The sequence below is a fragment of the Dasypus novemcinctus genome, chromosome 6 (genome assembly GCF_030445035.2).
Source record: "Dasypus novemcinctus isolate mDasNov1 chromosome 6, mDasNov1.1.hap2, whole genome shotgun sequence".
NCBI lineage: Eukaryota > Metazoa > Chordata > Mammalia > Cingulata > Dasypodidae > Dasypus > Dasypus novemcinctus.
In genome coordinates this window covers 34,318,998-34,391,086 of record NC_080678.1, presented here as the reverse complement: position 1 = coordinate 34,391,086, position 72,089 = coordinate 34,318,998, and the positions used below count along the sequence as shown (strand labels likewise).

At 40.8% G+C, this 72,089-nt stretch overlaps 1 protein-coding gene across 5 annotated transcripts; it reads right to left on the bottom strand.

Moving 5' to 3' along the window:
- Positions 1 to 12,126: 12,126 nt before the first annotated feature.
- Positions 12,127 to 50,337, bottom strand: STN1 (STN1 subunit of CST complex). 5 transcript variants are annotated; one of them, XM_071215685.1, is made up of 11 exons: positions 50,181 to 50,333; positions 49,386 to 49,580; positions 45,733 to 45,788; positions 43,302 to 43,397; positions 39,463 to 39,531; positions 33,164 to 33,331; positions 32,058 to 32,181; positions 30,737 to 30,908; positions 24,654 to 24,776; positions 22,028 to 22,100; positions 12,127 to 12,821 (listed from the first exon to the last, which is right to left on the bottom strand). In XM_071215685.1, the coding sequence occupies exons 3-11, from the start codon at positions 45,782 to 45,784 to the stop codon at positions 12,664 to 12,666; spliced, it is 1,035 nt and encodes a 344-aa protein (XP_071071786.1). In that variant the 5' UTR covers positions 45,785 to 45,788; positions 49,386 to 49,580; positions 50,181 to 50,333; the 3' UTR covers positions 12,127 to 12,663. The 5 variants fall into 5 exon arrangements, with proteins under 5 accessions (XP_071071786.1, XP_012384364.1, XP_004468286.1 ...); XM_012528910.3 differs by lacking the exon at positions 45,733 to 45,788 and having other exon boundaries at positions 30,737 to 30,911; positions 50,181 to 50,337; XM_004468229.3 differs by lacking the exon at positions 45,733 to 45,788 and having other exon boundaries at positions 50,181 to 50,337.
- Between the last annotated feature and the right edge of the window lie 21,752 nt (positions 50,338 to 72,089).

Here is a 72,089-nt window from a genome sequence, read left to right as displayed (position 1 = left end):
ATTCATGGACCCAATGTTGAACAAAAACAGGCTCAAACAGTACATACTATACACTTCCTATAATATAAAGTTCACGAATAACCAAAATTAATTTATACTCTTAGGAATCAGAATGATAGTTGACTCTGAGAAGTATGAAGTGGGAGGGGCACAAATGAACACCATTAAGTGCTGGAAATCATCTGGGTGGAGGTTATTGATCTTTGCACAAGAGTTGTGCAATCAAATTATGTATCTTTTACTGCAATAAGAAAAAGAAAAGAATGGATGAGATAGAACTGAACAAATCAACCTGAACAAACCTCTATGATTCTAGTGAATAACAATCTAAGTTGCAGAAGGATATGTACATTATACACTTTATAAAAGTGTTAATAATAAAAACACTACTATACATACTTTATTACTTAGAGTTATCTAGAGAAACAGAACTGACAGGAGATATCTGTAAATATTGTGAGATTTTTATAAGAATCTTCTCTTGTGACCGTGGGGATAGGCAAGTCCAAATTCCATAGTGCAGGCCATAAGCTGGGAACTCTCATGAAGGTTTTCAATGAATTCCCCAGGAGAAGCGAATTCAATGAATTCAGCTGGTTGGTTGAAGTAAACAAGGAAATTCTTCTGACTACTGAAATCATCCCTTCTTTTAAAGCCTTCTTGATTGGATGAGACTTCTTTCATTGTTGAAGACCATCCCCTCAGTTAATTGTAGATATAAACAACCATAGAAGCAATTAACTTACTGATGTTTTAAGTCCACAAAATATCCTCACAGTAACAATCAGGCAGTACTTACTTGTCCAAACAACTAGGTACCATAAACTGGCCAAGGTGACACATGAACTTTATCATATATAATATGTGTATGTTTACTAATACATACCTCTGTGGCAAAAGTAGTAAAAACAGACAGGAAGAACACACACCAATTCAGGATTGCCTCTGGTGAGAGGGCAACTTAAGGATTCTGTAACTGCAGTATTATTTCTCTTTTTTAAAAAAGGCTTGAATAAATACTGGTAAAATGTTATTATTAGAAATTGGGTGAGAATTTTTTATATTATTCGCTGTACTGTGAGGTATGTTTAAAATATTCATGATGTTAAAATAATTTATTATGGGAAGCAGACTTGGCCCAGTGGTTAGGGCATCCATCTACCACATGGGAGGTGCGCAGTTCAAACCCCGGGCCTCCTTGACCCGTGTGGAGCTGGCCCATGCGCAGTGCTGATGCGCGCAAGGAGTGCCCTGCCATGCAGGGATGTCCCCACGTAGGGGAGCCCCACGCGCAAGGAGCGCGCCCCGTAAGGAGAGCCGCCCAGCACGAAAGAAAGTGCAGCCTATCCAGGAATGGTGCTGCACACACGGAGAGCTGACACAACGAGATGATGCAACAAAAAGAAACACAGATTCCCATGCCTCTGACAACAGAAGCGGACAAAGAAAGAACATGTAGCAAATAGACACAGAGAACAGACAACTAGGGTGAGAGGGGGAAGGGGAGGGGAGAGAAATAAAATAAATAAATAAATCTTTAAAAATAAATAAATAAAATAATTAAATACAAAAAATAAAATCAAGTGGGGGGGACAATTAATATGCTTTGATAAGCACAGAAATCAGAAGTTGGCTGTTACGGACATCAGTTCAGTTTTCTTATTGTTGTCAGCAACCTAGTTCCATATTTTGTTTCAGTTGCACAGAACAAGTATCTCTTGATTCACTCAAGTAGTAGTTGCAACCAGTAACAGTCTGTAAGCAACCTGCCTTCAGTCTTTTCACAGGCCTTCTTATAACTGATACAGAAGCTTGAAAGAGGAGTAATTAGAATTTTCTGTTTCAAAGTTAAATGACAAATAATATCTAACCACTGCTCACATTCTTCAACTGATACAATTTGAAAGGTGGTGGGGTCAATGAAAAGTTCCTCTGCTAATATTTACCCTCATTGTTTGGCAAAACAGAAATAAAAACTTTTCAGATCTACTTTGTAATCTTATGAGATTTTTAGTGATGCCATCTAAAAAATCTGGTATCTTTGAGTTTTAATGTGTCAGACATCTTGCAAATCTTCAAATCAGAATTATGATTTTTTAATACAGAACCTAGGCTTAGTTTTTATTTTATTGCTAACATTAGAACAAAGCATTAATAATACAATCTGAGCCTACTTCATTTTGTGAAAGTATCAGCTGGGCATTCTTTTTAAATTTGAGAGGTATTTAGCTAGTAGGTTTTTTTTAAACAGATTGAAGCAAATGCTTGTCTCACTTGAAATGCCAGCATCTTGCTTTCCCCTGAAAAGCAAAAATTAATTTGTGATCTCACTGCCCACATAACTCTAAAAAGTCTGAGAAGTTTGCAATATGAAAACTGCAACTTGACATTATTGATATGGCATATCCAATATATTTTAAGATGTTTTCATAATGGCTATGCTTGATGTATGTATCAAATAATAATGGCTTAAACCTGGTGCAGGGGCAACTTGATAGAAATCACTACATCCTCATTATTTTCCCATCATTTATATATCACCACTACATTTTGCCAACTTGTTTCAGAGCACAGTAACAAAACAAAACAAAAACACACTTTCCTTAATAGCTTGTCTGAACTCAAAACAAGGCAGAGGAAAGTAAGTGGGGGGTGGGGGGGGGGTGGGAAGTGCGGGTTATGGATTGAGACCATCGAGGTTTGGACTCCTTATTTGGCTTCTTTAGCACGTTGTTTCACGGTTCCAGGCTTCCGTTTCCTGTCTATAAAACGGAAGTAATGATGGGTACCCTACTGGGTCAATATAAGGCTAAAAATAGATAATTCATGTAAAATGCTCATCACCCTGTAGGAACACGGTAAATCTTAAGTAAACGTTACTACTACTACTACTACTACTACTACTATTATTATTATTATTATTATTCTCGAGGATGGCCTGGATATGACCAGGACTGATTTAACACTGGCTGCAGTCATACCTGACAGGGCAGGAGGTTCTCAAGGAGGATGATATCCTGAGAACTTCGATGGTGGCGCCAGGGCTGTCTGTGCTGCTCCCCACGGTGGGGCTGGGAGCTGCGGCCTCTCTGCTGCTCCACAGGGCCCAGCGCGCAGCCAGAAGCGCTGCTGGCCGCCATCTTGGCGTCATCACCAGGGCACCCACATGAAGGACGCGCGAAGGGGCGGGGCCCTGCAGGCCCTGACGTCACCCAGGCCGCCCCACGGCCTGAGCTGCTGGACCCCCGCCGCGCCCAAGGCCCTGCGCTTTGTCGGAAGGTGCTCTTTCAAGTCCTGCCTGTTCAAAGTCCTTGGTGCGTGGGTGAGACTCATTGCTCCGGTGCTTTGAGGTTCGCTCCTTTGTTAGATTCTACTTCCTCGCTCTCCTGACTTCTAAAACGAATGAGGCCTGTGTTCCGAGGACTCGTCTTACTAGTCAGTATGTACCATGGTTGCCCGAGAGGGTTATGTTTACACCTCACAATAAGGAAGACACCACTGAGGCAATGTAAAAACTGTCATCACGTTTTGTTTTCTCCTCCTATGAGGTAGTGATTTTCAATTGTTTCCGCAGGGATGCTGGACAGATGGTTTTCACAAGTAACAAACTCTGTGGGAGGAGTTTCCCTGAAGCCACACTGGAACATCATCCCTTCCTCTCCCACAGATGAGACCATCCTGGAATGCAAGTAAGTGCGAGCGTGATGTTGTTACAAGATTCACCTTGGATTTGTAGTGCTGAGTGAATCTTACATCCAAAAATCAGATGAACAATACTTGTCATCTTTCCTTTGTTCTTTGTTTCAAGTTAACTCAGGCTTGGAGCCTTCATCCTCTGGGCTGGAGTGAAATTAATATTGGTGGGGGTGGGGTGGGGCTGGTTCTCCTCTTCCCTGGGGATTCCTGAAAATCCAAGATATTGACAAAGTGATTGGAAATGGAGACAGATTGCTGTAAAATTTGAGAGAGGTTCAATTATTTGTGTATAGAGAGGCCAGGATTCAGGAATGATTTTGAGAAGGAAAAATGGTTTATTGACGGCCAGCTGGACTCGGGAGCTTTCTGTTTGAATCCCGAGCCCGGAACTAGATTCTTGAATCCCTTTTATACAGAGAGGAAAGGCCAAATGGTCTCTTTGTTTCAGTTCTCAATAGGCTTGAATTAGCATATATATCTTCCACATTTTAGGTAAGCTTTTAGCCTGGACTTTAGACATTCTAGGTAAGCTTTTAGCATATTTAGTTTGCATTTCCCCTAAATACTTAAAGTTTATAGACCTTGCATTGTTAAACTGTTTCCTGGGACTGGAGTCCTCGCCTTTGTTACTAAAGGCAGGACTGCAGCCTCTTACCTTCACACCCACAAGTCAGAGAACTTAGGTTATCTCTGAAGAGACAAAGACTCTCCCACCCATAGCCCACATCAAGATGAGCTCTTTTCTAGGTCAAGGCCTCTGCTGATATCCCCTGATCCAGCCTTCAGGTCCCTTCAGGGCAGAAAGCATGCGGCAGCTTCTGTTCCAAGACTGGCCAGAAGAATACTGGTTCAAACTGAGAATCCTAGTCCAAGGTTCTAACCTTCTGAGGGACCACAGAGCTTCTCTACAGAGTCCTGCTGAACTGCTTCAGGCCTGGCCCTGTCAGGGAGCAGATCCTGGTCTGTAATGTCCAGGATCTGCTTATGTCAAACCACTCCCCAGGCTGCAGGCCTCCAGAAAACATGAACCAGGTTGTCTGAACAACTCTTTTCTGCCCCTCCCTGATGCAGGGGCTGGCCTCCTTCTAGGAAGGAATAAATAAAATACAGGAAAAACAAAACCTCTGCCAACAGCTTAATATATTATCCTGCTACATAATTTATATTAGAATAAACTAATCATCCGCTAATTTTTTCAAGATTTATTTTATTTCATTTCTCCTCACGTTCCGCCCCCCCCCCCCCCATTGTCTGCTCTCTGTGTCCATTCACTGCATGTTCTTCTGTGTCTGCTTGCATTCTTGTGAGGCAGCACCAGGAATCTGTATCTCTTTTTGTTGTGTCATCTTGCTGTCAGCTCTCTGGGTGTGCAGCGCCACTCCTGGGCAGGCTGCGTTTTTCGCACAGGGCAGCTCTCCTTGCGGGGTGCACTCCTTGCACATGGGCACCCCTATGCGGGAGGAACCCCTGTGTGGCACGGCACTCCTTGTACACATAAGCACTGAGTGTGGGCCAGCTCACCACACAGGCCAGGAGGCCCTGGGTATCGAACTCTGGACCTCCTATATGGTAGGCAGACACTCTATCAGCTGAGCCACATCTGCTTCCCACATTCGCTAATTTCAGTACATTAACCACTTATCACAATTTACTTGTGCCACACACAGCTTATGAAACACCATCGTTGCTTGGTGCTAAATTAGAGGTTTAAAAAAAGGAATGATACTCTGCTTTCTTTCCTCCATTTCCAGATTGTCTTCAGAATGAAAATGAAACTTCTCTTTCCTGAGGAAACAATTTCTAGCAAGATTATCAAAATTGGGTATTGCCCAATACCCCATTTGTCTGCACAAAACACAGTCAATGATGAAAATGTAAGCATCAGCTTGTTATGGTAATTAGGCTATTTTGAGTAAAGTACAAGCAGCATTAAGACCACTTCTATTAGTACGAAACTTTAAAACATCTCTAGTGTTACCCATTATCCGACTGGGGATAGTGACACTGAACCAAAGCTGAACTGAATGTCATCTGGTCTATGTGAATGCTGAAACAGAGATACCATATGGTTGGTTTTAAAATGGTTGCCAATGTACTATATTATATGTAGGTTTGGAATGTGCCCAAGCCCTTGAAGTAACAAATTGGGAATCTTGAGATTTGAGTTCTTTAGGATGTTAATTCCAGGTATGCAGGCCAGCCTATGCTGCTTCTACAACAGATACCAAAGTTAGCAAGAAGTGTCTTATAGGGATAAGAAGGTGCTGGTACTCTACCAGGTGGGCAGAGAGCTGGATCTTCAAATAAGTCCTTGGCCACCAGCACTATTTCTCTTCTAGTCTAAATAAACTATATGCAGTGTTCATACCTCCCAAAACAGGTGCATAGGGATAGCTAAAGAATGATTCCATAGTTTCTCTCCTTTTCAAAGGGAACCTTATGATCAGTCTTCAGTGCCATTGCAGGCTTAACTCTAGTTAGTCGCAGGAGTTTTCCAAGAGATTCATTCATCTTCTCAATGATCTTATGTTGCTGTTGCAAAAGCAGCCTATCTCATTCCTGATTCACTCATGATTTAGGTTGAGTGTGGACTGGGAAGTGAGAAACAGCTTTATTGTTTTTGTAGAAATGGTACTTGCTAATTGTAAAAAACAACAACAAAAAACCAAAGTACAGATATATAGTTGAAAAAGCACCTGATATTGTACCTGTCAGAGGGGACAAGTGTATTTCTTGGGTAACCATTCCTAGTATTCCTGTTTGATGACTATAATTATTTTTAAAACATTTTATTGGTAATATATATTTGTAGGCATGGTTTTATTTGTGTTTCTTCAGAAGCAGACTGTGAATCAGGGATTGGAAAACAATCAGTTCATTGGGGAGATTCAACAAACAGTAATGGGGAGTGGGAGGTAAGACAAGGAGGGTAAGACAGCCAGTTAAGAGTATGTTGTAAAGCTAGCTGCTACCTTGAGTGGAAGGAAGTTAATCCCACAGAGAAACTCTGGAAAATAGAGCAAAATATGTGCCTTACAGTAACCTCTAAGGTTATAAATACCCAAACAACCATCATTTATTTATTTGCATTTTTACTGTTTAAAGTGTTCTATGGCTTGCCTTTCTTCCACTAAGTCTACTGGAACAGTGCTCCGTGGCAGTAACACCAGGGGGTGTTAATTCCCTGGCACCTCCTGCCAGCCTTACAGGTGGGCAGAACAGCCTTCCAAAGCATTGGTGAAAACCCCCAGGAAAGGGAGGCAGATCCTGGCTGGAAGGCAGCCAGGCACACACACAGAAATGGTACTGGTGGAGAGATGTACCAGGCGCTATTCTGGATGCTGGGACACAGTGAGAAACAGATCAGAGAAAAACCACTGCCTTCTGGGAGCTTTCTTTCTATTATGCAGGAGTTCATGAGGAAACCAAAAAAGAAGCAGATGGAGTATGTTAGAGGGTGACAGATTCTATAGAGAAAAATAAAGCAAGGTAGGGAGCTAAGGAGTTTTGGGAAGAAGGTTTGGCTACAAAAAGCAAAGGATCACAGTGCTACTCTAGGCCTTGTTCTTATTTCAGGCATATAGGCTCACAAGCATAGTCATTAGTATCAGGGGCTCACTGTTGGACCCTCATTCCTTCTCGGTCCTTGCCGCTGCACTTGGGGGACTGCCGCTGCTCCCCTAGGGACCACGGCACAGCACCCCCGGCCAGGGACCCAGTACCCCCCCAGCTTTAGTTTTTAATTGTTGCCACTATGAGTATATCCAAACATTACCATGCACCCTGGACATATGCCCTGTATAGCTCCCTGTCAGCCATATATCCCCTGTCAATAGTATCCTATACCAGTATTCCTCCGCTGCCACTGTTGGACCACTCTGGGATCCAGAACTTCCTGAATATTGAAGCCCCAATATCATGTCAGGATCTCTTACTAGCAAAATGGGATATAGCAATGGGTTTAAAGGTTAGACATAGAATACGTGTTGACTTGGAAAAATTCTACATCCTATCTTTTTCTTTTCCTTTTTTTTTTTCCCGTAATTATTGAACTTCTCTTCACAAGAGCCCTAGACCACAGCAATTCATGTATGCAATGTACAGCACTCCCACACATCCACCACAAAACCTTTTCCCTTCCACAGCGATACTCTAACAGCCTATTCACAACATATTTACTTAAAGTGATGTACAGAGTCGGAGACAATAGCTTTCAAACCAGGTGACATCTGTGCTTACATTGTGGTGCATACTTTAGGACACGCAGTTTTCCAACATTTTTAGTTATCCTATGTTTTACATTATGGTTTACATTATCATTCTGTCGTCCCCTATATGTTTATGATGTAATATTACATATTTTATATCCATCCTTGTGTACTCTCACGAAACTCCTCTCTTACCCCACATTTACCTTGGTTTCACACATTTAACATCCATTTTCCCATCCCCTTGGTGCCCACAGTGACAGCCAACCTCCGTTTCCCGAGGAGCCACGTCCAGAGATACTTGCAACAGTGTTCAGGTCCTAAATTGCTCAGCTGCCCCAATGCCCTGGGAGCCACCCTTTCTCTCGAGAGATACAGTTCCCTCTATTTGATGGCATTAGTCCTCCCCAGGATGTGGGTCCACCCCCACTCTCACTACATAGAATAATATGACTTTAAAATGCTGTTTGATCTAATGTAAGGGGGAAATAGAAAGGAGAAATGAGTTTATATGGCTATGAGTCTCTAAAAAAAAAAAGAGTCTGGAGGCTGTCAGGATTGCCCTTATGCACAACTGAGCAGAGTCTAAGAGACAGATAAAGTAGATACAATCCCCAGGTATTGGTTCCTTTGAGGGCTAAAGGGACCCACGGGTTCTATGGTCATGGCAGATAGGGTTCACTGCCATGTCAGATGGCCCTTCTTTGGAGCTGGTGTTTCTGCGTGATGAAACTGGACCCAGAAGGGATCTCTTTTCATAAGACTATCATGCTACTTTACTGGAATTGTAGTTGGTATTGGGGTTTCAGATATATTTAGGGGATTGAATCTTTTTACTGACAATATGATAACCAGGCCCTGAGCCTCAACAGACTCCAGCTCCTACAATCTGATTTATTGGACTCACCTCACTCAGCTAAGATGGAGTTGAAGAAGGACAACCACCACACCATGGAGCCTAGAGTGCCTACAACTGAAAGCAGGAGGATTGCATCCAGTAACCATGTGGAATCTGAGCCTCCTCTTGACATAGAGGTGCAACGGACACAACCAATCCAAGGACCTCAGAGAAAAGGTGGCATTGGAGTGGGAAAAGTGGACATGGTGGCTGATGGGTATGGGGAATGGCAGGAAGAGATGAGATGCGGAGGCGCCTTTGGGACTTGGAGTTGCCCTGGATGGTGCTTCAGGGGCAATCACCGGACATTGTTAATCCTCCCAGGGCTCACTGGATGGAAGGGCGGAGAGTGTGGGCCATGATGTGGACCAATGACCATGAGGTGCAGAGATACCCAGAGATGTACTTACCAAATGCAATGGATGTGTCATGATGATGGGAGTGAGTGTTGCTGGGGGGGGGAGGGGTGCGGTAGGGATGGTGGGGTCGAATGGGACCTCATATTTTTTTAATGTAATATTTTTACAAAATCAATTAAAAAAAAAGCAAAGGATCAGAGCAGGCCTCACAGAGAAGGTAGCATGAAAACTGGGGTGGGAGGGGAGAAGCATATCATAGGATTTGGAAGAACATTCCAGGCAGATTTCAGGAACAGCAAGTGCAGAGGCCTTGAGGCTAGAATGTGCCTGGTGATGTGAAGAACAGCAAAGCCTCTGCCCTTGAGTAGAGGGGGAGAGGGGGAGAGGAGCAGGAGAACCTTGCTGAACTGCTGCGATGCCTCAGGCTTCTTCCTGGAGTGAGGCTGAAAGACAAGGCAGTAGAGCAGAGGAGGACAAAAGCTGACTTGGGTGTTAATAAGGTCACCCTGGCTTCTGTGCTGAGAATATACTCAAGAGGGATGGCTGGAAACAGGAAAAACAGGAGGCCACTGCAGTGGGCCAGGGTAGTAGCAGTAGATGAGTGAGATTAGATTCTAGAAATATTTTAAAGGTAGAGCCATTGCTGATATCTATTGCTATAGATCATATGGGTGAGAAAGAAAGAAGTGACTGTGTTTGGACTGATCAACCAGAAAATAGAACTGCCTGTTCCTGAAACGTAGAAATCTCAAGTAGGAGCAAGTTTGGGTCAGGGGCAATTGGGAGCCTGATTTGGGCAGAGTATGTTTGTGGGGATGTCAGTAGGAAGTCAGATACAGGGGTCTGGACTTTGGTGGAGAGGTTCAAACTGAGGGGGGTTGTCAGTATAGAGATGGCAGGAGCCATGAGACTGGTTGAGATCTCCAGGAGAGCAAGCTAGATAAAAAAGAGGTCCTGGGACTGAGCACTGAGCACCCAGAGAAGGAGGACTGAGCAAAGAAGACGGAGAAAGAGCAGTCAGAGGGTGTAGAGCCAAGTGGAGAGAGTATGTCTAGGAGGTGGGAGTGGTCCATGTTATGTATATGTAAACCTGCTGAGTTTATATATACATACATACAGAACCACACTCTCTATATGTAGTTAAATGTACTCACGTAGTTTTGTATCAATGACATTATAGTTGTAAATTGTTCTGCAACTTAATTTTATTCCCATTAAAACTATTGATATATCATTCATGTGGAGACAGTGTCCACTAGAGGTGCTGAAGGCAGGGAGAGGGAAAGAGATATGTAATATGGGGGCATTTTGGGGACTTGGAATTGTCCCTAATGACCATGTAAAGACAGAGGACATTATAGATCCTGCTATAACCTACAGAATGTAGTGGAAGAGAGTGTAAACTACAATGTAGACTATAGTCCGTGTTGTGTGGAAATGCTCCAAAATGTGTTCATCAATTGCAATGAATGTACCACACTAATGAAAGAAGTTGTTAATGTGGGAAAAATGGGAGGTGTGGGGAGTGGAGGATATGGGAATCCTGTATATTTTTTATATAACATTTTATGTAATCTATGTATCTTTTAAAAAAAAATAAAAACATATTTTTTAAAAAGTATTGGGAATGGTGTTCCATGATAATAATATGTCTTATATTTCACTGCATACATGAGCCATAATTAACTTTTTCCCTAAGGTAAATATTTGTTTTCCCCAATTTCATAATTTAAAATTACACAGCAATGGGCACCTTGTGCATTCATCACACTTGTGTGAGCCTCTCCTTGGGATCATTCCTAGAAGTTGGGTTGATGTGTACAAGCGTACACCCTTTTCACTCTATGATTCTAGACTCCTTCCGGGGGCATCCCCAATCCTCAGAGACATACCTAGTATGGAACAATCACTGATCCTAAGCAAAAACTGCTGGAAGGCCCTTCCATATTCCAGGTAGATCCTATTCTACAGGCAGAGGTTTGGGTCAAGTCAGAAAAGTCATGACAGGCAGCACTTGGCCAGGACTAGCTCTCAGCCTCACATCTCAGGCTCCATCCAGCTGCTGAGCAGGAAAACTGTTCCACTTCCACATGAAGCAGAGCAACCTTCCAGGCCAGTGGGATCTCTAGGAGAGCCACGTAGAGCTTATTATGTCAAGAGCAAATGGCACCCATGGATACAGGGCAGTACAGACAAAGGCAAATATACCTTTTGTGAAATAATTAACTCCAAATCTTTGGCCTTACTTTATTTTTGCTAGCTGCATTTGGCATTTTGCTGTCCATCTATATTCCTCAGATTTTTTCCCTTTACCTTGTCATCCAGAGCAAATCCATGAGTCTATCACCTGTCTGTGCACACAGTCTTTGGATATTGTCAGCACATCATGCATTCTCCACAGCAACCTTGAAAATAACATCTACTGCGGGCCAGGCAATTGGCTGATGGCCTTCATGACCCTCAGTATATTTAGCCATGCACATCTTTAAATGCAGGGTAATATACTTGGTTAGATACCTTTCAAATCAGAAAGAAAATGACAAGCACAGAGCCATGCCTTGGATCCCTGTTAATTCCCATCTCTGGCTGGGGTCTCAGAACAGCATGAAACCCAGGACTTAGGACCAACTCCCACCACCGGTGCTTGAGGCCAAGACACTGCAGGAGAGCGACACTCCTCAAGGAGAACTACTCCCTCTACTGGTTCTTAACCATCTCACCATCGAGAGGCCCACAGGAATGTGTCTGATGGTCTGCAGTTTTTAGAAGGTTTAGGATTGCGTTGTCTGGCTTTCTGCTCCTCAGATTCTGTGGTGCATGGGCCTTTATCATGTCATGTCACTTTACCATGATAGAGCCTCGAACCCCAAACACTGTGATTAAACCACCAACACCATTTCCTCCCCCATCTGCAACATGAGTATTATCCAGGTCAACCAGGAGGACAAACAAATCATGAAAGCTATTTTTTTCTCGTTAACGTGGCTTATGTTTATTGATAATTACCTTATTAGAAATTGAAAATAAGACAAAATTGAAATACAAGAATACACAAATACACATTCCACTAGCCAAGGGAGCAAATATATCACATGTTACGTAACCTCTAAGAAAATCCCACTATACATTTGTGAGAGAATGAGGGTATAAAAGGCAAATAACATCTTAGTAGTATTACCAAAATAATTCTGACATCATGGATCCCTTAAAAGGGTCTTAGAGACTCCTAAGATCCTTGGATCTCCTCTTGAAAACTAAAAGCTATTTTTAGTTTTAGCCTGCAGCTTTTATACCAAATACCATTCCCCCAAATGACCATATGTTATATTTTATTCTTAAGGAATTGCGTCTGGATATAAAAGCTCCTGAATGATGTTTAACATCAGAGTCTAGGAGTGAACACCCCTTTTTCCTCCAGGCAGCACCTCTTGGCTCGGCCTGCCTCAGCCTGGCTCTGCCTGGCTTGGCCCAGGTCTGTCCCTTGCTGTCTCAGTGCCTCTTCTCAGAATGCCATGTAATACTGCTCCATAGTGCTGACAATGTCACTCTGGTCCTCCAGGATCTCCAGCACCTGCTGCAGCACAGCTTCACTCAGGCCCGGGTTGAGGCTCAGGCGCGCACAGGCCAAGATGTGCAGGAAGTGGCAGCCCTTTTCCACATCTGCAGGAAAACAAGCATTGGCTAAGCTTGCACATGCTTGTCTGACCCTTCTAGTCAAAGTACCCCCTAGTCAAAGTGTAGACCATTATCCAGCAGCCTTAGCATCACCTGGGAGCTTGTTTAAAAGTGAACTCTCAGGCCCTTCTCCATTCATCTTCTATCAACATCTGCATTTTTGCAAGATCCCCACATCACTCTTACACACATTAAAGTTCAAGATATATGTTGTAGATTCTCAGCAAAAACAGAACAAAAACAAAATGGGAAAAAAACCCAGCACAAATACCTGTTATCAGGCCACCATTTTACCACAGTGATGTGGACCCACCCCTGCTCAGGGACACAGACCTTGGACTCTGAGGAGTCCCAATCAATAATTTTATATCCCTAACCCTGTGGATTTTTAGTCCCTGATGGTGTTTGACATGTATAAGTACTTTTTCAGACCTGAACTCCTAGCTTCCTGGGGGGGACCCTCTTTAGATCATAGCAATGTAGGTTTGCAGCAGCCTCCATATTCATTCCCGTAAATGCTGATTTTATGGTTAAGACAGGATCCCTACCTCATTCCTCTTTGTTGGGTTTCCAAGTTTTGTCTATGCCAGTTGTGTTCTAATAACTTCTTACCTTTACCCAAAACTGGACCATTTGACATGCTGTGATAAAAGTTTAGGTGTAGTAACTTCTTTCCAGATGGAATCAATGATTTAGAGCAGTGGTATTCAAACTAAGGGTTGTGACTATTGGTGGATCCTGAGATCATTTGGGGTTGTAATTAGTATTTTTTTCTTACTAAACAGACTAGAATAGGAAATTACAGAATGTATGCATTATAGTTAGGATACGTATTTTGTGAAACATTTCAGTTATATGTGTATATATAACTATATATGAATTATAATTATATATAATTATAAAATTTACTGGGTCAAGGTGAAAATGTATTTCTATTTCTGAGTCAAAGTCAAACCTAATTGCTAAAAATGTCTGTCTCAAGCTTTCCCACTTTAAAGGGCCAGGCACCCTTCTCACCATTGCATACCCAGAACCTGGCACAAAAAAGCAGGTCAACACAGTCTCTGAATATTGTTTTTAGATTATAAAATGCTTTATGCTCCACGAAGGTGCTCAAAGAGGTATCCTGGTGTTGGGTAAAGCATGGTTTGTGATTCAGGGGTATCCTGGTGTTGGGTAAAGCATGGTTTGTGATTCAGTGCACTTTTGTGGCCTTGGGCAAGTCACAGTATCCCTAAGCCTCAGTTTTATCACCTATAGAAGATGAGCGAGGGGAGGCATGTGGACTGGAGGCAGAATACCTCTGAGGTTCTCAGGAAGCTTTCCAGTGAGCTAACAAAGGCTGGTTAAGTTCTGTCCTCCAGTGGTTATGTCAACTCATTGTACCTCCCAATTGGGGTCACTGTTGGAAAACTTGTGATAGCAGTATCTCCTCATTGACAGGCTGTTTGTCGACATTTGTTCATAAACACTTACTGTATACCTAGTATGTGTGTAGCACTGAGCGAGGAGGAGGCAAGTAGAGAAAGGTGGAAGGAGAGTTGACTTTGGAGAACAATAGCCCTGAACTCAAATCTTGACTCTGCAACTGGTACAAAGAGGTTCTCTTCTCTTGGGCTGTTTCCTCATCTGAAAGAGGGAAATAAAACCACCTGCTTCACAGGGTGGTGTGTGTACGGAATGAGACACATGTTAGATGCCTCTTAAATGGTGGAATTACTATATATCTATCATTAAAAAGATACATACAATGTAGTTGCTGCTCTAAAGAAGCTTCTACTCTTTTGGAAAAGAAAAGACTCACTGAGAAGAAAAGCTAAAGAGCAAGGGAAAGTAGATGTGGCTGATGATGGAGGATGGAGGAGTCTGAAATTGGGTTCTGTGCACAAGCAGAAAGGGGGACACCAGGAATTTCATTCATTACTTTTATAAGGCCTGGATGTTCAAGTTCAGGGCTCAAATGACTCAAAGGCATGCATGGGGTGCTAATGCAGCATTGCTGACTGTCTTGTCAAAGTATTTCTTCGAAAGGGCCATTCTACTGCCTGAGAGTTGTCTGGTGATGCTGTTCCAAAATTACCCTACAGTAACTTGGGGAACATGAACTTCAACTGTTTTTAATATGGGAAGTGATTACAAAATAGTCAAAGTAGATGTGGTCTTGGTCCTGGCAAGCTAGCAATGAACTCCCTAGCTGTGAGTACAGTATCATTCCACTTTCCATGGGACAAACTCACAAGCCTAAAGTAGGCTCAAGTTGTTTGGCCTGGCAGACATAGTTATTATACCACCCCTATGATTAACACCCTGCACTAGTGTAGTATCTTTGTACAATTTATGAAAGAATTTTCTCATATTAAAATTTCTGTGTCTTTGTTGAGATTCTCATATTGTTCATTGTTCACGATATCCTTCAGTTCTTTCTGTTTTCCTTCATGTCCTTGAGCATCTTGAGAAACATTTTATTTTTAAGTATTTGTCTGGTGTGTCCAAAGTCTGGTCCTCTTCTTTGATGGCTTCTGGATTTTTGTCTTATTCCTTTGGAATGGCTATGATTTTCTATTTCTTTGTCTTGTAATCTTTTGTTGCACAGTGTACAATATTTTAAAGTGTTAACTCTGGGATTTAGTCTCTGAGGTGTCTGTTCCTTATGTTTGCATCCTGATAGTGATATTACAGAGATTTCCTTGAGTTCCAAAAGCTAACAAAAACAAACAAATCAATGCAAAAAGCACCTTGAACAGTCTGAAAATTGGCTCTGCTTTGGCTGGTGATCTCCTTAAAAGATTAGCACTCCTACCAAGATGATCAACCTGAGGCAAATGTAAAGCACAGGGTCTTCTATGTCTTATCTGAGCCTGTGTGGAGCCTGCTCTCTCCTGGGTTTGTCCTTGCTCAAGGTCTTAGGGATTCCCCTGTTTACAAGAATTTTGAATACTCTCTCTATTCCCTATGAAATAAGACTTTCACCCCCTCCTAGGTGCTCTGTATTATGCCATAATACAAGGAATCTTTTGCCCTAGCTACTTTGACTTAATAATTTCTGACACTGCTTTAGCTCTGCAAGCTGCTGCTTTCAGCACGATAAGTATGGGAAGTCAAGCCCATAACAAGTTGCCTGATTCAGTCTTTCAGGCTTCCACCCCATAGATTGGAACCAAGATATAAGCACCCTAATATTGCATAGGATTACACTGCTCCCTAGGCACAGGGCCAGGGACCTGAATGAGAGTGTAGCTGACCCCACAATGCCCTGAGGAGGGAGTGAAGGAGGGCCTAGCAAGGGTGCCATGAACTTTGCCTACCATTTCTAAGCTGTGTTTTAATTCAGCCTCCACCCAGTATTATAACCCTTTAACTGTTTTCCAGAGTCTTGAGGAATATGACTCTGTTAGTTTTTGCTGGCTGTTCAAAGATTCTGTGGGGAAATGGCATCCTGGAATGTCTTACACTCTGCAATCTTGGTGAACCAGAATTGTGCCTTGAATTCTTCAAGTATTTTTTGCATATAGGTCATTTGACTACTTTTTAAATGCTGCAAAAGAAACAAAATGTTGATGATGTTCAAAAATTCCTAATTATATAAACTTTCATATACAATCTACTAACTGTAAAAGGTTAGAAAAGTGCTTTAACAGTATTTTTGAAAGACTGTCATAATTTAAAAAGCATTACTCTAATATGAGTAGTGTCATATAGTATTCGGTTTCCCCAAAAAGCAATGGTACTATACAAGGTGTAGAACGAATCTGACCTAGACACATGTGTAAGTTTCTGAAAAGCTAATAGTATAAAATAATCATCGTGTGAAAAGTTGTCATTGGAGAAGTCAGTACATGCTAATTTTTTCAGGTGTGAAAATAATATTGTGATCATATAGAAGAATGTTTGTTTCCCGGCTGCTATGATAAATACCATCCAATGGACTGGTATAAAAAACAGGAATTTATTGGCTCATGGTTTTGAGGCTAGCAGAAGTCCAAAACTGAGATGTCAACAAGGTGATGCTTTCTTTCTCAAGACTGGCATCCTGGGGCTGCCTGCTGGTGATCCTTTGGGTCCTTGGCTTTTGTGCCTCGTGGCAATATACAGGCGATGTCTTCTCCTTTCTTTCCTGGGCTCCACTGACTTCTGGCTTTTTCTCATGGCTTTCCTTCTATGACTGAATATCATTCTGTTTATAAAGGTCTCCAATAATACAAATTAAAGCCCAGCCTGACTGAGTGGGCCACACCCTAACTGAAGAAATCCTATTCAGTGGGTCCACATCCACCAAAATGTGGACAAAGACCAAGAACATGTCCAAACGGGTACCCAAATCAATCTACCAAAGAGAATGTCTCCATTCTTAGGAGATACAGGGTGAAGTATTACTGAAACTAGGTGAGAATGAATATGGATATTTTTTTTTCCCCTAAAGATTTATTTATTTATATCTCTCCCCTTCCCCCCCCAACCCCAGTTGTCTGTTCTCTGTGTCTATTAGCTGCGTCTTCTTTGTCCGCTTCTGTTGTTGTCAGTGGCATGGGAATCTGTGTTTCTTTTTGTTGCATCATCTTGTTGTGTCAGCTCTCCGTGTGTGCCGCACCATTCCTGGGCAGGTTGCACTTTCTTTTGCACTGGGCAGCTCTCCTTATGGGGCGCAGTCCTTGCGCATGGGGCTCCCCTACACGGGGACACCCCTGCGTGGCAGGGCACTCCTTGCACACATCAGCATTGCACATGGGCCAGCTTCACACGGGTCAAGGAGGCATGGGGTTTGAACCGCAGACCTCCCATGTGGTAGATGGACGCCCTAACCACTGGGCCAAGTCTGCTGCCCGAATATGGACATTTATTGTACTAGTCTCACATTTTCTGTAGGTTAGAAAAATTGTGGAATAAAAAGTTAGTGACAAAAATACATCTTCAGTCTGGAATTATTTTTTTTTTTAATAATTTGCCATTGTTGAACCCCCTACCTAAACTGAAAGTTCAGATATTTAACTTTAGCACAATAATAATAGAGCAAACTCCATACTTAGATTCTGTCTGAAACTACTTCCCTCTAAATCATTATTAAACTAGAGTGAGCCCTTGGTGTCTCCATGCAGAGAGTTAAGGGCTATCACCCGTGCCATTAGGATACAAAATTTGTTTTGTTTATTTTTTATGGTGAAAAAAATTATATTTAAAGTTAGCCAGCTGGACTCAGTTTAGATGATCCCAGTTTTGTTGGCAAAATCCAAAGCATCATAGTCAGGAGCCAGCTGACATATGCCTTCTCACCATCAGGCCTGATCAAGGTGTTGACCTTAACCACGTAGACATCATAGAATTTCTTCAGTCTGTGTGATCTGATGCTTGTTGGCTTTGACATTCACATCTCTGTGGCTGACTCGGTGGTCCAGGGAAACTTGATGCTGTCACAGTGGTCAAGTTTGTTTCTCCTAGGAGCGCTCTTCCACAGATACTTGGGCTGTCTTCAGAGATGCAGAGCATCTTGGGCCACTGGCGGGTGGGTGATATGTGCTTCTCCTTCTTTTGTGTATCTGTGGACAACTTTCAGCACTGTCTTCTTGGCCTTCAAAGCCTTTGCTTTGCCTCTGGCTTTGGTTTTGGGAGGGGTGAAGGTTTCCAGCTTCACTTTTGGTACCATCTTTGTGAGAAGCTTGTTTTTCACTGAAAACGTTTATTGCCCCATGGGCTCAACACTCCCTAGTAGCCTTTATAAACACTAATTCAGTTAATCCTCATAGCATCCCATGATGTAGGTACTGTTATTATTCCTATTTTGCAGATGAATAAACTGAGGCACACACCCAAAGTCACATAACTAAAATGTTCCAGACCTTGGATTCAAAACTAGGCAAAGTGCCTCCTGAGTCTAGCTCTTCACAACTGTTACACTGTATTTCTTTAGACAAACCTGATATCACTCCTTTAAGGACTTAAAACTGACCTTATGTTTACTTTCCTTTGATTATTATAGGCTTAGCTTTTCTGCAATTCTCATCTATGACTAAAGATTCAAGTCCTTTTACTAATCCTCCAGGCAAGGGAAAATGTAGTGCTATATTTCTGTATGAAAGGTTAGAAAGAAACTAAAGTCCCAGTATGAATGGTTGGGTAAATGGTCAAATATCTATCTAAACATATACTGGAATTCTGTGCAGTTACTAAAAAGACTAAGAGACTTTCATATGTACTGTTGCTGAGTAACCTTTAGAAGCCAATATTAAATTAATATATGCAAGGGATGGAACACTTGCATTGTATGTTAACATTTATTTATATTTTATAAAAAGGATATCTATACAAATATGCTTATAAGTACATATAACAATCCCTATAAGGATATGTAAGAAATCGGTAACAACAAATATCTTTGGAGAAGGGAACATAGAGCCTGGGAGTCAGGGTAAGGTGAAAGTCTGATTTTTCTGTGTATACTTTTGAACTGTTTGATTTTTTTACTATTTGCATATATTATTCAAAATAATTATTTAATACCATAGGTATTTCCCATGAAAAGGAGTGGTCACATCAGTACAGGCATCCTCAGTTTCCCATACTGGAGAATTCAGCTCCTGGAGTTTACTAGCTCCAGGCAATTGGCTTCTGGCTTGCAGAGGCAGGCTCACCTTCCAGACAGGGCAGAGCCTCTCCACCTGACACACACACTCACCAGGCGGGAGCAGCCTGGGGGTTAGAAGTAGGTATGAATCCTCTACTTTATGGTTCCTGGGTCACAGAGGCTGTTTGGTTCTCCTAAGAAATTAAGTTGAATTCCTTTCATTTGCTTCCCCAGGCCCTAGGCCTGTTTCAATAGATTCTGCTCCTAATACAGATCACAATGAGAAGCTGGCCAGGAGGCCTGGACACTAGGATGAGAGCAGAAAATTTATCTCAGGAGCAGCCTCTTATAAAACCCTTCTTGGCTGAGGAAACTCCCATTTCTCTGTTCTTAACAGCTCCTTAAATTATGGGTAGAAGATCTTTTCCTCCAACTGAAAGATACATGTTCTTATTGTTCTGAATGAATCAAAGAACAGCCAGGAAACCTTGCACTAAAATAATAGATTACTTTGAGTTTAAGGTATAAGTGGTGGTTTGAAGTTGTATGTACCCCTGAAAAACATGTTCTTTAATCCAGTCCTGTAGGTGTAAAGCCATTGTAAGTAGGAACTTTTGATGAGACTGTATCAGTTAAGGTGTGACCCACTTCATTCAGGATGGGCCTTAATCCTATTATTAGAGTTCTTTATAAATGGAATGAATAGAGAGAAAGCCACAGAAGCTGAAAGCAACGAAACCTGGACAAAAGGAGAGGGATGAGCAGATGCTGCCAGGAGACTTGTTATGTAGCAGAGAAGCCAAGAATCACTGGCAGCCAGCCAGTCTTCAAGAAAAAAAGCATTGCGTTAACGATGCCTTGATTTGGACATTGTGAGGGTCTCAAACTGTAAGCTAATAAATTTCCATTGTTAAAACCCAACTGATTTCATGGTATCTACTTTAAGCAGCCTAAGAAACTAAAACACCATGAGATCTAACCTCATCAATTCTTAAGGCAAAAGAGGGCTGCACACCATAGACACCAGGGCTGTTGGCCTGCCCACGTCCACCTGCTGCCTCTCCCAGGAGTGGGCCCTAGCCCCATGGATGTATGGGTTAAAAGGTCTGGAAGAGGACTTCTCTGGAGAGAAAGAAACCAGGATAAAGAGAACTGAAGTTGTTAATGAACCTTTCCATTTACCTTCTAATGTCATTTGTCAGCTTACATCAACATTCATATACGTTTGAAACATCAACATTCAGTATATGTTTGAAAAAGATAGACTTTCAGAAGTCATCTTCACAACTGACCAGTTTAGAGATAAGACTATAATGCTTTCTTCTCTTTCTAACTATTGTGAAATGGTAATGTTCTTTGCCAGACTATCTACACTTTGAGTTTCTAACCACTAGGGGCTGACCTAATTCCACTAAAACCAACTATTTTCCAAACCACTTCCTTTGCAAGTCCTTAGTTTTCATGATGGCTGAATTACATCTTTCAAACTCCAATGTCTAGATCCCAAAAACTGAAGGGTCCTGATGTTAAAAGAGAAGAAAATGTTGCCTTTGGTTCCGACACTAAGGGGCAAGAGTAGAACAAGAACTAACACAAATCACGGGAAACGGATGAGGCTCAACCAACTAGACTCCCTTCTACCATATAGAAGGTCCAGGGTTTGATGCCCAGGGCTTCCTGATGAGGGCAAGCTGGCCCACGTGGTGAGCTGGCCCACATGGAGTGCTGGTCCATGCAGGAACGCGGCCCCACGCATGAGAGCCACCCTGTGTGGTAATGCTGCTTCATGTGGGAAAAGCTGCCCCATGCAGGAGTGCTGACATGGAGAGCTGGCACAGCGAGATGACGCAACAAGAGAGACAGCAGAGAGAAAATAAGATGTAGCGGAACAGGGGAGCTAAGGTGGCGCGAGAGAGTAATCGCCTTTCTCCCACTCTGGAAGGTCCCAGGATTGGTTCCTGGAGCCGCCTAATGAGAATACAAGCAGACACAGAAGAACACACAGTGAGTGGACACAGAGAGCAGACAATAGGGGAATGGGGGGGGTGGAAATAAAATAAATCTTAAAAAAGAAAAGAAATAACACAAATCAGGGAAATGGCTGTGGCTCAAACAGTTGAGCTCCTGTTTACCATGTGGAGGACCCAAGTTCGATCCCTGGGACTTCCTGATAAAAAAAGAAAAAAGGCAACCCAAACTTGCATGGAGAGGTACAAGCCCCCATGCACCAAAAAGGTGATGACACAACCAGATAAAAAATAATAACACAAATCAGAGAGACTATGAGAACCAGTGGAATGAAAAGTCCAAGCCAAGTGGTTTATCACATTTTATCAATATCACCTGGGGAGCTCAACTGTCTAACCCTCCAACCACTACCTACACTCCCACCAAATCAAAATCCCCAGGGGTGGGACCGGAGCACAGTATGTTTAAAAGCTTAAAGGTTGAATATTATGTACAGCCAAGGTCAGAACAATTGTGCTTGCCTAACACTCATTTTAGAGAGGAAGGGCAGGTGTCTTGCCCAGTCACCCAGCCAGTCACCAGGAGCCCAGGTCTCCTGACTATCCACTGCTCCAGTGAGAGAGAATGTAGTTCACCAGAGCGTCCCATATGCATCATCACCACTTACGGTTTGGTTTCTGGCAGTCTTCTTGAATAATATGGTGGATCCTTCTGTGCAGTTCTTTGTCTTCTCTGGTTACCTTAAAAGGAAAAACAGCCCAGAGAGAAGTATTCTTAAATAATACAGCAGTTGTGTCCTTCAGACTTCCAAATTAGTATTTAGGATCATTGTTAATGATTTCATGATAAAATCACCCTCCCCACCACCAGCAATTCAGTTTTCAATACTTGGTGTATAATCAGCCCTATGTGCTCTATGTTGGCCCAGAGGCACATTCCTTTGGGACCTGGTTCATTAGAACCATGATGTAAGGGAAAATATTGAATTCTGTACTTTTAAGCAACTTTCATCATAATCATTCATAACACTTTATTATTTTTTTATTTGTTATATTTTTGAGGGAGTCACAACTGATCAAAATTCTCAATCTCCACACCAGCACTCCTTCTTCGGGGCTCTGACATGTCTCTTGTGTTTCATTAGTTTCATTCTTTTTTCCAACAACAAGGAAAAACAAAAGAGGAAAAATTATAAGGAAAAGCTAACAAATGTAGTTTATCCATTGAGATGCTTTCTGTTCTCAAAGGCAAACATAACCTAGTTCCTTTCTTAATATTGTTCCTCAGGTAAGAGGGCAACAACCAAATGGGTTTCTCCTTCATGTTCCATACTAAATCCAGTAACGGAAAAAAAAAAAAGGAAAAAAAAAAAGGAAGAAGCATGAACAAACACACCTGCAAGTTTCTGCCCTGGAATGCTGGCCTGTCCAGACTTAACAGAATGGGGATACAGATAACTACTGCCTTCTCTCAACTCACAAGGTTATTGTGACAATTATATAATGTGATGTGTGAGGGAACTGCCGAAAACTGGAAAGCACTTACAGACAGAGGTATTGGCATTGCTATGATGAGCAGTTCTGAGGAAAGGGCCTCAGGAGAATGGAAATCCACAAGGCCAGGCAATGAGGTGCAAGGGGAAGAGTGAAGTCAGAGAAGGAACAGTGATGCTGGGAAAAGAGAGCTATTAGTGCCTGATCACCCCACTCTGATCACTCATCATGATTCATGGAGGAAGTGCCCCAGCCCTGCCACACCTTGACCCTGGACTGATGCCCACTGCCCTGTTACTCCCCAGGAAGAGCTGCTCTCTACAGATCAGAGGGAGACTGGCCCCAAAGCCTGCAAAGAATGTGTATCCCAGAAGGAAGCTCCTGGTTAGCTGCCGAGCATAAGCTTCTCCAACCTCCCAGGAGGCAACCAACTCCCACCAGGTCTGATCAATACCAGAAAGAGATGAACTGTACTCACCTCTTACTGGGATTGAAATACAGTATGTCTTTTAAAAGTTATTCTAGTAGTATTTGAGTCCCATTTTAATTTTTTAAAGTCTCTGTACTAGGGAACCACTAAAGTAAAACAACTTCAGGAAAAAGTCCTCAGGAAATGGAGTAGCTTTTGCGATACCCCAGAGTTTTGATCTGTCTCCAGGATAATTCCATGTAACTGAAGCATCTATATAATAGGTAAGAGTGGTCCTGAGGAAGCCAGTTTCAGCTTGTCTCTTCCAATATTCTAGAAATGTGTGAGCAGTGGATTTTTACTTTTTTAAGCATGAGGTAAACAAGCACTCATTCTCATGGTGGAAATGTCACCTTGAACAGCCTGTTGGGAAGCCATTCAGGCTGTGTTGACTAATGCCTTCCGAGTACATCCCCTTTCATCCAACAATGCCTCTTTAAGAGTCAAATTTACAGAAATACTTACATAAGCTCACAAAGAAAATTATGCAATAATACCCATAGCAACATTGTATCTGACAACAAAGAAATGGAAACAACCTTAATGTCCACAAAGACAGAAGTGTTTTTTAAAAACTTATGGTATCTATCATATAGACTACCATGCAGACGTTAAAAAAAGAAATGAGGTAGATTTACAAGTACCAACACGGAAAGATGCCCATCTTGTGCTCTTTTGGTACCAAAAAAGTTACAGAGCATTATTTAAAGCAGTAGTTCCTCAAGAGTCCCAAGGAACACTTGTCAATGTGGGAGACAATTTTGGAATTTTGGGTTGTCACAACCAGGGCTTTGCTACTAATATCACATATCTGTAAATGTATAGAAATGTTTACAAAGATACATTGTTAAAAGTGGTACTTTGAGGAAAGATAAGGGCAAATTTTCACTTATTTTATATACCTTCTTTATGAATGCCTTTTTTAAGTAAATGATTTTCAGTTCTTTTCAGCTCTTTTTTTTTTTTTTAATCCCCCCACCCCACCCCTAGATGGCTCCCTGGTCTGTCTACTTATTATCTACTCATCTTTCTCAGGAGGCACCGGGAACAGAACCTGGGACCTCCCATGTGGAAGGCGAGTGCCCAACAGCTTGAGCCACCTCTGCTCGCAGCTCATTGTGGTTTGTTGTGGCTTATTGTGGCTCATCTTCTTTAGGAGGCACTGGAACCAAACCTGGGACCTCGCATGTGGGAGGCAGTTGCCTAATTGCTTGAGCCACATCTGCTCCCCCATGAATGATTTTTAATAACAATAAACAGGCATTTTTAATTTTAAAAAATACTTGTAACTGAAGCAATAAATGGAAAAAAAATTAAGTTGTAAGTCTTACGTAATAGAGGTTGTCAAAACCACCTTCTTTCTGGAAAACAAGTCCCTTTTCCTGTAGCAGCAGTATAGCATTCTTAAATATACTATGAATTGCCTTGGAAGTGGTATCATTCTTAAAATCCACCTGTAGGAAGAGGTGTAGGAAGGAAAAAACAACAGTGTAAAGAAAACAGGCCATCAATCCTGCTTTATAACACCACAGAGCAACTCCCTAGACTAACTGGTTTATGAATTTGTCTGACAGGCTTTTTATCTGCTGAGTCAAAAAGACCCAGAGATGTACCAGGCTAACAAGAACGGTGTCTAAGGAGGACTGGGAAGTTTTCTCTGGCAGAATCATCTTGGAAAACTGTTCTGTAACTTACTTGTGATTTTGTTTGTTTGTTTGTTTAGTTCTACAATATAAAATGGAAACCCAAAATGCTAGGCTTATTGAAAATCTTTGATTTCTTTTTTACTACAGAATCAAAACATTTTATACATATTAGCTCCTTTCTTCATTAAAATTGTAGCTATATACAATCTCTTCCTAAGGACTTCAAAGACATTTATACACATTGAATTCATCAGGGGGTTCCGGCATGAGGTCTGAAGAGACCTGTCAAAGCTGGGCCCAGGATGCTGAAAGTGGAAAGGGGTCTAGAGTGAAGCAAGAACCCCAGCTAGATGGAATCTTTGCTATCAGTTTTCTATCTTCTCACTTCCAATATTTCTCCCCTTCCATGAGACCTAGATGCCCAGAGAAGATACTGGGTCATCCAATTTCTTATTTCCAAGATGGTTTTCATTGAACATACGAAGGAGAAACCAGGTTATTAGATATGTCCTCCATGGTTAACTGGACTGTGTACTTCTTGAGCCAGGGACTTTGTATTTCATCTCAGTCACCTTGTCCCTTGCACATAGCAGGTGACCAATTTGTGAAATGAATGGAAATAAATGCCCCATTAGAAAGGCTATATATCCTTTTGATTATTCCTTTGGGATTTTCAGATCGTTCCCAAAACAAATAAAATGGTAATAAAACAATTAGCCTTCAGATTGGAGATCCATTTTTTGTTGTTTTATTTGTGTGTGTGTGTGAGATCCATTTTTATTGTGACAGAAATTTGTTCAGATATTGAATAGGAAAGAGTGCCCAAAACCTGTAGCAAAGCTTCCACAAAAGTGGTTGAAGGCAAAGTCCTAGCACTACTGAAAGGGAGGTAAGAAGGCTGCCTGGGGAAGCGCCCGCAGATGCTAAAAAAGAGTGTGGTTGTGAATGTGCTGGCATTTTTGCAAAGTAATAGGGAGAGGAAAGAAACCTATCAAAAGGTCTCAAGTATGGGATTTCCATCCCCAAAAAAATACCCTCTTTAAAGGACACCTCCAAAACAGGGATTTTGTTAATCTCCTAGATCCCTGCAATGTTTACAAATATGTTCTACTGGTCTGAAGATGATAGTCTAACACTCTTAATCAAATTATGAGTCTAAGTTTTTCCTTAACAGAATAAGTGGGATGGCCTGGTCAGTAGAGCATTAGGACCCAAAAGTTGACCAAAGTAAGCCAGCTAGTAAGATAGGGAATCAATAGATGGATCTGGATCCTGGCAGGAAGTCCATGTAAATATCAATAACCCCAAGATGGCTGGTGGAAGACTCTCAGAAGAAATCTAATTCAGGACAAGATTTCCTCCGGAAGCCAGGAGAAGCTCCGAATATTCGCCAGGGGACTTATTGGGCCCTCCTGGGGATTGATGGGTAGGGTAATCAATCAAACAGCAAACAGCTGGGACTCTTCCCCTGCCATTAGCAAAGGGGTGGGATAATTAATGGTTTAAAAAGCAAACACAAAGGCTGAGCTCTCTGTCTTGCTTTGGATCCCCATTCTTGCCTTCTGTGCTCTGCTCTTGCCATGTTCTCCTGCATGGATTACAAGTAAAACCTAGGCATTTATAATCTATAATAGGAAATTGTAGTCTGTAAATCAACCCACTTTATCACTTTCAGCTCTTCCTCTCTACCTGGGATCCATGATCTGTTATTTTCTCCCATTTCTCTTCCCTCCCTACCTTAATACATTACTGACCTAACTAACCTGACATGCTCTTGAAATCCATTTCTGCAGCATAGTCAAGAACCTAGACAAAATCTGGTTACAATTCTAGTTATGACAGCACAGCACCCATCTTCCTAAGGGAGAATAAGGCCAAGAAGTATTTGATGATTCCCACAGATAGCACCTTGTGTTTTAGTTTGTTTAGTATAAACACCCAACCTAGTAATCCTCAGCCACACATCTTTTTCATTCATTGGGGTTTAAAGCAAAGCTGTCTTTAATTTCATACACGAGTGCTCTTATTTAGGTGAAGCACAAATCAACCCAAAAGACTCCTTCACACATCTTTATAACAACTTCTTCATCTTCATAATTCTAAGGAGAGTCGTTGTCTTAACTCAATTTAACACAAGAATCCTAAGGATTGAGTTTATTACATTTCTCACCAAGCTAAAAATAAATTGGAAACTAACTAGAAGTGACTGTTACCCAAGTATTATTGTCATTAAACATGACTCCTGGTTATCCCCAAACTGTATAAAAAGGCTGGTTCCTCCTAGATATCAATAGGATCAAGTAGCAGAAAGAGAGAGTGCTGGGACTGGGAGATTAAAAGCAGTTGGTGGGGGGGGGGGGGGCGGGTGGGCTCAACAGAAAATATAAACGGTCTGTGGTTCCTATCCAAAAACGTCCACCTCAGCTGACTTTGGGACATATGGGGACATATTTCCCTGGCCTGATTCTGGTCTCAAGGCTAAAGTGTCCAGTCTTCTGCTATCCAGTATCTTTTTTTAGACTAAATGAGATTTTTTTCTAAAGAGCAATGACAGACTCATCTGATTCAGGAAACTGAATTTGCTCACAGACAAAAACAGAGACTGGCTGAATGCGCTAAGCCTTCTTGAGCCTCTCCTTGTCTCAGTCAGGAACTGGGTGGGTCTCTGAAATATATATAGTCTTCATTCCCAAACAAACTCAGCATTCATTCAGCTGTCAAAACACAATGGTTTTGCAAGTTCTATTTAACCATTTGTTAATGGATGTTTCCGGATTGGCTAAGAGGGGTCATTACGGAAAAAAAAAAAAAAAGGGGGGCAGTGGCATTCGAATGGGTTCAGCCCCTGCTTCTAAACCATAACACTATCACAATTACGTTTTGTTAAATTTTCATTTCTATGACAACAGAAAATGCCAAAGGATCTAGGGTTTCACCCTAATTGTAAAGCATTTATTTTAACATGCCTCTATAAAATGGAATTTAATTTAATGACACTTTCCTCTCTAATCAGAACAATGTGAGGGAATAATTCATAACTGATTGAAACAAATTGTTTGCAAAGTCAAAACAAATAGTGTCAAATTCTTTTTTCCTTTTTTTTTTTTTCAGTACTGGGGCCAGAGATTGAACCCAGGACCTTGTATGTGGTAAGCCAGCACCCAACCCCTGAGCCACAGCAACTCCCCTGAGTTAGTTTTTTCATTTTTTTGCTTGTTGTTTGTTTTTGTTTTTAGGAGGCACCAGGGACCAAAACCAGGACCTCCCAGGTGGGAAGCAAGCACTCAACTGCTTGGGCCATATCCACGCTCCCATTTCCTTTTAAACATACAGTACTGGGCAGGCACTGTTTCTGTTCTAACCATTTTCCCAAAAAAATCATGCCAGAAGTTCCCAGCAGATCATTTTGAACTGAAGAACCTTTTAGTTCTCAGCGTCTTTTAGTCTAAACTTAATTACAGCCATCACAGAAGAACTGGCTTCACAGGAGGAATGTGGACTTTGCTAAGCTTTACAGTTTCCTTCCAAACATACCAACAGAGTCATCAGAAATCTTAGGAGGCCAAGTGGGCAGTGAGCCTCCTCGAAAAGATTAAATATCAATAGACAGCAGGAAAGCTGCAATTGTTTAGAAGCTACCTTAGCAGCTAGGAAAGTGCCCAGTCCTGACCCTCTCCACCTGAGTACTTCCTGAAACAATATCCCTCATATACATATGGGAAATAGCAGCTCACTAGACAATCAGGTGTGCTAACAGAACTAAGAGGCAGTGATTGTACCCAGGATATTTGAATGGTGCCTAAGTATCTGTTTCACCAGAATCATGATGAACAATTACATTACCTAACCTAAGTATTCAGAGTAGCACTAAGACTGGAAAACATCTACACAGTATAGCAATGGAGAGACTGGTTAAATAATTATGGTATTTGTAAGGAAAGATTATTATATGGTGGCAAATCTATATGTGCTGATATGAAAGGATCCATAAGACATAGCTAGGGTTAGATTAGTGATTAGCATGCTGTCATTTATGTAAATAAAGAAGGGGATGTACCCCCTTATAATTTATTAATACCTCCGAAGGATATCCAACAGACTAGCAGTGGTACTAGTCTCTGGGGAAAGGACGTGGGAGGGAAAATGGGAAGGAAAGTTACTTTTTTTTTCCTTAAACTTACTTTGAAAACTTATAGGTCAGTTGCAAAAATAATACAAAACCCATATAGAGAACGCCAACTCCAGATCTACCACTTTTAACATTTTGCCCTATCTGCTGTATCATTCTGTCTATCCATTTATCTATCTAGTTATCTATTTTCTGAACATTTAAGAGTAGGTTTACATCATCCTCCTTCAACACATAATACTTCCATGTACATTTCCTAAGAATAAGGATATTCACCTATGTAACCACCTTAAATACAGTTATCAAGTTCAAGAAAATTTAATACTGATATAAAGTTTACAGTCTGTATTCCATTTCTTTCATATGTCCCAGTAATATCTTTTTGAGCCATTTACCCTCTATTATTAGATCCAGTCCAGGATCAAATATTACATTTAATTGTCATTGTCTCCTTCACTGTTCTTTGTTTTTTAATTGTGGGAAAATATGTACAACATAAACTTTCCAATTTCAACCACTCCCAAGGATCCCATTCAGTGAGATTAATTACATTCACAATGCTGCACTGTGCTCACCATCATCCACTATAAGAACTTTCACATCATCCCAAATATAAACCCTATACTCATTATGTATTAATCAGGAAACTTTTACTTTTGACTGTACACTTTCTAGGACCATTTGAATTTTTAAAAACCATTCCTTTAATCAACAAAAAAATTATTGAGAACCTACTTTTTGACAGCCTCATTCTAGGCCCTAGGTAGAAAGCAAAGAGCAAGACAGACAAGACCTCTACTCTTACAGAATTTAAATTCTGCAAAGGAACTGCAGACAAATAACTAAATATCAATGATGTTACAAGATATGAAAATAGGTTGATAATGTAGTGAGGGACCAAGAGGCTGTTGGTACAGATTGTCAAGGAGGGAGAGAAGGTGATGCTGAAATTGAGATCATCCCTGGTAGAATAAAACAAACTATGAATCATGTTACAACAACAAAAAAAAGCAAAAGTGGCAATGAAAGGGCCCAAGCAAATAAATAAACTTAAAACAACCTAATATAATCTGTAACACTTAAGGTGATAAACAAAGACAGCTTTTCCAGGAGAAAAAAAAAATTATTTTAAGTACCCCTTGAAGTTTTTACTTATAAACCAGACTGAATACAAATAGGTCTTTATTTAAAATCTTAAAACACTATAGGTTAACCTTATTCTCAAGAAGAAAGAGCAAGTCATTCAAAACCTTGGTTCAAATTCAAGAATCTTATCTTGCTAATCTTTGAATGATGGGTTACCTCTTCTCATTTATTTCATTCTCATTTGGCTCCTATGAAGATTAAATACCCATCTCAGTAAAGACTAAAAACTAATGACTAAGAACCTTAGACTATTTTTTCCCAGACTCTAAGATGAACCTTAAGTAAGGAGAGAAAAAAGGCATGTCCATTCTCATGTCAAATTCTCAGTAGTCACTGCTCTTTAAAGAAGAAAAATGCTATGTGATAGAACCACAACCTTGGTCCCCTAAACTAACCCTGTGACTCTTAATCCCACAGTCACACTCACCCCTGCCTGTTAGCTGCAGATTTGGGAAAGGAGATCTGAATTCTGGCATGGACACCTTGCACTTACTTGGTCACAGCAGGTGCTGTGAATTATAGGCTGATTGGCAAGAGACATCAAAGATTCCACCATTTCCAACTCCTGCTTGTAAAAGGTTTGCACTCTGTTCTCCACAAGGAATTCTTTGACTTTTTCACTCAGCAAACATGTGAGGCTGGTGAGGTCCAGGGCACCTGGATTGCTGCTGGGAAGAGTTTTAAAAAGCCCTGCAGAAAACATCTCCTTTGTTCCGTTTTGGTGTGCAAAAAAGAGAAAGTTTTCTAGAAAATGCAGCACTATATTTATGCATGGTTTTTTTTAAAATAAAGGGCAATCCAAATAGTTAACATTGTGTGGAGGTTTAAAAGGAGGAGGCAGAACTATATGAGCTAACTGAGTCATTCATGATAGATGAAGAATGTCTAGCTGCAGAATTGTAGGATGTATTCCCATTTTTGTAAATATATGGGTGAAAATTCATGCTTGGGTAGGCACAGAAGAAGGATCCACGTCAACCTATGAATAATGCCAACCTTCAGGTTTGCAATGTGGGGAGTGATTTATAAAACATGCTCACTATTACTGTATCACATTTATTTTCTATATTTGTCAAAAATTAAGATTATATAATAAGGCTATGATTTTAAGATTTTCTCTTTAACACTAATTTTGAGCTTTTTGATTATGATATGCTTTGTTTTTCTCAACCTCAACACTACTGATATTTGGGGCTGGATAATTATTTTCATGTGAGAGGGTTGTCCTGTACATTGTAGGATTGTAGGATGTTTAGCAACATTTTTTGTGTCTAATCACTAGATGCCACTACCAAACCCCCAACCCCAAGTCATGACAATCAAAAATATCTCCCAGCACTGCCAAATATCCCCTTGGGGGCAAAATTATCCCTGTTTGAGAACTACTGGTGTAGTTTCTGGTAGTTTTTGATCATGACATGCTTTGGTGTTGTATTTAGATAATGTGTTTTGATATAATTTTCTTCAATTGTCTGTTCTTGGGAATTTATTGATCTTCTTGGAATATGTGTGTTTCTAGTTTTCATCAAATCTGAAAAAATTTCAGCCATTATTTCCTCAAATATTTTTTCTTTTCTCCCCTTCCTGTCCTCCAGAGACTCCAATTACACATTTTTCTCACAACATCTCTATAATGTTTGTACTGTTATTATCTTCACTTTCCATACAAACAAACTGAGGAATACAGAGGATAAAAGAACTTGCCCAGAGTCCCATCATGAGTCAGTAGACAATCCAGGCACATCCCATCTGGGCTCCTATATCTTGGCTTGACTCCTGTGCTCACATTTGCAGCAGTATGAGCCAAAACTTACCTCAGTCCCTCTTCTTTCTCTAGGGCTGGGCTGTGGAAAGGCTGGTCATAAACTTTCCTGTAGATAGTGGGCACCTCAATCATCCTTGCAATCTGAATGTTCCACACTGGATCATCCACTTTATCTAACAAGCCACAAGGAAAAGAGGACCACAGAAATTACACTCAAATCTGTTCTTTGCCATGGCCAAAAGGGTGCTAGGGTGAGAGCAGAGGAGTACTCAGTGGATCTCCTTCTGTGTGAGAGCCAAGGGATCATTACAGTCTAGATGACTGATTCCCAATCATCGTGCAGGAGAGAATGTAATTCCCTAAGCATCAAAAGCTTTGCCAGGGCATGGCTTGGAACTATGGAAAATACATTAATATATCCATTTACCTGTTACACTGGAGTACAATCAGGTTCGCTACCCCTGACATTTCCAAAAGAAAATCAGCCAGAGCAGGGCAAAGAGCATCATTCAAATGATGTGGTACTGAACCCTCTGATTTGCTGTTTTCTAAAGTTAAAGGACTCAGTGGTATTCAAGAAATCATTCTTCATTTTGAAGAATGGGACACCTGGAACCCAAAGAATTTTGGAAACTCTACTATGCTGCCCAAAATAAAATTCACCAACATTTTTCTTTCCTATTTTATAATTACTTCTCTTCAAAACAAAATTAAAGGAGCAGATGTGACTCAAGCAGTTGAGCACCTGCCTCCCACATTGGGGGGGGGGGTTACCGTGTTCAGTCCTGGCACCTCCTGAGAAAAAAAAAAACAAAAGCAAGCAACAAGCAAAAAGATAAAACCAACTCAGGGAAGCTGATGTGGCACAGTGGTTGAGCATCAGTTTTCCCACATACAAGGTCCCAGGTTCAATCCCTGACCCCCAGTACCTCCAAAAAGAAAAAAGAAAGAAAAATACAATAAAAACAAAAAACAAAAAACAAAATTAAGAAATGCTCCTTTTCTAAAGAAAGCATATTATACAATATAATTTATCCCATGAAATAGAGTTAATCTTATTTGAACCTTTTGAAAGATCGACTGATAGCTAAACAAGAGTTTATGGCACACACATCCAGACTAACCACCCATTTGACCAACATATCTTCAACTTACAATAAGCAGTAGCATGAATTTCTCGCTCTTCTCTGTACGTGCGGACATAGCCCCTGACTCTGATAATATCCCCAATCTCTAGCTTTGTTCTCTGCTCGATGGTTTCTTGCAGCTTCTTAAGCTGTGAGGTTAAACTCAGATCTCTTGCTACACTTGGAGCAGCTGTACCTGTTTGAGGCAGAAGGAAAAAGAAATGTATGAAAGTTACCCCACAAATGTGTTAACATTTGTGAAGTAGTTTTAGAGTAGGACCAATTTGCTACATTTCTTTATTCTTCTGATTAGTTGTTCTATTATAGGAAATCCACTTAGCCTATTGAAATTCTCTACTGAATAAAGGCTGTAAGCTCTAATTATGTCCTTGACACCCAAAGTGGGTGAGTTCTAATGTGGCTCCCATTGCCTTCCTCCTTTATCGCCAGCACATTCAATGGTGCCTGCATGTCTGAACTGACTTCTGTATTCCTGAAATCTATCAAAGATGAGAAAGTGAGGGAAGTCTCAGGAAGAGTTCCAGATTGAAGAAGACTCATTAACAGTGGAAGACATAGATACTGTTGAGATAGTCTGGGATGGCTGGGACAGTGGGACACAGTTGAAGGGTCTGTGGATTGGATTGCTGTTGAAGCAATGTTGACTTCCTGATTGGTGGTTATGTGGTGGTTTAGGAGTGTCCTTGTTTGGGGGACAAATACACTGTAGTGATTTTTGTGAAACTTTTGTGTGAATGAGTGTATGTGGCAACATGATAACTGGGAAATCTGAGTGAAGAAACCAGGAATGAGTTCAGCCAGGTTTGGTGACAATAGCTCTAAACAACATTTTAAAGGATCTTCATAGGGAGGCAGAGGGCTGGCATAAGCGAAAAGAAGGGCCCAAAAGATTTTCTTGTCGTTATGGTTCTGTTTATGAGGAAGGCAAATTCATCTCAATCTCAATCCCATCCCAGGTGCTGAACACCCCAACTTCTCATCTGGGTCTTGGGTAACTAGACTAATTACACAGATTCATACCACTTAAAACTATAAACTCAGGCAACTTCATGTGAAAAGAACCCAATGCACATACAATTATAAATAATTTTTATCACTTACATTTACTTCTAAATTATGTTAAATAATGATAATAATAATAGCCACTTACGGGTACTGTTCTCAAGACATTACAATATATTAGCACAGAAACCCATAATTTTTATTAACCCCATTTTACAAATGAAGAAATGAGTTACAGAGAGGTGAAGCAATTTGCCAAAGGTAAAACAACCAGGTAGTGGCAAAGCTGGAGTCTGAAGTGAGGCAGTCTCTGACTCAATTCCTTCGTGTTCATCCTTTATTCTCTCCTGCCGCTTTTCCATACTGGTGCAAATGATTTTGTGTTCTGCTTTTCACGTAGAATAATTTCAAATTCACATATGTATTCACAGAATCTGCATAATTAAGCATTTTAAATAACTATATAGCTTTCTGTCTTGTTACTATGCCATAGTTTAGCTAGTATCATTAAATATTTTATCCTGCCCCCTCCCCACTTAAATTTTTTTTCCTTTTTGTTTTAATCACTAGCACTATCTGGGTCACCACTTGCATCATGGAGTAAGACAGACATGGCTTCAAACTCAGTTTCACCTCTTACCAGCTATCTAATCTTGAGCAGGCTACTTAACTCACTGAGCCTGTTTCCTCTTTACATTAAGTCTCAGTTTCCTCAATTATGAAATGGGGATAATAACAGAGTTTGCCTCAAATAATTGTTGTGCAAGATCTTATTTAATCCTGACATTATGAGCTTAGCACAATGTCAGATCTATAGTAAATACTAAATAAATGTCAGCTATTTATGATAAATATAATAAATGATTAAGCCCTCTAGAAAATTATTTTGTTTTCTTTGGGGTCTTTCATTGGAATTATAAGATGAAAAAGTACAAACGGATTGCCAGAATTTCTGCCAGAAAAGAATAAGGAAACCATTCTCTTTTTACACGGCAGCACCAACAACATATACATGCTCAGGGCTCCTACACTGGCTGCAATCACTTGGATTTTTAATAGTTTAATAGATATAGCGTGATTTCATAACATTTTATTTTGCATTTAAGGTGCAAGATTTAATTTTTGTGTAAGATTATTGACTCTATCTTTATGTAATAAGCTGCTTGTCTTTTGAACACTGTTAATTTCTTAAGAAATTTAGGGGATAAATTTTCTTAAGAAATTTATCAGTTATGCTTATTACATATATTTTTCACATTCCATTGCTTTCTTTTATATGTTTATTTGATTTCCTTCATTGTGCAAAAGCTTGAAAATCTTTTAGGCCATCCATCTCGTCACTAATGCTAGCTTTCAATACTTTAACAGCCAGGGACTTAGGAAAGCGTAACATGTTTACCCCCATATTCATTGAGGTAAATATGCAACTCTGTCTTCGTTGTGTTATTTTATGTAAAGTGCAAGCTAGGGACCAAATTTGATTCTTTGTTATTAATATTATTAGCCCAAACCCATAACATTTTAAAAATACTGATTTATGTACTACTGCTATATTATTTCTGGTTTGTCATATACTGGGGTGTGTAAAATGAAATGAGTCATTCTTTTGGTCTGACCAAATTTTCTGTTTTTTAATCAAATACAGTATCATTAACAGTGGCTTTGAACTGCGTAGAGACATTAATTTTCTTTTAACACATCGGTGTACCAAGGGAAACAGCAAATTAGGGAGCATTGGGAACTTTGAATATCCAGTGACCAATACCTAGGAATCTGGACACAGTCAGCAGTACTTAGCTGACTAGATTTCTTCAGAAAGGACTAAAGTATTACTTTTTTTTTTCATCTCAATCTTTTTATTTTTTGTGCATTGGTTTTTTTATTTTATTTTTAAATTTTTTTTAAATTTATTTTTAAAAGATACATTGATAACACAAAATGTTACATTAAAAAATATTGGAGGTTCCCATATGCCCCACTTCTCCCACATCAACAACTTCTTTTGTTAGTGTGGTACATTCATTCCAATTGATGACTGCATTTTGGAGCATTGCTACATAGCATGTATTATAGTTTACATTGTAGTTTACACACTCTCCCAGTGCATTCAGTGGGTTATGGCAGGATATATAATGTCCTGCATCTGTCTCTGCAGTATCATTCAGGACAACTCCAAGTCCCAAAAGTGCCCCAATATCATACCTCCTTTTCCCTCTGCCTTCAGCAACTCCCGTGGCCACCGTCTCTACATCACTGATATAATTTTGAAGTATTACTTTTTAAAAGGCTATTCCACCTGTGTTCCAATCCCCAGTCCTCTTCTATTTAGGCTGATATTTTATGGGTATTAAGAAATTTCTATTTTATTTCCATTATTCAGAAACTATAGGTGATGATAAATGCTTCATAAAGCACAAGTGGAATTCTGATACTGATGGCTGGTGTGCGTGGAAGCCCTTTCACTGAAAGGGGGAGCCAAATTGCCAAAAGAAAGGATCAAGCTGTATAATTTAATGAATATAATGTGATGGCTGGAGCCTGACAGAATTTCATTTTAAGTAGCCCACTCTGTCCTGAAGATAAACCCCTTCTAAAATACTAAAATTAAGAGCTAACCTTTTTTAACTGTGCTCTTAAAGCTGTGGCCAAATAGTACATTCAACAGGACATTTAAAGGAATTAATAGGGAAACGGACTTTGGCCCAGTGGTTAGGGCGTCAGTCTACCATATGGGAGGTCCGCGGTTCAAACCCCGGGCCTCCTTGACCCGTGTGGAGCTGGCCATGCGCAGCGCTGATGCGCGCAAGGAGTGCGGTGCCACTCAAGGGTATCCCCCGCGTAGGGGAGCCCCATGCACAAGGAGTGCGCCTGTGAGGAAAGCCGCGTGAAAAGAAAGAGCAGCCTGCCCAGGAATGGCGCCGCCCACACTTCCCGTGCCGCTGACGACAACAGAAGCGGACAAAGAAACAAGACGCAGCAAACAAACACCAAGAACAGACAACCAGGGGAAGGGGGGGGAATTAAATAAATAAATAAATCTTTAAAAAATAAAATAAAATAAAAATAAAGGAATTAATATTATTTCTTATACTTTGACTGGAACATGATTTTTTGACTTAGACTAAATTGTGTTTAAAATATTAGTCTTCACTGGCCACTTTCCAACGGGAAACTGTTTGAACTGAGGGCATGTAAGTAAAAAGGAGAGAATGGACTAGTTGAAGAACAACTTAAAAACATAGCTTCATGTATAGCATAATGACATTTTCAGACTTTTGCCTTGTACTCTCATCTTCTCTTTAAATTCTCAAAGGAATTCCCAATTATGGCTATCTACTGTGATCATTTATTCATCTACTTACTGATACTTGAAAATCTCATTCTCAGTATTAATCACCATTGCTTTTAATCTAAAAGAGTACCAAGTATAATAATTATATAATATTCATGTTACCATTTCTACATAAAAGTTAAATATGAAAATTAAAACAATTTCAGAAACAGAGGTCAGCAAACTATAGCCCACAGGCCAAATCTGGCCCATAGCCTGTTATAAAAAAAAAAAAAAAAAAGTTTTATTGGAATATATCCATGCCCATTTGTTTATGTATTGTCCCTGGCTGGTGTAGTGCTACAACAGTAGTGTTGAATAGTTGAGACACAGATATGGTCAGCAAAGCCAAAATACTTACCATCTGACTCTTTACATAAAGTTTACTGGCCTCTCACACAAAAACAAAAATGCGTATTCAAACTATAATTTCTGATTGAAGATTATGACATAAGCCTGCAAATTATTTTAATAATCTAGACATAGGAAAATTCACAACTGATTATCTTATAGGCTTATTTCTTGCCTATGATATATCTACATAAAACCTACTGTCCCCTTAATTTTGTCTTTTGGCTACAAAGCTTCCTAGGCAAGTCATTGCTTCTGATTTAAATTTTCCCAAATGAGGAAATAGGAATATGAAATATATGTACATTCAACGGGACATTTATAGGAATTAATGACTAAATTTTAAATGTAAGTACATCAGAAATTAAGTAAATCAGCATTATACCAGATACCAACCAGTGTGATCAAAGCAGAAATTTGGGAATCTGAAGAGCAATGAGAAATAGAAAAGAAAACACTCAAGTATTAAGACTTTCTCACCACATATAATACAAGGAGACAGATAATAGATATTAAATACATTGCATGGCATTGGTTAATATTATCAACTTAAGCAACTTAAAAAAAGAACCTAAGAACTATTAAAATAAAAGCAAGTAATTCCAAGGGCTATTTCAGTTACAGTAATTATATTCAGTATACAATTTTACATTTCTTTTTCAATTAGTATTATTTAATGGCTACTTCCAAAGGAGTCCTATTTCACCTTCATATCAATCTTAGAATTCCTGGTATATTTGTTTGAATATATTAGAGATTTCAGAAAATCTAGATCACGTAGCATAGAAATTAGTGACAAACATTAACAGAAGTTCAAAATCATCTTGGGTCAAGTGACAGGCTTGGGGGAAACAGATGTGGGCTCAACCAACTGGGTTCCCATCTACCATATAGGAGGTCCTAGGGTTGATGCCCAGGGCCTCCTGGTGAGGGCAAGCTAGCCCATGCGGCAAGCTGGCCCACATGGAGTGCCGGCACATGTGGGAATGCCACCCTGCACAGGAGTGCCGGCCAATGCAGAGAACTGGCAAAGCAAGATGATGCAACAAGAGACACAGAAGAGAGAAATAAGAAGATGTAGCAGAACAGGGGAGCTGAGGTGGTGCAAGAGAGTAATCACCTTTCCCTCTCCAGAAGGTCCCAGGATTGGTTCCTGGAGCAGCCTAATGAGAATATAAGCAGACACTGAAGAACACACAGTGAATGGACAGGAGAGCAGACAACAGGGGAACGGGGGCGGGGAGAAATAAATAATAAATCTAAAAATAAAAAGTGACAGGCTTAGCAGAAGGGGGTTCTGACCTGGCTGGCAATTAGGCTACATCTTGATTTATGTAGTAACTGACATGGTAAAAACTCCTGAAGCTTTCCAGTACCTTATATACTTTTCTGTATAGTTAGAAGTACATGAGCACCGAAGATATGGAAAAAGAAAAACAACTGGCTTCTTCAATTGTTTGATTTTCAGACAGCTAAAACTCTGGGTCCATTGCTTCCAGCTTATCAATGTAATTGACCAGGGGATAAATATGAAATTTAGCCGTTCAGCTGTTCTGATGAGCTACCTTGAATGAAATCCACCCGTCAGCTGAGAAGTGAAGAAGCCTGGCAAATAAAATTACCTGATGTCGACTCGGCATTACTCAACTTTTTCCAGCAGATGCAGTTTATAACTCCAGTGCTATCATCCACTGCAAGAGAAGTATCAGAAAGTAGAAGAGAGATTTGGCATTACTTGTGAAACTAGCATGTCATCATTACATTCGGCCATCCTTAAAGATGACAGTTTTCAATACCCTGGAGGGGTAAATCCCTTTTCAAACTGTCCTTCCTCCTTTGGGAATAATCTTTCTCCATACAGCAGTACAAACCACTTGTCTGCATATGTCAATGTTGTACACCACATCAGTGTGCTGTATTCAACCTTTCACTTACCCTACCTCAGGAGTACTAATGATTCCTGTCTACTCTTCTCTTCTAAAAATGGAATCTTCAGGAAGTAAAGTGCTAAAATCTCATGTCTGCTACCACACAAAATCAGCCTTTCCCTCCTAACTGGAAACAACACAGCATCACCTGGTCTGGGGAAGGAGGCACAGGCACTTAGAGCACAGCCTGCTGTCACCACGTGCTCCTTCACTAGCTTGCTGACTTACCAAGGCAAAGCAGTCCAAGCTGTTTGGCCTGGGCTTCTCTGCCCATTCCTTACAGGGAAGGTAAGAAAAGAAGAGCATGCCATAGAAGAGCTAAGGTTTATCTTTATAATAGAAGGCAATTATATCCTGACCATAAAAGTAATACTGGTCTGGTTTATGTTATCCATACTGAAAAAAAAATCAAATAATTCCCACTACACTTGACTTTATGACTGTAGAGGTATTTAGAACCGATTCCTATGAGATAATAGGTGTTTTCTCTTTGCCTTTTTTCAGATAAACTCAGAGCAACATGGGGTTAGTGAATTTTTTTAAAAATCATCAGACTGTTATAAAAGCATACATGAATCTTAAGACAAAAATGTTTGACTGCTAGTTTAAATCATGGAGGTTTAAATCACAGTTATATCTGTTGCAAACAGATACTGAGAGGAATATCTCTATATTAAAATAAATCTAGGTAAACTTAAAATGATAAGAAGAAATATAGGTGAGTAGTTTTTAATTTGGGGCTTACAAATTAAAGGAGGAGAGAGCTACCTAAACACTAAAACTATATAGCAATTTTACAATTTATATAGTTAGTGCCTTAATAGAGTTCTTACAAATTAACAAGAAAAAGATCAAGCACACAATAGAAAAAAATGGCAAAGAAAAAGAATATGAAATTTATGAAAGGCATAAAAATGGCCGATAAACATATAAAAACATGCTAAATTTACAAGTTAGCACCAAAAAAAGCAAATTTAAGTAATTTCTCAATATTAGAATGACAAATAAAAATACGGATATCTTCATATAGTTAGTGAGAAGTATAAATTAGTATCAAATTTCCAAATTGTACCAAATTTCCAAAGTTCAAATTTTGAACTGTATATATTCCTTGACTTATCAATTTTTAGCAGTTATTTAACCGTATGAGAAAAACAGAGCAAGTACACAAATATATATTTGTTTAAGGGTGTTCACTGTAATTCTGTTTATAACATTGAAAACTGGAAATAACAAATGTTTTAACTATGGAATTAATGAAGGAAATTACAATAAAATAACATGAAAATAAAAAGTTGTAATGAAGATCTTTGTTCATTGCCATTAAAAAGTATTCATATCTCATTATAAAACAGAAATCTTAAATAACAACATGTATAATAAATGTATGTAAAACATTAAAGAGGGGAGAGGGATGAAGGGAAAGAAGAATCAAACTGAGTTACATGGAAATTGTATAGCACAGGGGAGCAGATATAGCTCAGTCGTTGAGCGCTTGCTTCCCATGTACAAGATCCAGGTTCCATCCCTGGTACTGCCTTTAAAAAAAAAAACTTTATAGCACAGCAGTCAGTAAAGTATAGGGTTGGCCCCACAGTCCTCCAGCAGGAATTTTGAACAATTATTGATCCTTAGTTTTCTTCTCTGCAAAATGGAAATAATATTTTGTAGAAGTACTTTATTGTGCTATAAACAATGTGCTCACTCACAGAGGGTATAATTTAAGAACTTAGTAAATGTCTGTTGACTTGTCTAGAGAAAAACATAACCAATATCTTTGATATAATAAAACAGAGAAGAGATTTAGTATAGAAGTGCCTAATAAGATGAACTATTCAGAGTTTTTAAAATATACTGGGAAGAGCAGAGGGCATGAGAAATCTCATCTCTCATATGTTATTTTATAACACAAGACAATCATCTTCAGGAAAATTAATGTGTAAATAAATGCAATGATATTGTATCCATACATTACCAAAGCACAGACATGTTCTTGATTACATACTTCAACTGCCTTTTATCTTTCCCCAAGTAGAACAGGAATATGAATCCAAGGCAACAAAACAAAAAGTGAAAATGTCAACTACACTACAGGTTTAGAAATAAAAATTAAAACTCCCACAGAAAATCTAGCTTGGCTCTTAACTACAGATAATCTTGGAATTATAAAAAGTGTGACAGTTTTAAGTTTTTTTGTGACTCCCAGAGAAGATAACATTCTTAAACTAATCCATCCCTGTTGGTGAGGGATCCTTTGATTGCATTAAGGGCTCCTTTCATTAGATCACTTGCATAGATTGCTTTAGGGCCTTTGACTAGACAGCATTACTGACACATGACCCAGGCTGGGTCTTTGCTCTCTTGCTAGGGTCTTGTTTAAACTGAGAACTGGAGGCAAAAACACACGCAGAGAAAGATGGCCGCCATTTTGATCCTACCATGTGAGAGAGAGGATCACCTGCAATTGCAGAAAAATGAAGAAGCCCCAAGAGGCTCAAAGAGGTCCCAGAGGCTGGAGCTTGTATACGCTCTAAATCAGCAGAGCATAGAGGCACAGAAAGAGGTCCTTGGAAGTCTAGGCCCTAGGAGCAGCTCAAAACTGAAGAGATGAGCCCTGCCATGTGCTTGATCACCCACAGCTGAGGTTCAAGAGAAATCAGCCTAGAGGAGAAGGCAGAGACCCAGATGGAAAGCTGCCATTTTGCGTTGTCACTTGGCAGGAGACAAGGATCCCACCAGCAATCAACCTGTGGTGAGAAAGCATCTCTGCTAATGCCTTGATTTGGACATTTTCATACCTTTGGAACTGTAAGCTTTTACCCCAATAAATTCCCTTTATAAAAGCCTAGCCATTTCTGGTATTTTTGCATCAGCACCATTAGCAAACTAAAACACAAGGCAATATATTAAAATGCCTACATTTAAGTGAATGAAAACATCCAGATGATTGACGATAAAATTACTTTCTAATAGTTCACTAGTGTTCAGAATATCAGAACCCTTTATTTAGTTTCCATCATTATGAAGAAAGTGAAATTTTGTGATAATGGGTATTTACCCCACCGAGCACCAAAAGGCACTATTCAAAATTGTTAAATTATTCCAGATTTAAATGTTTGGAAATTATTTTTCACACTTCCTTTTCTTCTTAAACAGAGTCTACTTTAACATTAATTTGGCCTTTTTAAAGGTATCAATACAAACAAATAAAATCATCCTTTGCCATTTATATCTATGCCTTTGGGTATAAAGTGTCTTTCCTGACAATAAGTGACCCCAGACCTCCATGCTTTTAATTATTCCACCTCTGAATCCCCAGCAACTGTCACTCACAGTATTCATCATTTTGCCTTCTAACTGATCCTCATCTTACATTTAGTCCATGACAGTGGCTCCAGGCAGCTCCCAAGAGGGTAAAATGCATGGGCCTATGAGAGTCTTCCTGCTCTGAAAGGCGGAGAGGTTCCTTAAAATTCAACTTTCAGCTAAGTTGGGTCCTATATAAATTAAATTTCAGATACAGTTGATCTTACCTCCATAAATGTAGAAAGCGTCTCTTTCCTTCACTGCAATTACAGTTCCCAAGACATCTATTTGTTTTATTGGATGACCATTGTAAAAAAATATACCTAAAAGTTTTAAAAAGGCTAAGTCAATATATCTTATAATTACATTGTCTGGTTCATTAAATGTTAATTGGGATTGGGGGCGGGGATAGGACACAGACAGAGAGACTCCTGGGCATGATGCATCGCTGGGTCGCATGCTTCTGTGGCCTCCTGTACATAACCTCAACTCCCAGCTGGCTTTAGCTACTTCCATTGGTGGTTATTGTCGCTTAAACTAAAAATTCCCAGTTAAAATCCCACCAAGTCTCTTCTATTTTTCCCCACAACTGCTAAATTCTTAACTTTCAGAAACAGGTTAAAAACTTTTAAATGGCAGTTTGCTTTTAAAATACTAAATGAATTCTAACCAAAGAAACAAGGTTCAACTTTAGGCTTTAGTCACCCCTCCCCTCACCACCAAGCTTGTTTCTTCAGAGCTTGTTTTCTCCCCATCCAAGGGGAACCTGTGATCCCCAAGCCCTGGCACCCCAGGCAGGCCTTGGATGATAGCTCTCATTTCCCTTGTGGGTAAAGATCCTGAGGACAAGAGGCTCATGGCAGAGTCGCTATTGATGAACAAGGCAGCTCTGAGCCTGTGTGTCCAGAGAGACACTAAGAGATGAGGTGTGGTTTATAGAAATAAAAGGTGGCAGGAAGCGGTCTTTGCCTAGTGGTTAGGGCATCCGTCTACCACATGGGAGGCCCGCGGTTCAAACACGAGACCTCCTTGACCCGTGTGAAGCTGGCCCAAGTACAGTGCTGATGCGCTCAAGTAGTGCCCTGCCACACAGGGGTGTCCCCTGCATAGGGGAGCCCCATGCGCAAGGAGTGCGCCCTGTAAGGAGAGCTGCCCAGTGCGAAAGAAAGTGCAGCCTGCCCAAGAATGGTGCCGCACACATGGAGAGCTGACACAACAAGATGACGCAACGAAAAGAAACACAGATTCCCATGCCACTGACAACAGAAGCGAACAAAGAAGAACACGCAGCAAAATGGACACAGAGAACAGACAACTGGGGGGAAGGGGAGAGAAATAAATAAAAATAAATCTTAAAAAAAAAAAAAAAAAGAAATAAAAGGTGGAAAATCCGGCTGGAAGGACTTGCTCCTTCCGCAGAGGAATGCTTCTGAAGGTGACTTGTTGGGCTGGAGACCATCCCCAGACAATCTTGGGAGGCATGTGCTGAAGACAAGAGGCCCACAAGGGAAAGAGGCAGGTCTCCAAATTGCCCTAGGGATGGACAGGGACAAACTGGCTCCACAGAAAATCCATGAAATAATAAGACACTCTCAGTTCAAACTAACTTCTCCCAAATTCTTACAATTATAATTTAAGTCTCTTTAGTTGATAGTTTTGGTGAGACCCCTTGCCTACCTGCTTTGACTGAACACGAGAGAGAGAGCCACAGGGAGGGAGATTCCTGTGACCTCTGTGCAAGCATCAGGCTTTACTGCACAGAAGGGAACTTTTGATTGGAGAATGAGTCTATCCAGGGTATGAGGGCACAGGAGCTCTCTACTGCAGCGTGCCCCACCATTGTGCCCTGACGTGCTCATGTGCAGGGGAGGGGACATGGCATAGCACTGCTTAGATCCTTTAAGCTGTAGGACTAGATGGGGCCTAGAGTGGCCAAAGCTAAGGCCTGTGTTCCTTGGCTGGAATGAGATTGATCCCTTTCCCCAAAGGCAATGTACAAGGCATACCACTTGCTGTTTGTGCCGTGAGCAGAGCAAAGTTAGAGAGCCCTGTTTAATAGAACCTGGCTAGCCTCCTCATCCCCCTGCCCAAATGACACTGTCCTGTTTTCCTAGCACTTGTTTGCTTTAAAAATGAAACCCTCCACAGGGTCTTGTGTAGTCAGTTATGGTTCACAGGAAAATGGCATCAGGAGGCAGAACTGCAGAGCCATGGAGGGCTTACTGATAGCCACCAACTTATCTTCCAGCGGGTTCTGGAGCACTGAGCAGTACTCTGTTGCTGTTTTCTGAATACTGAAGACAACTACCAGATCTCTTTGGGTTCCCTGAGAGATGCTGGTATGTACTGCTGTGGTTGTTTTTGTAATATAAAGTGAACACTGTTTAAGGCAGGAAAAGGAGGAGGAGTAAAAAGTATTCCTGCCCACATTGAAGAACACCACAGCTTATGAGGAAACTGGTCTCTGATGACACCAGGCTACAAAGCCTGTGAGCTCCCTGGGGAGAGAGCCGGTCCTCTGACATGATAGACTCTGTGCTTCGCAGCACTCAGTAAAAATCTGAACAGCTCTTCACTCAAAGATACAGTAGACCTTCTGGAGAAAGGACAGACTGGTGAATCCCCAAACATTTACCTCATGGGATGGTGATGGCTCACCTTCAAGGACAGACATGGTCATTCCAAGACAGCAGAAGCCATCCAATCCCATGTGACTGATGGAAAAAAAAAAATTTGAAAAGCATCTCAGAAAAAAATGGAGAACATCTTCAGAAGAAAATAAAGGATACTGTGAATGAAATCACTCATCTTCAGGAAAATCTACAAATGTTTGCCCAAGAAACTGCAAAACATGTGGGAACCAAAGGAAGAAATATGTGTGAGCACTCCAACGCAAGAATGAAATGAGTCATGAAAAATAAAGAGAGCCAGATAAAATCTCTGACTGAAACTATAATGAAGATAATTTTGCCTGGCTTCTTTTGAGATTACACACATGATGGCAACTTGGAATTAGACAAAAAGAAGTAATCAGAAAATGGCAGCAACCTGGTCCATCATTCAGCAGTTGATCTGAACAAACTCACTGATATGGTGAACTTGCATATTTTTTCCAAAAGTCTTGACGTATAAAAACAAGAAATTCTCAAGAATGTGAAGAAAATCAAATGAAAGAAGAGCTTACAGTGCAAATAAAGTCTCCAAAATAAGCAACAATCTTTGCTATCTGAAAATTCTCAATGAATATGATATTGAGATGCTTCACATGAAATTTCAAAATACTGCCTGAGATCCATCAAAAACGTGTAATGTACCTTCAGACAAATTCAATTTAGGAGGAAACTTACTGCTCAGAAATGGAGAAGAAACTTTGTAAAATGTATAGAAAAGTAAACTTCACATATCAGAAGCATAACCTCTACAAGAAGATAACTAAAGACCAGGGCAAAGAACTGGAAAGAACCACATCTTTCTATCAAACCAGATTATCATCTATGAGGAAAATGCTCAAGAAAGGGGACTGGTGGCTCTGTTGATTAAGAGGAAGTTAAACAAGCTAAGAAAGGAAAATGATTACAACAGAAAAATATTGGTAAAAGAGTTGAAGTCCCACCTTTCCCCAGTGGCCCTTTTGCCCCTGCTGTTCAACATGCAACCTGCAGAAGCCCAAAGGTTTAATTTAGCTTTCACAGCCTCTGACCTCTGAAAATCCACAGCTACAAGAAATGTCTGGATTTCTCTCTTTGAAAGTAATTTTGATTATTCTCATTTTAGTTTAACTGCTGTCATTTAATTGCCAATACAACTGATGCTCTTATTGAAGTCTGATAGCAATATAATTTCTAAGATAGTATTTTTCAAATATAGATTTCTATAATTATAACTGTTATGAATTCTTTCCACTTCATTGGACCCTCTAAATTAAATACTATAACTACTGTATTTTCATTGAAAATAAAATCTAGCAGTAGTTTTAAGATAGTCTTTCACATTTAAATGTTAATAAATTTTATTATAGCAAATGCACACAAATCAGCAAAAAAGCAAAACAACAACAAAAAACAAGGCTAGTGGCATTTCCCGCTCAGATCTATACAGCAGAGTCTAAAAAGCATTCTCTGGGAAAGCAGAGATGTGGCTCAGGTGACTGAGTCCCTACTATATGGGAGGCCCGTGGTTCAGTTCCCAGTGCCTCCTAAAGAAGATGACAAGCTGGCATGATGGGCAGGCATGCAAGCTGACACAACAAGATGACAAGAGACACAAGAAGAAAAACATAATGAGAGACCCAACAAAGCATGGAGCAAAGGTTCCCGGTGCCTCCTAAAGAAAATGAGCAAGACAGCAGCAGGTGCAGCAAGCTGACACAACAAAATGACACAGCAAGAGACACAAAAAGAAAAAACATAATGGGAGACACAATAAAGCAGGGAACAGAGGTGGCTCAAGCAATTAAACATCTCCCTCCCACATTAGAGGTCCAGGGTTCAGTTCCCAGGGCCTCCTAAAGATACAGCAAGTGCAAACAATGAGGGGGTGGGAAGAAATAAATAAATCATTTTTTTTAAAAAGCATTCTCTGAATATCTGGTTGATGTCTGCTTTAAATATGAGATTTGATTTAGAAAAACACTGAAACATTATTACCAGTGATATGGCAAAGATCACAAGCACCAATTTCTCTTGATTTGTTCTTAATATATCAGAAGGTCATTCACCACAGAAAGGGGTAAGCATTCACAACAGGCCATTATCATGCCCTGATACTTCCTTGAGCACCTACAGAAGCTCTTTAAGCTAAGCTGACATTTGGTGTGAATTAATTTCCTTCTGAGGAGAAAAGTTATAAAGAATAACAGATTGTTCTGGAAAGGACAACTGTGGGGAAAGTTGGCTGTCAAGGAAAATACAGACCTTTTCCAAGAATAATAGGAAATAAATGTGTGATAATCTGTATAAAAGGTTTCATAATAATGTCATACTGATGTATCCATATATGAAACTGGAGACACATAAAACCTTGCTCCATTAAAACTGGATAATGCAAAAAAAAAAAAAAAAACTGGATAATGCAGGGAAGGAGATATGGTTCAACCAACTGGGTGCCTTCCTACCACACAGGAAGTCCTGGGTTTGGGTCCCAGTGCCTCCTAAAGAAGGCAAGCAGATGCCGCACCATCACAACAAGCTAGATGCCACACCACTGCAACCAGCAGGTACCTAAATGAGCAGATACCACAAGTCAAGCAGACACCACAGCCCACAGGGAGCAGATGTGTCTCAGGCCATTGGGCACTTGCCTCCCATGTAGGAGGTCCCATGTTTGGTTCCCAGTGCCTCCTGGAGAAGCAATCAAACAATGGGCACACAGACAAAAGATCCATGGTGGAGAAAGGGGGAGATAAATTTTTTAAAATTTTCAAAAAATCTTAAAAAAAAAAAAAAAACCTGGATAATGCAGATTACTTACTATTTCTGCCTTATATTTTGCAATTCAGAAAGGCCCTTGAGTGGAAATCTTCACTCATAGCAGAGAGTTTAATCAAACGTCTCATAAAGCACAGTATCAACATGAAGATCCACACATAGCTATGGGAATTATTTAAATCTACTTCCAAATTCTATTTGTTATATTTTTAGGTATGAAGAATCTATCTTTAGTAGCCACTAGTCTAATAAAAAAAAGTTTACATTTATAATGCCTTGTTCTTTCTATTGGTATTTCTTGAGGGCCCACCACATGCCAGGAACTATTCTAAGCAGTGGGATTACATATGTGAACAAAGCAGATGACCTGCCTCCTCCAGGGAGTTTATGTTATTTTGAATCTGATTAATTCAAAGCACAACAAAGTCCAGAAGAAAATCAAGCATTATTAATCTCCACTTTTACAAAGAAGAAATCTAAGCTTTATAGAAGATGAGTCAATGCCTAAGCTGGGTAAAGTGGCAGTTAGGAAACCCAGTCAGACCCAGGGATGCCTGGTCCAGTGATCTTCCCACCAATGGTAGCTCCCCCTGACGACCCCCCAAAAAACCAATTAAGCAATTTTAAATGATAGACTCCAAAGGCACGTAAAAGTTTCTTTAGTACAACTATTACTCCCCGAGCATCTATTTACAAACAAATACAGTGATTTTGAATGTTTTTAGCTTACAGAGATATTAACGTACTGGAGGGTCCAAGCTCAGTCATTTTCAAAGCCTCCAGCAGGGAAGCCTCTCCTGAAAGCCCCTAAACCCCACATTTCCGCAGTTTGGGGGAGTGGGTGCATAAGCAACACAAGCATCCATCCTGCAACCAGCCACATACCTGGCACCTCCCGGGACTCCTTCAAGTCTAGGACATCCCTGATGTAGAGTTTTGCATAGGCTAAGAACAAAGGATCCAAACCCCACAAAAGGGAAGGGGTCTCCTCTTCACACTTGCTGGTCCCAGGCTGCATCCGGAGGCTGGACTGTGGCTTCCAGCTAACCCTGAAAAACTCTGCATCACTGGGTCAAGGATCTGGATGCGGACACAGAAAACAGGATGCAGGGCGTTTAACTTAGGCGAAACTGACCTGGGCCATGAGGCTGTTCCCAGGCCTGCACCCAGAGTCGAAGAATGACAGATCCCAGGAGTCAACTGCCCTGTCAAATTCTCCACCAAAGGGGCGATCTTCTCATGAGTACCCGTCAGTTCCTTGTGAGTGTCCCACTGTAATTCCCCCTGCTCCATGGGAGTATTTTCCTTCTCCAAAAGTACCACCTTTCAAAGGGCTAAACACTGTCTTTGCAGGAAGTCCACCCAGGCTACCCTGCAACCACTGTGAAGGCGGGGAGCGGCTGGGGGCAGGAGGGCAGAGGGGAAATCCAGCGAGGATTGCGCCCTCCCGGCCTTACACGTGTGGGGGCAGAATGGGGTGATCGGTCGTCGCCCTGCCCCTGAAACTTTAGTTTTCAGGATGAGACCGAGAAAGCGAGTAAAAAGGAAACAAAACGGACGCGCAGGATGTCCCTCCCGCAGCGCCGCGCCTCGGCCGGCAGCTCCCAAGAGCGCAGAGACGAGGCCCTTCCCGGGGCGGGAGCCGCGGAGAGGCCGCCCGGCGCAGGGGCCACTGCCTACCGCTGTCGTTCGACTTCCGAGTCGGGCCTGATCTGACACCAGACCCAAAAAGGGGCTCCTCCGGCTGTCCCCGCCTTCCTGAGGCCTGGGCCCCGCGGAGGCTCCTCACGCCCTTCCGTCGCTCCGCCTCCTCCACCCGGCGCCCCGCCCCGCCTACCCGCCAGGCTGCGACAGACTCTCGCGCGGCGCTGTGCCTCGCCTGGGGCGCCGCGGGCCTGGAGCCAGCGCGCCTGCGCCCTAGTCACTGAGGTCTGGGAGCTGGCCCTGCAGTACCCGCTGCCCCATCCACCCCTACAGGCGCTCCCCCGCCTCCACCCCCACCCCGTCCTGTCAGTTATGGGGCCCCAGCCAGAGGTTGGGAGAAGTCCCCAGTACTTTTTGTTTTGTTGGTCGTGACGTATTCAACAAACAAAGCAGTAATTCCAAAAGTAGGATTACATTGTGGCATATTTTAAAAGTTTACTTACTCTTTATGAATGATCTAGTAACACATGCATATGTTATGCTTCTGTAGTCTGACTTGGAGATAGTACCTAAATTTGATCAATTGCCTGAATGTGAGGACTGTCTTTGCCAAAGACTAGCCCTGAAAGATGACAAATTTTTTCCCCTTTCCTCTTTCTTTGGTCTACAACATGAAATATCGTATACTTAAGAACATTGAAAATCTGGCATTCTGGTAAATCGTGGTCAACTTGATGGTACTTTGTCCCCAGCAGTCCTAAATTAAAGCAAGAAAAGATATCCACTTACCACTCCCATAAATAAATTTCTGCCATTACTCACGACGGCAAGAAATGTTCCCTATTAACCAGGACTCTGTAAACTGTTAGGAGAACTACCTGGCATCCTGGCTAACCATTCCTGAGGGAGGAAGGTTGTAGCCAGACAGATCATTGCTAAGCCATTTAACAGAGAAGGAACTCCAAGCAGCTGGAATGGAAAATGTGTGTAATTAGAACAAAGGTATTTAATTATGTCCTCTGACAATGACGAAGCTAAAAACAAAACAAAACAAAACAAAAAAACAATTTCATCACTCCAAAAAGAAAGTAATGAAGTTGTTCTAAAATTTTTGAGATGATGAATGTACATTGTGATTATACTAAAAGCCAGTGATTACACACTTCGGATAAAATAGCCAGAAACAGCAGCTATGTACAGTAAGGGAAGAATAGAGAGATTGAGAAAGAAGGAATTTTCTTGTTTGTCTGCTTTTTCTTTATTATTATTATTATTGAAATAATGAAAATGCTTCTAATGATTGAAGCAGTGAACACTCTACTATGTGATTATACCAAATACTGTTGATTGTACACTTTGAACAAATTGTATGCTTTATTAATACGTAGCAATAAAATTGACTTCTTTTTTTTTAAAAAAAAGTTCTCTAGAAAATAAACTTATTTAGCTTTGAAAAAAACTAACAATCTTTGGAAAAGAATGGCATCACCCACATTCTACTGCAGTGGAGAGTTAGGCCTGTGGAGTTTAGGATATGATTAAGAGAAGATACCCTTTCAGATAGGAGGGTGCTCCCTGCAAGAAAGCATATCAGTCCCGGAGCAGATGTGGCTCAAGCAGTTGGGTGCCTGCTTCCCACATGGGAGGTCTGGTTCAGTCCGTGGTGCCTCAAAAAACCCAACAACAAGTAAACAAATGAAGAAACCTACTCAGGGTAGTAGATGTGGCTCAGTGGTTGAGCGGCAGCTTCCCACATATGAGGTCCTGGGTTCAAGATCCGATACCTCCAAAAAAAAATGTATTCATCAGGACAGATGCTTCTGGCTGACCCTTCAGATGAAGAGAGACAGGTTAAACAACATTTTCCCAACTGCATGCATCTGCTCCAGGGTGGAGCCCAAGAAAATCAGTACTTGGGTATACTCAAAGCCTAGATGACTTAAGGAATGACTTTTCACTCTCAGGAATGGAGTGCTGGAGGGAAGTACATCGGTGACTCCAAGCTTACTGCCAGCCTTGGTGAGGCTATGCTCACGTGGCCCAAACCAAAGCTAATTGCCCCTGAAGTCACCTTTTACGATAAAGGAAAGAATCCTTGGGGTCTGGGGGTGCTCCTTTTTGATCTGAGCTGAAAACATAACAGAGTAGGCTGCAGCTGCAACCGAGGTGAGTTATAGGAGCAGAATTTCCAAACTGCAGAGCCATTTAAAGGCGTTTGGGAGGATCCTCTTCCCTGCCATCTCAATCAGATAGATTCCAGGTATCCCAAGCCTCTGCCAAGAGGTATACAAATGGGTTCTGGAAGTCTCCATGAACACCAGAGAACTTTTCAACTTGGAATTCAGCAACACTACAAAGCCCAGCAGTCAACACCCAGTGCTAGGTACCCTTCCTTGTGACTCGTCAGAGTGAAATAACTTGGTTATGCAGGCAATCTTGATGAAGCAGCCAATCTTTTCTGGAAAGTTGCGATTTTAGCAAACCCCTCTGAAAAATACATCATTCTAAAAGTATTTGGAATGTATTTTTAAAGTACTTGTAAAACACTGCACTAGACTCTGGAAGTAAAGAGAATCAAAACAGATCAGGCCCCAAGTCACATGGAGCCTCCATTATTTTGGGGGAGGACAATAAAAAACAAATGAGTGAATAAGTGCATTTTGTTCTCAGTGCTTTGAAGGAAATAAAGAAGGTATTATGATCATTAATTATGAGGTGGAGGATCTACTTTACATAGCTCTACTTTCATCTGAGGACATAAAGTAACATTTAGTCTGAGACTTGAAGGGTGAGGAGCCAACCAAACAAAGGGCAAAGAAAAGAGAATTCCAGTCAGCAGTCACAGTAAGAGCAAATGTCCAGAGGGAGAAAGCACTTCCCTGATCAAGGAAAGAAAGAGAGTGGGGGATAGTGGTTGGGTTGCAATTGAAGACACAGGCAGAAGACAGATCACATGATGGCCTGTAGATCATGACAGCTTAGGATTTTACTCACAAACTCCCTGTGAGGAAAGGGGTAGGAGTTGGACAGAGATAGCAGGACTAGCAAGGCATGTCTGTGGGCAAGTAAACATTGAAGCCTGGCTGGAGAGGCCAGCTGTGCTGGAAAAAGCAGGAGATGAAGCTAGAGTCCGAGATTTAGGCTTCACTCAGAAGGGCTTTCTTTTCGTTTACTAAAAGCTGCTGGGAGCAATATTCCAGAAATGAGTTGGCTTTTATTATAATGGGAGTTTTTTAGGTGAAAAGCTTACAGTGCTGAGGCTGTGAAAGTGTCTAAATCAAGGCATCATCAGGAGACTGGCTGCCTACAATCCTGGAGTCCTCTCTTACCTGACAAGGCAGGTAAAGGCATCTGCTTCTCTTCCAGGTCCTATTGCCTCAGCTTCTGGGTGCTCTGTCTGTGGCTGCCTTTCTCCCAGGTTCCTCTCTGAGCTCCTGAGTCCTTCTCCCCATCTCTGTGGCATTTTCTCTGTGTGTCTCTACATGTTTCTCCTTTTTATATGGGACTGCAGTGTTGTGGGAAAATAGTAGGAACATGGTTTGAAGTTGAAATGTTTCCATAATGCAGACCAAAATGTGCAGGCTTAGGAACACCGGGCCTTGATTAGACAGAACACTGGCTGGTCAGTATGAAAAAATGTTTGCATGATGAGGCATTTGAACTTTGTATGACCTGTTCCTTATTATTGTAAATGTTGCACCCTTTCCTTATTATTGTAAATAACAAATAGCTGCTTGTTAGTTCCCAATAAATATGATGTGGAAACTAGGGTCGAGGCCCTCAGCTCCAGAAGCTGGGAGTACCCTGGTCCCATCTTTGTTTCCTCTCTTGTGTCTCTCTTTCTGTCCTTTACTTCTTAAGTTCTGTGTTGCCTTCCCTTCGAACCAACCTATTGCTGAGCTGGGTCTAAGCACTGTAGCAAGAGGACCAATCAAAGTCTCCCCAACTGAATCCAAACCAATCAAAGTGTCCCACAGCCACAGGAATGGGTTAGCTCCAAGAACATGATCTTTTCTGGATCCACAAAAAGCTTCAAACTGTCACAGGTTTCAATTAGTTTCTACATTTATTCCCTGTAAGCTATAGGTTATCATTCGTTATTGATCAGAGGAAAACTTGTAATTTAAAATTTAGGGGTGAGGGGAAGCAGATGTAGTTCAAGTGGTTGAGTACCTGTTTCCCATATATGAGGTCCCAGGTTTGATCCCCAATATCTCCTAAAAACAAGCAAACAAATGAAAACCAAATCTCACTGAGGAGCAGATGTGGTTCTGTGTTTGAGTGCCTGCTTTCACTGGTATCAATCCCTGGTCTCTCTTGAAAAAAAAAAGTAGGGGGATATCTGCCATGTCTAACACACTATTATTGGAAATACAAAAGATGTAAGAAGCAGTTCATACTAAATTTACTGAACCTGTCCTATAAATTGAGTCTTATATTCACTAATTAATAACAATTGTGCTTAATCTCCTGTGATGTCACCCTCTCTATTTTTCTGGCTTCTCCTTAACACATAAACACTATCTTCCTCTTTTTAAGACTCATCCTATTTTAAGAAAACAGTTTATCTGAAGACCCCACCCCACTAACTACTGCCCTCTTACTCTCCTTTCAGAAGAAAGCTTCTTGCAAGAGTCATGTACATTCCCTGTCTCCACTTCCTGGTCTCTAACTTAACCCACCATCCATTGGCTAACTATAATCATAAACTCACCCCACCCCAGCCTACCACTCCACTGAAACTTGTCTCCTAAGGTTATCCATTATACACACATTATCAAATGCAATGGATACTTTCCTTTCTCTGTCATTTTTAGTCTTTTTTTTTCTAGTTTTATAGCACTTTAGCATTGTTTGATCAAATTATCTACCTATCTCCAGCTTACCTTCCTCATGTCATCCTTTCAGGTTTTCCTCCCCCCTCTGTTTCTTCCTATTAGTGTCCTCTTCCCTGTTTTCCCCTTATGATGATGTTCCCCAAGGCTCGGTCTCCTGCGCAGTTCCCTTCTCACTCTGCGTCCTCCCTCTGACTGACATTATCCAAGCCTATTGCTCCAATGGAATCAATATTTCAATGACTCCCAGCACTTTGCATCTAGCCCAGAATTCTCTCCTGAACCTCACATCTGAATTTCCAATTGAAACCCCATGGAATGTGATGTTTAGACTAATGTATAAACTTGGCCATATAATTGTGCCCAGTTGTTTGGTCAAAGAAGCTCTGGGCTAATTGTAATACAAGACATGTATGGACTTTATTCACCAATGAGTTTATCACATAGGTGGCTGATTACATCTACAATCAACCAAGGAGATTGCCATCGCAATGAGAGATGTTTTATCCAATCAGTTGAATGCCTTAAAAGGGAAAGGGATTTCAGCATTCAGAGAGAATTTTCCAGCTTGACTTCCGACACCCAACATCTCCTGGAAACTCATCGAGGACTGACACTGGAGCCCTGGTTTGCAGCCTGACTGCAGTATTTGGACCCGTGCATCCTCACAGTCACATGAGAGAATTTTATAAAATCGTATACTATTTACAGATATCTCCTGTTGATTCTGTTTCCATAGAGGACCCTGACTAATACAACTTGGTACCAGGAGTAGTTCTGGAGGAACAGAATCTTTAGCATGGGATTTCTGAAGTGGTTCTGGGAGTTTTACAATATACTCTCTACTCTAATTGGACCCAAGGATACTAATGACTCCCTTTCCAATAATCAAGAGGCCACTAACTGTCCTTGGTGAGTTGGCAATGGAGATATGCAAAATATCATCACTTGATTCCCCTACTTCCACACTTATAAGAGGCAAGGATCTGGGTGAGAGTGTTTTCAACATCTTAAAAGAGTTGTATGTAATCAAAAGGTACAATAATGTTGGCTGACTCATCCTAGATACTCTGGATATAATTACAAAAGAAAGGGATGAGCTAAAGTCTTCAAATTTGCAACTTAAATGCTGCATGAATGATGTGAAAGTTTCTACTTGTGCTCTGAAAGAAAATCTTTTTTCATGTAGTCACAAGCTTGAGATCTCTGAAAACCAGACTCAGACTATTGAATAGCAGAGTTACATATGAAACTAAATCTCAACCTCGCAAGTTGTCTGCTGTTAAGGGGAAGGCATTGATTGGAAAGGAGTGGAACCCTGAGGCTTGGGATAGAGACATATGGGATGACATTGGAACCCTAAATTCTGCTGAGACTTTGCCAGATAAACCTGCGATGGCCTGCCCTGTGGAAAGAATACCTTGTCAACCTTGTATCACCCCGCCACCAGCCTATCCCAGGGAGTCCGGACCTCCTTCCACCCCTGAGGTGGCTACCAACCAAACTAAAGCCTGTACCACCCAGCCTCTGGCCTGCCCAGGAATCCAGACCTCCTCCTAGCCCTGAAGCCGGTACCAGCCAAACTCCAGCATGCACTGTCCAACCTCTACCCTGCCTTGAGGAATCTGCCTTCCAACCCCTGCCTGAAGAGATTAACCCTCTCTCACCAGATGAAAATGTGAAAGAATGCCCTGAGGTCAGTAACTTGCAAGGCATTTCTAATCCTTCTCCTTACCCACCCCCACCATCCCTCTTTTCTTGCAGACCTCTTACTAGATTACAATCACAACGAGCTCCTACAGGCAAAATAGAAGTGTGACCATGAGGAAATATCCTATACTCTAAAAGAACTTCATGATTATTTCCAACCTAAATATACAGAAATCAGGGGAATATGTGTGGGAATGGAAACTAAGGGTATGGGATTATAGTGGAAGGAATATAAAGTTGAATCAGGCTGAATTTCTTAATATGGGCACACTAAGCAGAAATTCTGGATTCAACACTGTAGCTCTAGAGGTTAGAAAGAACTCTTACAGTTTGTTTGGGTGGTTGACACAAACACAGACCAAAAGATGGCCTAGCATGTCTGAGGTTGAGATGCCCAGTTTACCCTGGTATACAATAGAAGAGGGAATTCAAAGACTTAGAGAGATTGGAATGCTAGAATGGATTTACCATTTAAGACCAGCCCACTCACCCCAGGAATGTCCAGAGGATATACCTTTAACCAGGACTGTGAGGAATAAATTTGTAAGACTAACTCCATCTTCCCTGAAGAGCTCTGTGGTTGCACTTCTCTGTAGTCCAGATATTACTATAGGAACTACTGTAGTAGAACTAGAATCCTTAAACATTATGGGCATGAGCCAATCTCGGGCTGGTAAAGTCAGCTATCAGCGATTAATTGCCGAAGACAAAGTGAGCATGCCTACCACAATGAAAGGTAGATTCGAAACAACAATCAAGATTCTGAGTCTAAGAGTTATGGCATTGGCTGATAGAAGATGGGGTACTTAGAAGTGAAATAAATGGGCAATCTACTAAATTCCTTCTGGATCTGTATAAGCAGAAGAGTTCTAGGTCTAGTGAACAAAACCCTAACTTGAGTTAAGGCACAGAGAATCATGGCCCTTAATCGATTCCCAGACTTGAGACACTTTACAGACCCAGAGCCCCTTGAATGAGGAGAAGGCTAGGTTCCCTTGGGGAAGGATCCTGTCACACTGCCAAAAATTCATACTGTTAAACTTCCTCCCAGTTTTCCCTAAGGAGATCTATGGCCTTTTACCAGAGTAACTGTGCACTGGGGGAAAGGAAATGATCAGACATTTGGAGGATTATTAAATACTGGCTCAGCAATGACATTAATTCCCAAAACATCACTGTGGAGACCCAAAACATCACTGTGGTCCACCAGTCAGAGTAGAGGCTTATGGAGTTTGGGTGATCATTGGATTTTAGCACAGGTCATCTCACGGTGCATTCAGTGGGTCCCTGGAACAATTCTGTGGTTATTTCCCCAATTCCAGAATGCATAGTAGGAATAGACATATTCAGTAACTAGCAGAATCCCCAAATTGGATCCCTGACTTGTGGAGTGAGGGCTATTATGGTAGGAAAGTCCAAGTGGAAGCCACTAGAATGGCTCCTACCTTGCAAAATAGTAAATCAAAAGCAATACCAAATTCCTGGAGGAATTGCAGAGATTATTGCCACCATCAAGGATTTGAAAGATGTAGGATCCCCATTCAACTCTCCTATTTGGCCTGTGCAGAAAACAGATGGATCTTGGAAGATGACAGTAGATTAGATTATTGTAAATTTAACCAGGTGGTGACTCCAATCACAGCTGCTATCCCAGATGTGGTATCCTTGCTCGAGCAAATCAACACATCCCCTGGTACCTGGTATGCAGCTATTGATTTGAAAAATGCTTTTTTCTCAGTTGCCTTTTGTAAGGACCACTAGAAACAGTGTGCTTTCAACTGGCAAGACCAGCCGTTTACCTTCACTGTCCTGCCTCAGGGATATATCAACTCTTCAGCCCTGTGTCATAATACTGTCTGCGGGAACTTGATCATCTCTCCCTCCCACAATACATCACACTGATCATGTTGACAGAACCTAGTGAGCAAGAAGTAGCAATGACTCTAGACTTACTGGTAAGGCATTTGTATGAGAGAGGATGGGAGATAAATCCAAAAAAATTACAAGGGCCTTCAACTTGGTGAATTTTTTAGGTTTCCAGTGGTGCAGGGCATGTGGAGATATCCCTTCTAAAATGAAGGATAAGCTGCTGCATCTGGCCCCTCCTACAACCAAAAAAGAGGCACAATGCTTAGTTGGTATCTTCAGATTTTGGAGACAACACAGTCCTCATTTGGGTGTGCTACTCCAGCCCATCTACCAAGTAACAAGAAAAGCTGCTAGTTTTGATTGGGGGCGGTACAAGAGGAGGCTCTGCGACAGGTCCAGGCACTGTGCAAACTGAAGTACTGCTTGGGTCATATGATCCAGCAGATCCAATGATGCTGGAAGTTTCAGTGGCAATAGAGTTGCTGTCAGGAGCTTTTGGCAGGCCCATTTAGGAGAAGCACAACACAGACCCTTGGGACTTTGGAGCAAAACCCTGCCATCCTATGCAGATAACTACTCCCCTTTTGAGAAACAGCTTTTGGCCTGCTACTGGGCCTTAGTAGAGACTGAACACTTAACCATGGGCTATCAAGTTACCATGAGAACTGAGTTGCCTATCATGAGCTGGGTGTTGTCTGACCCACCAAACCATAAATTTGGGCATGCACAGCAGCACTCCATAATAAAGTGAAAGTGGTGTATACGAGATAGGGCTCAAGTGGGTCCTGAAGGCACAACTAAGTTACATGAGGAGGTAGGCCAAATGCCCACAGTCACCACCCCTGCCATGTTACTTTCACTTTCTCAGCCCACAGCTTTGGCTCCTTGGGGCGTTCCTTACAATCAGTTAACTGAGAAGAGAAAACTCAGACCTGGTTGACAGATGGGTCTGCATGATATGCAGATACCACCCAAAAATGGACAGCTGCAACACTGCAGCCCCTTTCTGGGATTCCCTGAAAGACAGTGATGGGGGCAAATCCTCCTGGTGGGCAGAACTTTGAGCAGTGCACCTGGTTGTTCATTTTGCTTGGAAGAAAAAATGGCCAGAGCGGGTGTTTGTTCACTGATTCATGGGCTGTTGCCAATGGTTTAGCTGGATGATCAGGGACATAGAAAGACTTGGAAGGAATACTATTGGAAAATTGGTGACAAAGATGTCTGGGAAAGAGGTATGTGGATAGACCTTTCTCAGTGGGCAAAAAAATATGTAAATATTTGTGTCCTATATGAAAGTTCTCCAGAGGGTGACTTCAGCAGAGGAAGATTTTGATAATCAATCAAATAAATGAGATGACCCTCTCTGTGGCTAATGCTCAGCCTCTTTTCCCAGCCACCCCTGTAATTGCCCAATGGGCTCATGAACAAAGTGACCATGGAGGTAGGGACAGAGGTTTTGCATGGGCTCAGCAACATGGGCTTCCCCTCACCAAAGCTGACTTGGCTATAGCCACTACTGAGTGCCCAATTTGCCAGCAGCAGACACCCACACTCAGCCCCCTATATGATACAATTCCCTAAGGTGATCAGTCTCCTACCTGGTGGCAGGTTGATTACATTGGACCACTTCCATCATGGAAGGGGCAGTAATTTGTTTTAAATGGAATAAACAAATACTCCAGATTTGGGTTTGCATTTCCTCCACACAATGCTTCTTCCCAAACTACCATCCACAGACTTACTAAATGTCTTATCCACTGCAATGGCATTCCACACAGCATTGCTTCTGATCAAGGAACCCATTTCACAGCAAATGATGTGTGGGAATGGATACATGCCCATGGAATTCACTGGAATTCCTGAAGCAGCTGGATTAATAGAATGGTGGAATGACCTTCTGAAGATTCAGTTATGGCACCAACTATGTGGCAATACCTTGCAGGGCTGTGGCAATGTTCTCCAGGAGGCTGTGTATGCTCTAAATCAGTGTCCACTCTATGGTGCTGTTCCTCCCATAGCCAGGATTCATGGGTCCAGGAATCAAGGGGTGGAAATCAGAGTGGCACCACTTACTATTATACCTAGAGAGCTACCAGGAAAATGTTCACTTCCTGTCCCTGAAACTTTAAGCTCTGCTGGTCTACAGGTCTTGGTTCCAAGAGAAAGAGTGCTTCCACCAGGGAACACAACAATGATTTCATTGAACTGGAAGTTAAGACTGCCACCTGGCCACTTTGGGCTCCTTTTACCTCTGAATTAACAGGCAAAGAAGGGAATTACAATTTTACTGGCTGGGGTGATTGAGCCTGACTATCAAGGGGAAATAGGACTGCATCTGCATAACGGGGATAAAGAAAAGTTTGCCTGGACTACAGGAGATCCTCTAGGGCATCTCTTAGTACTGCCATGCCTTGTGATTAAAGTCAATGGAATATTGCAACAACCCAATCTAAGGAGGACTAACAATGGCCCAGAATCTTCAGGATTGTAAGTTTGGGTCACCTCACCAGGCAAAGGACCATGGCCAGCTGAGGTGCTTGCTAGATTAATGGGAACATGGCATGCGTAGTGGAAGAAGGTAGTGATAAGTATGAACTTCAACCACATGACCAATTACAGAAACAAGGACTGTCATGGTCATGAATTTTTCTTCCTTGTTTTGTTATGAGTATGACTGCATATGTATTAATCCATAAAATAAATATCTTTGTTTTCTTCCCTAACCTTTTCCCCCTTATCATATTACAAGTTGTATTATTTTCATGTCATAATATTTAAGGATGTCAAGTTTAAGAGTGAATATTACCCAAGGACTTGTACCTTATTTTGTAGGGAATTAATGCATTTCTGGTTGTATACAGAACAATTGAATATTGTTTGGTGGAAATATATATGTATGTCTGTTATTGTTTTATTTAGAGACTATGTATGGTTTAAGGTGATGTGTATGGTTACCAAGTTGACAACAGGTAGACTGTGATGGTTAGGCTAATGTGTCAACTCGGCCAGGTATCGTGCCTAGTTGTTTGGTCAAGCAAGGTCTGGGTTAATTGTAATTCAAGGACATTTATGGACATACTCACCAGTGTGTTTATTGCATAGATGGCTAAATACATCTACAATCAACCAAGGAGCTTGCAATGAGAGATGCTTTGTCCAATCAGTTGAATGCCTTAAAAGGGAAAGTGATTTCAGCATTCAGAGAGAATTTTCCAGCTCATCTTTGGATAGCCAGTGCCACCTGTGAACTCATCAGAGTCCTTCATTGGAGCCCCTGGTTTGCAGCCTGCCTGTGGAATTTGGACCCGTGCATCCCCACTAGACATGAGCGAATTTTATAAGATTTTATACTATTTACAGATATCTTCTGTTGATTCTGTTTCCATAGAGAACCCTGACTAATATGGGTACATCAAACTAAACATTTCCCCAAAAATTCTACCCCTCTCTTCCCTGCCAGGATGAAAATTGCCACCACTCACCAACTTGTCTAAGCTAGGAAACTGAAAGGTTTTCTTGACACAATTCATGATTTCAGTCTCAGATACAATTAGTCACAAGGGTGTGTCAATTCTGCTTCCTAAATATGTTTTCTGAGTTTTGCCCCTTCTCCCTGTTCCTGTTGCCATAGCCTTATTCCATGCTTTCTTTTTCTTATTGCCTGGATTACTACCACCACCTTCCAGCAAGGCTCTCTGCCTCTTGCAAGGCCTCCCTGCAATTCATCCTCTACACTGCTGCCAGCATAATCTTTGATAGTGTTACTTTCTTGTCTAAAATCTTTCAATGGTTTATGTAGTCTAAAGAATAATATTCAAATTCCTTAGCGTTTTATACTAGATTTCAGTTTAAGAAATGACACTGAAGGCATTTGGAACAACTTAGTTTCTAGAATATGCACTGCTTTCTTTTGTGTCTCACTTTCTGCCTAGTATGCCATGCATCTCTTCATTCATTCATTCAAAAACACTTATTGTACATCAACTATATATTATAAAAATATACAGTTGCTGACAATTCAGAGAGAAAGAGTCTCTGGGTGAGCCAAACAAGTAATTAGATGATATCAGATGATAACAACATATAATAATAAATGCTATGTAACTTGGCAGAATAAGATGGGAGGAACGGAATTGGAGGAGATCCAGGGACATTAACCTTGCCCCCTTTTTCTTCATCTGGTTACATCTGACATCAGTGTCTGTTTTTACTTCACGTATTTATTTTTTGAGGTATGGGGGTGGGGTGGAGATTGAACCTGGACCTTGTATGTGGGAAGCCAGAGCCCATTGGCCTCCATGAGTTGGTTTGTTTTTGTTTTATTTTTTTAGGAGGCACCAGGAACTGAACCTGGGACCTCCCAAGTGGAAAGCAGGTGCTCAACTGCTTGAGCCACATCCGTTCCTACTTCATGTATTTTGAGGCTAAGTTGTTAAGTATGTATATATTTACAATTTTATATATTCCTGATGTATTACCCTTTTTATCAATATGAAATGTTACTTGTTAACAATATTTCTTCTCTTAATGTCTATTTTGTAAGACATTAATATGGCCAATTGAGTTCTCTAATAGATCCTGTTTGAATGGTATAATTTTTTCCATCCTTTTACACTCAATCAATTTGTGCCTTAGAATCTAAACTGGATTGCTTGTAGAAATCATATAGTTGGATCTTGCTTCTTAAAAAATCTGGTCTGCTACTCTGATTTTTGGTTGGAATGTTTAAGCTATTCACTTTTAATATAATTATTGATATGGTTGGATTTATATTTGTCATTTTGCTATTTTGTTTTCAGTATGTCTTTTTTGTTTATTCTTCTTGCCTTTTTTTGTGCTAAATATTTTGAAATATTTTTAAATTACTTTGTAGATTTGAAACTTTAAAAAAATATTCTTTATGCATTGTAATCTAAAGATTACAATATGCATCTTAATTTATTATAATCTACTTCAGATTAATACAAATTTAATTCCATAAGATTATAAAAACTTTGTTTCCATATACCTCCATTCCCTTCCCCCTTCTTTTGGTGCTATTGTTATATATATTACATCTATACATGTTATAAGCCCCAACCATACAATTTTATAATTATTACTTTATAAATCTTATATTTTTAAAGAAGTTAAGACAAGAAATGAGAGAAAATATATCTAGAGAGTCTTTTATATTAACCCACATAATTGTTTCTGTTTTTCTTAAGCTCTCCCTTTGAATTTGAGTTACTGTCTGAAGTCATTTCTTTTCAGCCTGAATTGCTTCCTCTGAGGTTTCTTGAAAGACATTTCTGCTACCAATTCTCTCAGTCTTTGTTCACCTGGGATTTATTTGTTTCATTTTCATCTTTGAATGATTATTTAACTGAATATAGAATTCTTGGTTGAAAGCTTTTTCTTTCACATGCACCCTTGTGGCCTCCACAGAGATGTTTCCCTCTATGTGATGAGTTGTTATCTTTCATTGCTTTCAAGATCTTCTCTTTGTCTTTGTCTTTCACAGTTTGACTATGATGTGTCTAGATGTATATCTCTTTGTGTTAGCCTATTTGGGGTTTGTAGAACTCTTGGATGTGAGGGTTGTTGTTTCTCATCAAATTTGGGAAGTTTACAATCATTATTTCTTCTAATATTTTTAATGCTCCTTTCTTTTTCTCCTGTCCTTCTGGGAGTCATGTTACATGTATATTGGTATACTTGGTGTTTTCTCACAGGTTTTTGAGTTTCTGTTCCTGTTTCTTCAATCTTTTTACCATTCAGAGTGGATAATTTCAATTGTTCTATCTTTAAGTTTACCAATTTTTTTTTAACCATCTTGAATCTGCTTTTGAGTTCCTCTAGAGAATTTTTCCTATCAATTATATTGTTTTCAATACCCAAATTTCTATTTAGCTCTCTTTTTATAATTTCTAGCTCCCTTTTGAGTATTTTTATTTGTTGTTTCATTGTAGCCCTGCCTTTTCATTTTTCAAACATGAGGTCCTTTAGTTCTTTGAACACATTTCTAATAACTGTTTTGAAGTCTTTGCCTGCTAAGTCCAACATCTAGGTATTCTTAGGGACAGTTTCTATTGACTCCTTTTCCCCCTATGAATGGCTTACTTTCTTGTTTCTTTGTATGTCTCATAATTTTAATTGAAAATTTTTCATTTTTATATTATACTGAAGCAAATATGAATTCTGATTTTCCTTCTGAAAGTTGTTATAGATGTTGCTGCTGCATTGTTGTTGTTGTTTTTAATTTGTCTTTGTTCATTGATTCATAATTTTAGCCATGCATAAATCTATGAAATCTGTCTCTCCTGAGGCATACAACTTCTGATGTCATTGCTCAGTGTATTTGTGTGCTTATATGCCCATACAGAGATATATGTATGTATATATGTGAGTGTGTATGTATATATATACACACACAAATATACATGTACATGTATATTCTTATTTCTGTTTTTAAGTGTGGTTTCCTAAGAGTTGTACCTGTGTCTGGAAATGTTAATACTCAGCAGAGTTTTGACCAATACCTACTCTCCAGTCCATCAGACTCACCCAGGACTACTAACAAAATGATAATGATGGACAACTCCTGTCACAAAAAACAAAAAGTATCTACAAAACATTTCCTTCCTTCTGCCCCATGAGATCTAAGCCCCCTCCCAATCTGAAACAGAGTGGGTAACCTCAAGCCAAATGCTTCAAAATTGAAGAATGAGCAAACTTAAGTCGGGAATGCTACCATGGACCAAAGTAGACTTAATTGTAGTTAAGGAAGAACTTGCAATATTGATATAAAGATAGTGGCTACCAAAGATTCTGAGAGGAGGGAGAGGGAAGAATAGATAGAATATAGAACATTTTTATTTTATTTTTAAAAAATGTTTTATTTACTTATTTTTATTTCTCTCCCCTTCCCTGCCCCCACCAGCTGTCTGCACTCTGTGTCCATTCGCTTGTATTCTTGTCAGCGGCATGGGGAAATCTGTGTCTCTTTTTGTTGCGTCATCTTGCTGCGTCAACTCTCCATGTTTGTGGCACCACTCCTGGGTAGGCTGCATTTTTTTTCACACTAAGCGACTTTCCTTACAGGGTGCACTCCTTGCACATGGGGCATAGAGCACTTTTAGGGCATTGGAATTTTTCTCCGTGATATTGCAATCGCAGGTATATGCCATTATACAATTTTTCGAAACCTATAAAACTGTACAGTGCAGAGTATAAACCATAATGTAAACTACAGACCCTGGTTAGTAGTAATGCTTCAATAGTAACAAATGGACCACACTAATGTAAGATGTTACTAGTAGGGAAAAAAGAGTGTGGGTTAAATGGGAATCCCCTATACTATTTTTTTTAAAAAGATTTATTTTTTATTTATTTCTCTCCCCTTCTCCCCATTGTCTGCTCTCTGTGTCCATTCGCTGTGTATTCTTCTGCATCTGCTTGCATTATCTGGTGGCACTGGGAAACTGCGTCTCTTTTTTGTTGCATCATCTTGCTGCGTCAGCTCTCCATTTGTGCAGTGCCACTCCTGGTCAGGCTGCGCTTTTTTCACACAGAGTGGCTCTCTTTGCGGGGTGCATTCCTTGCTCGTGGGACACCCCTACACGGGATGCCCCTGCATGGAATGGCACTCCTTGCACGCAGCAGCACTGTGCATGGGCCAGCTCACCACAAGGGTCAGGAGGCCCTGGGGATCAAACCCTGGACCCTCCATATGGTAGTCAGATGCTCTATCAGTTGAGCCATGTCCACTTCCCCCCTATACTTTTGATATAACTTTTCTGTAATCTAAATTTCTCTAAAAATAAAGATTATAATATATATCTGCCCCAGCTTTTCCTTTCATTGGGCCCTTCTCGGTCTCCTCTGTGCATGTGCATAGTATTGGGAATGGCCATGAGCTTTTGGCTGACTTGCATTCTCTCTGGTCTCCACTGTTCATCTTGCAACCTCAGTTAGGTATTTGAGTTCTCTTGTCATGCAACCTCAAGCTAGTAGAGGCCTTGATCATCCCCAGTTGCCTGCCTCTGAGATTGTCACTTTTACTGAGAAGGGATGCACTCAATACTCCAAATTGAATGAGCCCCCTTCAACTGTGGCAGAAGTAGTGCTGATCTTCTTGGCCTGCCCTGCCTTGGCAGAAACTCCACCTTGCCAAAGTTGGGGGTGGAGAGGAGAATGGGAGCAGTCTCAGACCAGATGCCACAGAATGCCACTGTTCCTACTCAAAATTCGGCAGTTTTTCAGGTGTAAATACTTCTCAGATTATTGTATGCCTTTGATCTGTTTTCAAGAGCTAAAATGATTGTTTGGTCAATTGTGTCCAGTTTTTTGGTTGCATTTTTGGAAGGGGATTTGTTGATCTTCTCAATCGGCCATAACTGGAAGTCCCAGGTCATAGGTTTTTATTTAACAGTAAATCCATTGGATCAGGGGAATGACAGGACTCAAGAAATAAGGGGTTAAAGATTGAACAGTGGCACATGGTCAGAAGTTGGTTTGGGGAACACACCTACAGCCCATTCAGATTTGCCAGCAATGATGGATTGCTTATGCCATGATCTTTGAAGAAGATTCCTCAGTCAGCCAAAGGCATGGGGTGAACCAGGACGCAATTCACGGGAACACTTTCTGAAATGAGAAGAACCAGAAATGAGAGGAAGACTTGGCTGACAGTGAGATACCATCTAGATCCTTACATCTGAACCAAGGAACTTCTCCCTTCTGCCCAAATGATCTTGAACAAAGGGGATACAGAGACTAGGATAATGATCTTGCAAAGACGAAGAGAGTATATATCTGAATGTGGTTAAAATGGGGATATTTTAAATGGTATATATGTTGCTAGAATAGAAATTAACAACAGAAAAAATAAAACCATTGGACTGTATAACACAGTGAACCATAATGTAAATTATGGACTATAGTTAATAGTACAATTATAAAAAATATTCTCTCATTAGTTGTAATAAAAATACTGCTCTAGGGAGTGGATGTGGCTCCAGTAGTTGAGTGTCTGACCCTGCAAGGGAGGTCCCAGGTTCAGTTCCCAGTGCCTTCTGAAAAAACAACAACAAAAACAAACAATAAGCGAAACAAATTATAAAACCAACTCAGGGAAGCTGATGTAACTTAGTAGTTGAGCGCCAGCTTCCCACATGCCAGGTCTTGGGTTCAATCTCTGGCCCCCGGGACCCAAAAAACAAAAAACAAAAAAACCACACAAATGCAAAATGTTAAAAATGGGGTTTGGAATATGGAAAATCTGTATTTTCTGCAAGATCTTTCTGTAAACCTGCAACTACTCTAATGAGAGAGCACAGGAGATAAATGGGCTGGGGTTCATCCTGGAGAGCAGAGAATGACATCATAAGGAAAAGCTGAAATGCAAGATTCTAGATTGAGTACACATGAAAGAATTTTGCATTTTTTTAAAAATATGAAAATAATTGCAATTTTTATTATTTGTATTTTTTAATATATATTTTTATTTTTAAAGAAGGTTTAGATTACATAAATGTTACATAAAATATATAGGAGACTCTTATATACCCCACCCCCTCCCCTTCCCACACTTTTCCCCATTAACAACATCTTTCATTAGTGTGGTACATTTATTACCATAGAGGAACACATATTGAAGCATTGTACTAGCCAAGGACTATAGGTTATATTATAATTTACACTTTGTCCTTCACACTTTTATAGGTTTTGACATTATGTATAAGGGCATGTTTCCATTCAAAAGTCTATATCCTGGGTAATATTGCAAATATAAGACCGTTTTTCTTTGAAACTGAACAAATGCATGTTAATTACTACAAGATACTAATATCAGACCAAAAAAAACCACATTATGCTAAGTGAAAGAAACCAGACACAAGAACTACATATTGTATGATTCCCTTTATATAAAATGTAAATACAGGGAAACGGACTTTGGCCCAGTGGTTAGGGCGTCCGTCTACCACATGGGAGGTCCGCGGTTCAAGCCCCGGGCCTCCTTGACCCGTGTGGAGCTGGCCCATGTGCAGTGCTGATGCGCGCAAGGAGTGCCCTGCCACACAGGGGTGTCCCCCGCATAGGGGAGCCCCACGCACAAGGAGTGCACCCATAAGGAGAGCCGCCCAGCGCGAAGGAGGGAGCAGCCTGCCGAGGAATGGTGCCGCCCACAATTCCCGTGCCGCTGACGACAACAGAAGCGGACAAAGAAACAAGACACAGCAAAAAGACACAGAAAACAGACAACCGGGCGAGGGGAGGGGAATTAAATAAATAAATAATAAATCTGAAAAAAAAAAAAAGTAAATATAAATCAAATTTGTGAAGAGGAAATTTCATTAGTGGTTATGTAGGGCTGGGGGAAGGAATGCTTAGTGATGTGGAGTTTTTCTTTTTGGAGTAATGGAAATTGTTCTAAAATTTTTTGTGGTGATGAATGCATAACATTGTGATTACACTAAAAGCCATTAATTCTACACTTTGGATAGATCTTATGGTATGTGAATATATCTCAGTAAAACTGCTGAACAAATAAATAATAAATTGTGCTCGAATAGCCAGAAATAGCAGCTATGTATACCAGGAAAACGTAGAGAGATTGAGAGGTGAAGAATTTTCTTGTTTTTATTATTATTATTATGGAAATAATTAAAATCATATTGAAGTGTACAACTATGTGATTATACCAAATACCATTAATTGTACACTTTGCATGAATTGTATGCTTTATTAATATATACCAATAAAATTAATGTTTAATAAATAAATAAGTAGGCACTTGTTCAAGAATATCCAGGGAAACGGACTTTGGCCCAGTGGTTAGGGCGTCCGTCTACCACATGGGAGGCCCGCGGTTCAAGCCCCGGGCCTCCTTGACCCGTGTGGAGCTGGCCCATGCGCAGTGCTGATGCGCGCAAGGAGTGCCGTGCCACACAGGGGTGTCCCCGGCGTAGGGGAGCCCCACGCGCAAGGAGTGCACCCATAAGGAGAGCCGCCCAGCGCGAAGGAGGGAGCAGCCTGCCGAGGAATGGCGCCGCCCACACTTCCCGTGCCGCTGACGACAACAGAAGCCGACAAAGAAACAAGACACAGCAAAAAGACACAGAAAACAGACAACCGGGGGAGGGGAGGGGAATTAAATAAAGAAAAATAAATCTTTAAAAAAAAAAAAAAAAGAATATCCAGAAATAGCAGCTTTGTACAGCAGGGGAAGCAAAGAGATTGAGAGGTAAAGAATTTTCTTGCTTATTTGTTTGTCTGTTTTTTGTTTATTATTATTGAAATAATGAAAATGCTCTTATAATGACTGAAGTGATGAATGTACAACTATGTGATTATACCAAATACCATTGATTGTATACTTTGGATGAATTGCGTGCTTTATGAATATGTATCAATAAAAAAAAATCTTGAGGGGAAAAATGTCTGTATCTTAGGGCAACGCAAGATCCTGTTTCAAGTCACAGTTTGTGGAGTTTATGGTATGTAAACTTCTGTGACAGTCAATTGTGCATAGACCTCTAATTTAAATCACAAGTCCACATGGTGTCTTACTAAGGATTGAGGTTACTCTTTAAGCTGGCAGCTCTGGGATGGATGGCCTGTTTTTAAATTGGACTCATGATCATAACAGGGTGAGTGTAAACAATCAAACTTTGATTCTTATCTCTGGTTTGGATGCATACCTCCTCTTCTGAGAAAGCCCAGGAGCGTTTTTACTGTAAGCTGCAAGAAGAAGCCAGGTTGCTCTTTCCACATTTAACTTGGAAATCTCAGCTAAATATCCAAGTTCATTGTTTTCAAGTTCTGCTTTCCACCTGACATCAGAACCCAAATTTGCCAAGTTTTCTGCCATTTTAAAGCCAGGATTCCTTTTCCTCCAGTTTCCAGTCACACATTCATCATTTCCTTCTAAGGCCTCATCAGAAGTAACTTTAGCATTCATATTTCTACCAACAGTCTCTTCTAAGCAATCTAGTCCTTTTCTATCAAGCACCTCACAATTCTAGCCTCTATTCATTACCCAATTCCAAAACCGTTTCCACATTTTTGGAATTTGCAATAGCAGCACCCCACTCTCCTAGTACTGAATCTGTTTTAGTTTCTTAGGCTGCTTAAGCAAATACCATGAAATGGTTATGTTTAAACAATGGGAATTTATCCACTCATGGTTTTGAGAAGGGAAAAATGTGCCAATCAAGGCACCATCAAGGTGATGCTTTCTTCCCAAAGATTGGCATTCTGGGGTTGGCTACTGGTGCCTGACTCCTCTGTCATATGGCAAAGCACACATTGATGTTTGCTGGTGTCTTCCTTTTCTTCCAGGTTTGCTGAATTCAGCTTATGGCTTCCATGGATTTTCTTTCTGTTTGAATGTCATGCTCTTATAAAGGACTCCAGTAATAGGATTAAACCCATCCTGATTGAGGTGGGAGACACCTTAACTGAAGTAACCTCATCAAAAGGTCCTAGTTAAAATGGGTTACACCCATAGGAATGGATTAGATTTAAGAACATATTTTTCTGTGGTACATACAGCTCCAAACCACCACAGATGTCAAAGACAGCATATTTCAGAGGTTAACTAACAAGTCACCTGGAAAAAGATTGAACACTCATCATGCTGACTAATTCAAAAGCTCATCAGTCCTGCTGAAGTAATCTGTAGCAGTGCTTGATGAACATTTGCCTGATGGAAGACTGCCGCTCTGGGCCCTGCTAATGAAAGTGTGAAGCACAGGAGATCGGTGTTTTCAAATGAAGAGAGGCTTTTATAAAGCCAGAGGGAATAAAACCTGGTTATTCTCATTACGCTATCTGGAAAACCTCTCAACATCTCCTCATTTATGCAGATTTTATCATGCCTAACACAATTTCCCCTCCAGGCTCACCTCATTCGGGATCACTATGGTCAACACCCTGCCTTTTGCCAACTCCTACCATCAGCATCACACACTTTAGCATTGACTTCTTCACTAATTCAATAATCCTTCATGAGTGGTTACTTTAATCCCCCACCTTCACAATAAGCTAATTAAGGGAACAATTTTTTTCTGTGTCCTCAACAACCAGTCCTGGTCAGTGGAAAGGGAGAATGAGAAGGTTGGATCTCTTTAGTCCCTTGCCAGCTCCCAAAGTAAACAATGGCGCAGCTCCACCCGGCCTGCAAGTACTCCTGGGACACAGCAGACCAAATTTGTGGGTCAAAAGCTGAGTCAGCCTTAGACTGTGTCCCTCTTTCTCCCTTTTCCCGGGGAGGTGGATCCCTGGGGCCTCCTTTGTCTGAAGCTGCTATCCCTGAGGGCTGAGAATTCAAAAGTGTCTACGGTGTGGGAAAGGATGCAGGCATTTGCCACTGTGGCTTTTAACTCACAGTTTTGCTGTGGCAATTCTTTTCCTTTGCCCTCTCTCCTCTGGGTAGTGTCCAGCCTTTTCCTGGTGTCTTAAATCCTAGATTTTTTCCAGGTTGTTTCTGCCTGGCCTCTAGTTATTTTTCTGGGAAAGAAGAGAGTCCTGTGTTTTCCTAGTCTGC

What these genes read in the sequence shown, in the direction of transcription:
- STN1 (XM_012528910.3), bottom strand. Translation starts at nt 49,518, where the DNA reads ATGCAGCCTGGGACCAGCAAGTGTGAAGAGGAGACCCCTTCCCTTTTG. An exon ending in TAATGCCGAGTCGACATCAG is followed by an intron (nt 33,332 to 39,462) that starts GTAATTTTATTT and finishes TGCCTCAAACAG; the next exon opens with GTACAGCTGCTCCAAGTGTA. An exon ending in AATTCATGCTACTGCTTATT is followed by an intron (nt 32,182 to 33,163) that starts GTAAGTTGAAGA and finishes GTGGCTTGTTAG; the next exon opens with ATAAAGTGGATGATCCAGTG.